Genomic DNA, 72,089 nt, shown 5'->3' with positions numbered 1-72,089 from the left:
TATGAAATGTGATTATATATGTGATTGGTAGTGATATATGAAATTTGTGTAATGTTAATGATATGCCAAAAATAGGTGAAAGTTAAAGGTGTTCTTTGTTGAATTAATGGTTTGAGAATTAATGGAATGAACATGCTCATAATATTCTATGAGAATTTTAAGACTCCTGTAAATGTTAAATTAATATGTTAATTGAGGAACGTCCTTGTAAATGTGGTAGGAGGTTTAGGACACGGTTGGCATGCCAATAGGGATTATTAGCACATGTACGAGTTATGCGGGGACTTGAAGATTGATATTATTACCTTGGCTTGACATTCGATGTAGGCCAAATGAATGTTCTCTTTGAGAACCTTGGTTGTGTGGGTTCAAGCACTCTTAGTTCTATATCTTGGTTGTGTGGGTTGGAATGGCATTTGAACAATGATTATATACTTGGTTGCGTGGGATGGAATTTCCAAGTGCCCGATTACCATTTTACTAAAGTTGTGAAGGACATAATAAGATGAATGGATTTAAGAATGGCTAGTGAGATGCAATAATTGCACATTTGTAAGTACGAAGGATTATTCCGTATGAATTGTTTTACTGTTTTCTCCTAATTGAACAATTAAGGGAGTTTTCTCTTTTTGTCTCTTATTATTTTACTGTTTTTGTGTTGGTCAGCTTTATTCCATACGAATTGTTTGAACATTCTATGTCTCTCACATTGAACACAAAGTGTTGTTTAAGTTTGAGGGGAGAGACATATGTTTTGCTTTAGGTTATTTTTAGAACTTTCTTTTTTTTTTTGTTATTTTCCAATGTTATTGTCTTGTGTCAAAAAAAAAAACTCTCCTAGTTTTTGTTTGATGATGATAAACCATGCATCTGTATTTTGAGAATGAAATTTAGTTTTGCATGATTTAGAACTTATGTTATTTTTCTATGATTAATTGCCCTAACAATTGAGCATTGAGTTTGATCTAGTAGTTATTTTATAGACGAATTACATGTGTTTGTAAATTGATTTGAAATGTGAACCTAGAATCTATCTAATATCTTCTTGAGGTGAAATACTAGGTGAAATTTAGTCGAATGAATGATTTATGCCATCTTTGGATCATTAGAACCTTTGAAGTTGACCCTCTGAATGAATATCCCTATTACTCATAATTTGAGCCTTTACAAATAATTTTCTTTGTGTATTCATCTATGTGCTTAATTATTTGGTTTACAGCTTACCCGAAATTAAGCATCAGTGCTTAACCTTTCTTAGTCTTATCTGGGTGTTTTTTTTTTTTTTTACTTTGGCAATTTTTAGCATTTAGATTAGCTTTGAGTGCATTTTATAGTTTTTCGAGTTAATTATGTTTTGTTTGATTTTTATCATTTTTAGGGTTAGTTTGAATTTAGTTGTTATTTTTCTCTTTAGATTGCAAGTTTCAAATGAAGAATGGAGGCTTGGAGTATAGAGTAAAAAGTAGTCAAGAGAAGTCTTCCACTCCACCAAATTTTAGTGTGGTGGAACACAATATTCAATTCAAAATTTTAAAGTAGCAAGCAGTCCGGTCCATCCTAATTTTGCATCTAGTGGAGTGGAACAATTAAAACCCTAAAAATAAGGGGTAATGTGATTTAAGAGGAAAATAGGGAAAAAAAAAGTAAGAGAATCAACTTGGAGGCTAAGAAAGAACTCTCTCACACCAAGGAGAACCCCAAGGTTGCGAAGATGAGAAGAAAAAAGAGATCTAGAGCAAATTATTTTTCCCTCTATATTATTATTATGATTACTTTTTATCAATACAAGTTTGTTTTGAATTTCTTTTTGTGATGTTTTCTTAAATAAACATGAACTAAACTCTCTTTTCTTGGAACGATAATGTGTCCTATTTCTTAGTAAAGTAATTAATTTCTCTTCAATTGTTTCAATTTGTGTTAATTATTTCTTTAATCCTGTGTTTATTTAATCTACCTGCTTGATCACTAGAATTGTCCATGGTGGCCTAGCCCAAAGGCCCGCCCAAAAAGTGGGCGGATTTGAGAAAAATATAAGATCAAAAAATGGGCTTGAACAAAAAAATAATGTTTATTTTCTAAACGGGTCAGGCATTGGGTAAGTTTTTTTTGGCTTGAGCTCGGCCTGAATTTGCAAAAAAAAAAATGTTGCTATTTTTTTATTGTTTTGCCACTATTTTTTTATTATTTTGCTATCATTTCGCTATTGTATTACTACTATTTGGTTGTTATTGTTTAGATATTTGCTTACTAAGTTGTACATATTTTAGTGTTATTTAAATATATATTTTTAAACTTTTTTCCATTTGTTGGAAAACATTTATTTTAATGTTTTTAGTGATTTGACGTATTATATTTGTTAAATTTATTTTATATAAAAATATTAATAAAGGTGGACCGAGCTCAAGTTTTAGCATTTTTATCCTGGTCGGGGTTGGGTAAAATTTTAAGCTCACTTTTTGGGCTCGGACCTAGAAAATGGGCCTAAATATTTTTCTTGGCCTGACCTAGCCTAGCCCAGCCCATGGACAACTCTATTGATAACCAAGTTGCATTAATTTGATAATTTTGATTTGTCTTAGAAGAGAAAATTAAGATTTAGATATCGACTAAATAGCTTAGGATTAATTTTAGTAACATTGACGAACAGGTTAATTTGCAAGTAGGATAGGAATATATCTGATGCCTTTAATCAATCCAGTAGGTTTGTCCATAGTGACTTTACCCAACTTGCCTAGCATAGGTAGCTAATGGGAAAGGGAATTAACTTAGTTAGATACCGGAAGGATCTAGTTAATGTAATTGAATCTTGGGTTAATAATTATATAGATTGAACAATTGAATGAGAGAAAATCGATTAATTGATTGAGACCTTTATAGATTTTCATTATTAGTTTAACAAAATTTTCACAATTTTCTTAACTTAATTTTAGTAGTAATTAAAATTAATTTTATTGAATTGAATTAAATAAAATTGAATAGTTAATAATTAGCATGTTAGAATTTGATTCTAATGAGAACCATATCTTCATAATAAATTTTCACACATTGTAATTCTTCAACATTATAGATTAATAAACTTAGAGACGATTTAAATTTAAAAGAACCAACTTATTATATTATTTTAAAAATTAGTATAAACACTTTTATCTGTTACAACTTTATTATGTTACTATCATTATATATATTAAATAAAAATGCATTTACCTGCTTAATTAACTGCATCTAAGGTGCCACAACTTATTTTTTCCCAAATATATATATATATATATATATAAAATTTAAACAAAATTATAGATTATAATATTTTATAAAACAAATATATAGATGAAGTTTTATTTTTATTTTTAACAAAATTGTAAAAGAGCAATTATGTCAAGTTTCAGTTTTAAATTGTTATTTATCATAATACAAACTATTATAATACTAAAGATTAATAATGTTACAAAATTTATAATAATTTTAACGAATAAATATAAAACTAAGATTAATGTATACAACCTAACCCGTAAGAATAAAAACAAGTAACTCATAATTTTGTGTCAAATATCATATGATGGTTGGGTTCTTCTTTTTCAACTTACAATCCGAACGAAAATCTCAACCACAACAGAGTACCACCATTTCACTTCTATGTCGTTCAAAAGGATTTACTTTATTATCTCAAAAAAAATCAGAATTAGTTTTATTTAATACACAGTTTCTCATGCTAGAAGCTTGATATTTCGTTTACCTTTTGAAAAAAAAAATACACAAGGATTCTTTTCTTTTTAATCTAGATAAAGTTGAATCTGCACCAATGACTCAGAAAACGCTTACCTCCTGTATTATCTTTTGTCTACTAGACATGTACATGTTAGCGAATGCAGCCATATATATTTTTTATAATTGGGAGAGGAATAAAGTTGGAAATGAACACCCAAGCCTGGGCCAAAATTTTGTTGCCTCTTTTACTCTTTTTTGAACATTATCAAAACTAGTTAAAAAAGATTAAAAAAAAAAAAAGTACAATACATTAATGTAAGTAAAATTAACAAGTCTATTCTATACACTTTTTATTATCTTATATGTAATTAATAAATCTCTAAGGATTCAAATCACATTATTTTCAGCCGCTTGAGAAGGAAAGATATGACCCATTAAATCTTTGAGAAAATGTAAAACAGAAAATCAACTGTCAACTTTTGTCATGGGCTGGGCGGCCCGGCCCGGTCCAAAGGCTAATCCAAAAAATAGGAGGGTTTAGGTAAAAATATAGGCCCGAAAAATGAGTTTGGACAAAAAACGAGGCCCGTTTAGAAAACAGGCCAGGCTTAGGGTAAGATTTTTTGCCGGGTCCGACCTACCTACCTCGCCTTGATTTTAATATTAAATTATTTTAAATTTTTTTATTTTTAATTTTAAGTAACTTTAGTATTTTACTTTACTCTTTTTTTGTTTTTAATGTTATTTTGATATTGTAAAACTTTTGTTATTAATATAATTTGGTTCTTAATTTAGTTCTAATTTGTTTCAATTTTTAAATTTTAATATAATTACTTTTTATTATATTTTAATTTATGTATTATTTTAAGAATTATTTTAGTCTCATTTTTATTTGTTTTTGTTGTAATATTTATTTTTATGTTTTTAAATGTATTTGATTTATTATATTTTAAAGTTTTTTATTTAATAAAAAAAAGCAAAAAAAAATTAATATGGCCGGGCCAGGCTCGGGCCTACCATTTTTTCCTCGGGCTGGGCTTGGACAAATTCTTAGGCCCATATTTCGGGCCGAGCCGGGCCCAGGCCTCCAAAAAGGGCCAAAATTTTTTGTGGGCCTGGCCCAAACCCTGCCCATGCACACTGTCGAAACCATTTTTTTTATATTTCAAAGTAAAAATGATTGATCGACTTTTTGGAAAGCGAAAATGGAGTCGCCACCAATCTTTTCTTGTTTAGGTGTGATCGAATCACCTAGAAATTTGGGTTGTTTTAATAAAACATTTTGGTTTACTAAAACAATGATTTTGGTCTACGAAAATATGAGAAAATAGGCTCGGGAGTCGGTTACGTATGAGGAAGGATTAGCACCCTCGTTATGCCCAAAATTGGTACCAAATCGATTAAATAATGTCCTTTTGTCTAAAATTAAAAATGTTTTTGAAATGTGGTTCTTTTTAATAACATTTGAATAACCCGAATCCTTTGCCAAAAATCTTCTTGTTTCGACGTTCGAAAATTTATAATTCGAAAATAACAAAAAGATGCCCAACTATTTGGTCCAACGAAAAATCGATACCCAGCACAGTAGGGCATGATTCCTCGAATTTCCAAACATTGACCATTGCCTCACCTTAGAAGATACGAGTGAAATTCCGAAGAGACATTCGATTATTTTGAACAAACGGGAGATTGCAACCCAACACGATAGGGCACTATTCCCCGAATTGCCAAACATCGAACATTTCTTTCATTTTAAAGAGTTTTTAGAAAACGTGAGTGAAATTCCAAAGGGATCTTCGATCATTTTTAACGTTTGAAATAGAAACATGCCCAATGATAATAATCTTACCACATACACTATTTAACGTTTCTAACTAATGGTTAAATAAAAATCTATTTTAAAAAAATATTTTAAAAGGTAATAAAAATGTTAAAACAAATAAACTTGAAATGAACAATTTAAAAGTAGGTAAATTATATATAAATATATATATACATAAACAGATAATACATGCAAAAATTTACAATAGATTGTAAAATAAATAAAAATAAAAATAAATAATACATAAAGCATATAAAGTTTAACATATAAATGAGCTTCAAAATAAGTATTATAAGAGGAAATTTAAAGTTAGTGTTATGCAAAATAATTTAAAACCAAGATTCAAAAATGTATATATATATATATATATATATATATTATGTGCATAGCAATAGTAATGTGTACCTATATAAAATTTTAAAACGAATAATGTACATATTAGCAAGTTGTAACATAAATGAATTATATAAATGCAACCATGTAAGAATATACAAAAGAATATACGAATGACATACTATATAATATAAATAATAATTATACAAAATATTTTGAAACAAGATTTACTTACCAACAATTAACAATATACATAAAGCATAAAACTTAATATAAACATTGTATATAACAAAAATAGTAATATAGGCAAGTGTTTGAAATAAGCAAAGTATAATTTAAAATTAGGGAACAAATGGTATACATAAATAGATTTAAAGGAAAATATAAACATGTTTGCAAGGGAATTCAAATAAGTAATTCAATTAAATTATGTATATATATATATATATAAAGAAAATAAAATAAAATAACAAAAATAAAAAATGAACAAAGGGAATACAAGAAATTAAAATCAACTTTTTTTTTACTTTGGATTTTTGATCTCTATGTGAAAATACAATGTTTTTTTTCTTTTTTTTTTATCTCTCCTTTCCCTTTACATTTGGTTTTATGATAGCTTTTATAGCCTTGTTACAACATTTTTTATTATTATTTACTATCTTTTCTTTTTACAAGTGGTAGACAAAAAAGGACTAAGGCGGCGTTTAGAGTAGCACATAGGGTGAAGAGGTTAGGTTTTTTTCTTTTTCTTCATTTTTTATTTTTTTATTTTTTATTTTGGGTTGTATTTGGGCTTGGGGTATTTTGAGTTTTAGTTGAGTTTTGGTATTTGGGCTGTGATTTTATTGGGCCCCGGGCAAAATTTGGGTCTTACAGTTGCCCCTCTTTGCTCATTGCTGTGTTAACAGGAATAGAGCAAAGACTATAAAAAGACCAATTTTGCCCGAGCTCACCGAGTCTTGAGTTCTTGATCCTTGATTTTTTTTAAATGGCCTCTTGACGGCTTCAATCTGCTTCACTGCAACTCAGGAAGGCGATATCTGCTATCTTTGATTTGCTCCCTGTCTAATACAGAGACGCCAAATCCGTTATCTTCGATCTACTCTCCGCCGCTACAGAGACGCCAAATCTGTTATCTTCGATCTGCTCTCCGCCGCTACAGAGACGCCAAATCTGTTATCTTCGATCTGCTCTCCGCCGCTACAGAGACGCCAAATCTGTTATCTTCGATCTGCTCTCCCGCTTCTGAGCGCCAAATCATATCTTCGATCCGCTCTCCGCCACACGATGCCAAATCATCTTCGATCTGCTCTCCGCCGCTACAGAGATGCCAAATCTATTATCTTCGATCTGCTCTTCGCCGCTACAGAGACGCCAAATCTGTTATCTTCGATCTGCTCTCCGCCGCTACAGAGAAGCCAAATCTGCTATCTTCGATCTGCTCTCTGCCGCTATAGAGACGTCAAATCTGTTATCTTCGATCTACTCTCCGCTGCTATAGAAATGCCAAATCATCTTCGATCTGCTCTCCGCCGCTACAGAGATGCCAAATCTGTTATCTTCGATCTGCTCTCCGCCGCTACAGAGATGCCAAATCTGTTATCTTCGACCTGCTCTCCGCCGCTACAGAGACGCCAAATCTATTATCTTCGATCTGCTCTCCGTCGCTACAGAGATGCCAAATTTGTTATCTTCGATCTGCTCTCCGCCGCTACAGAGACACCAAATCTGTTATCTTCGATCTGCTCTCTTCCGCTACAGAGACGCCAAATCATCTTGGATTTGCTTCAACGTAAACACGTGAAAGCCAAATCAGCTATGTCTTCGATCTGCTCCCCGCCTGATATAGAAATGCCAAATCATCTTGGATATCTTCAGCTTGTTGCCCTACTGCTTAGGGGGTTAAGACTTGTGAATTCACCGATTCTACTGCACTGTCCTCTGAGGAACATGATCTGTAAAATCAGTTTCATGTATCCATGCTTATGCCAAATAATTAGGATGGTATGATTGAAATGAATCAAATACTCCTAACTAAATGTGATGCTTTATGTCAAATAATTAGGATGTTATGAAATGAATCAAATGTTCCTAACTAAATGAATGGTTGTGAATGTAGAAATGTTATGAGAGTGATTCCTTTTTAAATGCTTAAAGTATCATTCCTCATAGTTCATGCAGGTTCCCTCATTGATGTACTATCGCGTCTTCTTGCTTAGCTGTTATCTCTGACAGAAAATTTGAAGAAATAGTTATAATTTGGACTACTCTTTTCCCAGTGTTTTCCACTTTTGAGTCTGGTTAGTTCTGACTAGTGGCCCTGTTTCAGGTCCTTGTACTATTTAGAGACTTTCCAGAGTAATATACGTAAACTTCTTTTGTGTGAATATGATAAATCCAAAAATCATGATTTCAACAAAAATGCTCGAAAGAGATTATCATAATGGACAAATGGAATTTTATTAACTAAAATTTGATGTGAATATATAGGATAACAAATCTGATAAGGTGCAAAAAAAAGTGCCCCAGATATCGCAGCACGAGCTTCACTATTCTAATTTTTTGAAGACTCTTTCGAGCTAAATGTGTGTTCAAGAAATCCCCCGTATTTTGTTGATGCCCCAAAATGTACTGTTCTTCCTCTTTGAGGACAAGACTACCACATGCCCACATTTAAAAATTTAGCTGCCCGATTTTGGGTTTTCAACTCAAAATCCCCTTTGGTCTCAAAGTGCCCTTTTGCGGGTTTTCACCTTGGCCTTTCCATCTTTTTTTTTTGGGTCTCAAAGCGCCCTTTGCGGGTTTTCACCTCGGCCTTTCCTTTTTTAGGTAAAATACTTCTTGACGGCATCCGAATTTACGGGATGGGGCAGGTTTTTACCATTCATCTTGGCTAGAATTAATGCTCCTCCGGAGAAAGCTTTCTTCACCACGTAAGGCCCCTCCCAATTAGGCATCCATTTTCCTCAAAAATCTTCTGTATGAGAAGAATCTTTTTCAAAACTAGGTTTCCCTCATGGAATTCTCTAGGGAAAACCTTTTTGTCATAAGAACGCATCATTCGTTTTTGGTACATCTGACCATGACGGATAGCTCTTAGCCTCTTTTCCTCAATCAAGTTCAATTGATCGTATCGAGACTAGATCCATTCTGCTTCGTCCAAATTTAACTCGGACAGCACTCGAAGGGATGGGATCTCGACTTCGATTGGCAAAACTGCTTCCATTCCGTAAACTAAAGAGAAAGGTATTGCCCCAGTTAAGGTTGTGACTGATGTTCGATAAGCAAAGAGGGCAAATGGTAACTTCTCATGCCAATCTTTGTAGGTCTCAGTCATCTTCCCCATGATCTTCTTAATGTTTTTATTGGCCGCTTCCACTGCCCCATTCATTTTCGGGCGATACGGTGACGAATTATGGTGTTTGATCTTGAATTGACTGCAGACTTCCACTATCATACTATTGTTCAAGTTTAAGGCATTGTCAGATATAATCCTCTCCGGTATTCTGTATCGACATATGATCCCCTTTTTCAGAAATTTGCTCACTGCCGACTTTGTCACGTTGGCATATGAAGCGGCTTCTACCCATTTGGTGAAGTAATCAATAACCACAAAGATGAACTGATGTCCATTGGAAGCCTTAGGTGATATCGGTCCAATCACGTCCATACCCCACATAGAGAAAGGCCATGGAGAGACCATGACATGCAGCGGTGAAGGAGGCACATGAATTTTGTCTCCGTAGATTTGGCATTTATGACACCTCTTGGCGTAATTGATACAGTCTCCTTCCATAGTGGACCAATAATACCCGAATCTCATAATTTGCCTGGCCATTGTAAAGCCATTAGCGTGTGTCCTGCAGATGCCTTTATGGACTTCTTCCAAGATTCTCTTAGCCTCTACAGCATCTAAGCATCTTAATAGCACTTGATCCTTTCTTCTTTTGTATAGGATCTCTCCATCTAAGACGTAGTCGATGGCCAATCTTCTCAGCGTCCTTTTGTCATTCTCGCCTACCTGGTCCGGGTACTTACGATTCTTCACGTATTGTAATATATTGTGATACCAAGGGTGATCATCTTTTTCCTCATCCTCCTCAATACTGTAACAGTGGGTCGGAGTTTCATAAATGCTCATCCGGATGGGTTTGACATCTTCTTGTTTGTTCACCTTGATCATGGAAGCTAAGGTGGCCAAAGCATCAGCCATTTGATTTTCATCTCGTGGCAGGTAACAGAAGGTAATGTCATCAAACTCTTTGACCAATTCAAGGACTAGTTTCCGATAGTCGATCAACTTGGGGTCTCTGGTCTCCTATTCTCCCTTGAGTTGATAATCACTAGCGCAGAATCCTCACACACCTCTAGCACTTTAATCTTGCGTTCTATGGCTGCACGGATACCCATGATGCACGCTTCGTATTCCGCCATGTTATTCGTACAATCAAAATCCAATTTACTAGTGAATGGATAATGATTTCCTCTTAGGGATACCCAGACTGCCCCGATTCCATTACCCACAGCATTTGATGCCCCATCAAATTTTAGTTTCCAAGGAAGCTCCCGGAAGTGGTAGCAACACACATTAGGTCTTCATTCAGGAAGTCAAAGTTCAAAGGCTCGTAGTCTTCCAAGGCTCTACTGGCTAGAAAATCTGCTGTTGCACTTCCTTTTACTGCTTTCTGGTTCACATAGACTATGTCGAATTCAGAAAATAGAATCTGCCATCGGGCCATCCTTCTATTCAAAGCTGTTGACTCTATCATATACTTCAAGGGGTCTAATTTTGAGATAAGCCAAGAGGTGTGATATAACATATACTGCCTCAGTCTTCGGGTTGTCCAAATTAGGGCACAACACAACTTCTTTATCGGCGGGTACCTTGCCTCACATTAGTAAACTTTTCTTGAGATAGTAAATAGCTTTTCTTTCCTCCCGACTCGTCATCTTGACCCAATCGCATCCCATGGAGTTCTCGAATACTGCCAAATACAGTATCAACGGCTTATTGGGGTTAGGTGGCATCAGCACTGGGGCGTTAGATAAATACTGTTTGACCTTGTCGAAAGCCCTTTGGCATTCTTCATCCCATTCACCTGGGTTATGTTTCTTGAGGAGGCGAAAGACAGGGTCACATTTCTCGGTCAGTTGTGAAATGAACCGAGCAATGTAATTTAATCTTCCTAGAAAGCCTCGAACTTCTTTCTGAGTGGGCGGCGGGGATAGCTCTTGTATGGCTTTAACTTTGTCTGGATCAATCTCGATCCCTTTCTCACTAACCACGAATCCGAGCAACTTTCCAGACTTGGCTCCAAAAGTACATTTGGCAGGGTTGAGTTTTAGCTGAAACTTCCTCAACCTCAAGAACAATTTTCTCAAGACTTGTATGTGCTCCTTCTCTGTTCGAGACTTAGCTATCATGTCATCTACATAGCCTTGATTTCTTTATGCATCATGTCGTTAAAAAGGGTTACCATGGCTTTTTGATAAGTTGCTCCCGCATTCTTCAGTCCAAACGGCATCACCTTGTAACAGAACGTGCCCCACATGGTTACAAATGTGGTTTTCTCCATATCTTTAGGATGTATCTTGATCTGGTTATATCCTGAAAAACCGTCCATGAATGAAAACAGTGAGTGTCCCGCCGTGTTGTCCACTAGGGTGTCAATATGAGGTAGTGGGAAATTGTCTTTTGGGCTGGCTTTATTCAAATCTCTGTAGTCCACACACATTCATACTTTCCCATCTTTCTTAGGGACAGAGACAATGTTGGCTACCCAATCTGAGTATTTTACCACCTTCAGGAATCCAACGTCAAACTGCTTTCGAACTTCTTCCTTTATTTTTAGCAAGACGTCGGGCCTCATTCTTCGGAGTTTTTGCTGAACAGGCTTACACTCTTCTTTTATGGGGATTCGGTGCACCATGATGTCAGTGTCCAACCCGGGCATATCTTGGTATGACCATGTGAAGACATCTTTGAATTCTTGAAGTAATTCAATGAGGTCTCGTTTCATCTCCGCAGTAATACACGTTCCGATCTTCACCTCTTGTCCTTCTTCTAAGCTCACAATTTCGACTGATTCTTTGTGAGGTAGGATTTGTTTCTCGTCTTGTTCTACCATCCTCAACAAATCAGGAGATAGGTTACAACCTTGGTCATCTTCAAAATCCTGAGAATCATCCATACACACATCTTGCTCGAAAGGAAATTCTGAGTCGCTAGCAGTGTCACTCATATCATTAATATCTGGGGACCTGTTATGAGGACGAAGGCAGATACAAAGAATCAAAAGAATTCGAAACATTTATTTGCGTGACATGATTATGAATGACGAATGAAAGAATATTTAGAAGAATGTTTCAAGAATAAAAGAATTCGAAAGTAATCATTTGTATGGTTATGAATGAATTGAAAGGACGAGATAACATTTGCTCAAAAATGATAATAACCGTGCATTTTATTGAAATGTCATTTTTAAACATCGGCCTATTTCACAAAAGATTCTTATTACTCCTAGGCCTAGAGCAATAAGTGTGTTTTGGACATTACTCTGAATCCGTTCTAAAAGCTACAGAAATTTCTTCCGCAGTCCAGTTGTCCAGAACACTTCTAGGCGTGCAGAGGCAAATGCCCGACAAATTCTCTCTTCCAGTCTCCTCTTCGCATATGACGTTGATGTCCAAGCTTTCCAGCCTTTCTTCTATAGCTCCCGTCATTAGTGTGTCTCTCTCAGGATGAATGATTCCCCCGGACACAAATGTTTTCGATATATGGGGGAATGTCATTGGTTCCCACTTGATTTCTTCCCCCGTTAATCGAGCTCTTCTTCTTTCTTGCTTCTTTTCCAGCTCCATTCTCCTTTTTTTCGCATCCAGCTTAAATCCTAAACCGAAGCGGTCTCTCTTGTCTTACGGCATTGGTGTTTCAACCCTTCCTTGCAGATGTCTCTCAAATCCTCTTCCGGGTAGAGCTCATTTTCCAATCGTTAACTGGAGGCTCATCCTCGTGGTTTTGGACAATTTTGGCACCAGAATTTTACTTCCCTCAGCGATGAAGGTTGCATTAACAAATTCTAAAGATCAAAATGAACATTCGATTGCTTCATCATCTGTCTCCAAATAGGGCGCATTATTGCTCACAGTTGCAATGATATCCTCTCAGCATTGATCGTTATCAACCTCCCCTCTGATACCAGCTTCAACTTTTGATGCAACGAAGAAGGCACTGCCCCAGCTGAATGTATCCAGGGCCTCCCCAATAAGAAATTATATGAGGGCTTGATATCTATTACTAGGAAATCCACCTTATTTATGTTTGGCCCAATCTGAAGAGGTACCTCGATTCTGCCCATCACCTTTCTCTTCGTGTCGTCAAATGCCTTCAGTATGTTCTAGCACTCCTTCATGTAAGAGCTGTCTACAGGTAATCTGTTTAGTGTGGTCAATGGCAAGACGTTCAAAGCCGATCCGTTGTTAATCAGTACGCCTGGGAGCGTATACCCTTTACAGCGCGTGGTAATGTGTAATGCTTTAGTCGACCCCATGCCACCGGGTGGTATCTCATCGTCATTGAAGAAGATATAGTTGTCGGCACTTATGTTACTAACCAATCGGTCTAGTTTGTTAACAGAGATATCATTGGCAACATACGTTTCATTCAAGACCTTCATTAGCGCGCTGCGATAAACTTTCGAGCTTAGAAGTAAGGCCAGCACTGAGATACGAGCTGGTTGTTTACGTAGCTGTTCCACCATGCTGTATTCACTATGCTTTAGGAATTTTAAAAACTCCTTATCCTTTTCTTCGTTAACTAGCTCATTGACAGGAAGTTCAGATTTGGTCATTTTTTCCTTCACCCCTTCGACCACTAGGGCTTTTCCTTTTATGGGCTGTGCCTTCTCACTCGCTGTATCATAACGTCTCCCACTACGTGTAGAGGAGCCCCTATCTTGGTCCTTTTTTAAAGTGTCAACCAGGCTTTCCTTCTCCGGAATTGTCACATTACAATCATAATTCTATGGGACCCTTTTACTATCTTTGTAAGGGAAGATTGCAGGTCTCTGGATTATGACCCTTGGTGGTAGTTGAACTCTAGCTTCATTATTTTTGGGTCTCGATATGATAACCACGGGGTAGTTAACTATTTGATTTTGTACCGTTGACTCTCCCTCCGACGCACATATGTCTCCCTTTACGGGATTTTTAGTCTCTTCATAGAATTCCATTTCCTTATTGTTTATCATGTTCTGCACTAGGGCTCTGAACTCCACACACTCTTGGATTTCATGCCCCACCTTATTGTGGAACTCGCAGTAGTTCCTCTCTTCTTTGGATTCTCTTCCCAAATCCAACGCGATCAAACCTCTCATGACCATCTCCCTTCACACTTGTCTCAATGGAGTCCTGACTTTTGCAACCTCACACTTAATTTTCTTGTTTTTGCCTTCGCTTATCCCGTTCACTCCTTGGTTGGTGTGATTGAGGAGTGGGTTTCCTGCTACATTAGGCATGGTTGAGTCATCAAATCTCACGATTCCCACCTTAATGAGTCTTTCGACCACTTTCTTGAATGCAGTGCAATTTTCGATTGAATGCCCAGTAATTCCCGCGTGGTATTCACATTGGGCGTTTGTGTCATACCATTTGGGATACGGGGGCTGTAGTGACTCCAGGTAGAAAGGGGATACCACATGAGCGTTGAATAGGTTCTGGTACAGCTCCCTATATGTCATAGGTATAGGGGTGAATTGTGGCATTTCTGTGTTCTTCCTTGCATTGGATTCAGGGCTTTGTTGATTGGTGGTCACCATTTTGGGTTGATTTACGGTAAATGATTTGGACTGCCCCTTGTTGAATGTGCTCGTTTTGTTCACTTCATTATCCCTTTTCCTCGGGACTAACTTCTTAGCACTCTCTCCTAATTTTATCTTGCCGCTCCTTACAGCATTTTCAATCATTTCTCCCGTCATCACTATGTCAAAGAAGCTCTTGGTGGCGCTTCCCAACATATGAGTGATAAAAGGGGCTTTTAAGGTGTTAATAAAGAGCATTGTTGTCTCTTTTTCTAGAAGTGGCGGCTGAACTTGTATGGCCACCTCTCTCCACCTTTGTGCATACTGTCTGAAACTTTCATTTGACTTTTTTTCCATATTCTGGAGAGTGATCCTTTCGGGGGCCATGTCCGTCACATGATTGTATTGCTTCATAAAGGCCTAAGCCAGGTCCTTCCATGAGTTAATCTTGGCTCGACTCAGTTGGTTGTACCATTTAGACGCCGCTCCAACCAGACTATCTTGAAAGTAGTGGATTAGTAGCTTGTCATTGTTAACATATCCCGTCATTCGTCTGCAAAACATGGTGATGTGGGCTTCAGGGCAACTTGTTCCATTGTATTTCTTGAATTCAGACATTTTGAATTTAGGGGGAAGGACTAAATCTGGGACCAGGCTCAGATCCTTGGCATCAATCCCTTGATGATGATCCGCGCTCTCCATGACTTTGAATTTCTCTTCAAGCCATCTACACCGTTCTTCTAATTGTTTTTGCGAATCCATCCTTGCTTTTTTCTCTTCAGCCACTTCATCCAAGTCGAGAACAGGCGGATAATTCGGGTTGTTGACAAAGTTAGAGCCTAAGCCGGTTTGGAAGTTTATCGGAATTGAAGCTCCGGCCTGAACTTGTTGGGGCATGATTGTGACTGATAGTTTTTGTAGGTTAATCTCGGGCTTCGTCGGTATATGTATTGGAGTAAAGCCAGGGGGTATTGGAGATCTTCATTGATTTCCTCAACTTGGTCCATGGAGCCCTTTCCCTTATCTATTCCTCTCAACAGTAATTTGGATAACTGGGACATCATCTCTCTCTGAGACTCCATCATTTGCTCCTTCATCTCTCGTTGAATTTTGGCTAGCTGCTCTTCCATCTGGGACTACATTTGTTCTTACATGTCCTTTTGCATTTGCTCCAATTTCTCGAGTTTCTTATCCATTAATTTTTTTTGTACCGTAGGGGTGCGTGGTTGGTTGGTTTTCATTAGTTTCCAGGTTACTGAAATAAGTTTTAATTAATTAGAAAACTTTTATGGCCTTTAATGCATGATGATATAATGTAATGCAAATGTATGAATGCAAAGAAGGCATCAATTTTGATTCAATTACCTTTAGAAAATTTCACTTTGAAAATAAAATCTTTTACATAAGGTCGATTTACAGATAACATCTCGCTCTAACACTCAAAGTCCTAATTTTTCTAAGCAACGAGGCCAGCTCTTGTCCGCGGTCTGACTCCAACTCATACTTCACACTTAGTGTGTCCGTTTGAACCGCTAAAGTTTGCAAGTAGTCTGCTACTTCCCGAATTTGGGTTATGGCTTCCCCCATAAGGTAATCTCTGTTTCTGACTTGATCTTGTGCATGGCGAAGCTGCTCTTTCCAACGATCCTCGTTTGCCTCGAAAAACTGGATCCGTATCTCGCAGTTCTGCAGTGACGCTTCTAACTCTTCTATCCTTCCTTTCATTTCTTCTATCTTGCTCAAGCTTGCCCTCAACTCTATTACGGTGTTGCGGTTTCGATACTGATGCAGAGACTTCTCAAGTTCTGCCACTCTAGCACTTAATTCCCCTTGCTCATTTCTACTTACCGACAGACTTTTCTACAAATCTTCGTTTCGTGATTGAGCTTCTCAAAATTTTCTTTCCCACTGATCGGTATTGGCTTTTTCTTCTTGAATTTTGTGGCACCATTGTTCAGAAGTCTTACCTAAACCCGCAGTCCTCATAGATAGGCGCAACTTCTTGTAGTCTGTCTTCAAGCTGTTTAGGTCTTCTTCGGCCTTAGTTTTTCCTTTTCTCCATTTCTCAGCCTCTGACCTCTGAGCATCAGCGTCTAACCTTAGATGCATCTTCTCTTCTTCTAACTGTTTGATCTTCTTCCCGAGCTCCGAATTCTTCTTTTCGAAATCTTGCCTTATAATTTCCAATTCTGATGGGGCGACATGTAATTGTTCCCTGATAGGTCGAGCATTCTCCAAGCTGAGCCTAGGAATATTATCATTAATCCTCTTCTTAAACCACTCGCTATACTCGGGCGTTACCATGGAACCGACGGCTAACCTCTTTATCCAACAAGTTTGCTTCCAAGCATCCGATAACTCCCGAACTCTCTTCTTATAATAAGCACCTTTAAATGAGAATTCACTCTGAGCAAGCCCATAGGTCGTAGGTACAAACTGCCTCGACTTATATTGCCTCAAGACTAACAGTGGAGTATACCCGGTAGCTCCCCAAATTCCTAACAATGGCTCCCAATCGAAGTTACCACATCGGTACATGATCTCCTCAGGAACCATCCAATAAGCTCTCCACTCGATATCCCCCTCCTTGAGGTTCTGAAGAATATCCATCCACTTCTCCTCTGAGATATTCTCTCTCCTCTGTATAGCTGCTTCTTCTTTTAACGAAAAATAACCCTCGGAGAAGACTCGATAGGAAACTTTGTCTACCTTCCAAAAGTGCCCGTGGAACCATGCCATCAATAATTGTGCACATCCAATGAATCGCCCCTTGCCTGTCTTCCGACATGAGCTCAAAGATCTGAACGTTTCTGCCAATATTGCCAGTACCGGTGTAATTCCCTTTTCAAGGCGATCAAACAAGTCAATGACTGCCTCGTCCACGTGTCTCAAAGCCTTAGGAAAGATCACTAATCCATAGATTCTTAAGGCAAATATATCAACCCTCTTTCTTTCATCTGGATGTGTCAAGATCAAATCTTGCGAATTCTCCCAAGGGATACATTTGCTATCTCCTTTTTGTTGAATCCGAGTAGTGACCCAAGGCTCGTTCATCCCAGAAATGCTCATCAGTTTCTTCACGAAAGTCTGACTACTAAAAACCCGAGCATAAGTCTTCCGGACTTGAATTTTGGGACACCTGAGCAAAATAGTGTATTCCTCCATGGTAGGTACCAAATCTGTTTCTCCAAACGTGAAACACTTGTACGCAGAATTCCAAAACTATACCAAGGCTCGGAACAAATTCTTATCCACTCTAATGTCTAGCAGGTAGGATACGTCACCATAATTTTGGTAAAACAATTGCTTGATTCCTTCATTCCAACTAGCCCAAATGTCACTACATTGACGCGAGTGAAATCTTGCAGCTTCGATACATACCCTTCTGCCAAGCTATCCCCTCTCTCTGATTACAGCTTCTCCGACCATGCACGAACGACCGCATTATCCTCGACTTTACTAAGAAATTCATTCTCCATGTCAAATTTTTTAACTTAGTAATTGAATACAGATTAACGCCTCCTTTAGTATGCAATGTTATGCAAAAAAGACAAAACAAAACAAAACACCGGTTAGTGTCAATAATAGTTATTATGACACATATACGGGTAAGTACTAAGGCTCGGCGCGGCTTTACCCAAGGATGGTTCCTAAGGTTCACTATATGCGGTTTAGTTCTAGAGATAAGGTACCCGAACCAGCAGATTCCTCAATCCTCACCCATTATAGGCTCATATAGATCGAGTTCTGCTCGGGGGGATACATTTCTCTATGACCATACGGAGATGAAAATCTCACGAAATCATAGGTACGGATATACCCCGAAAGCAATCCACTAGCCCATGCGGAGGTGAAAACCTCACGAAAGCATAGTTTCTTACTCCCAACTTAGAAGGTGTGACCACAGTGGTCATGCAATGCCATGCAATATTATTCTATGGGACTTGAACCGAAACGAATAAAGTAAAAAGATCGTCTATTAAAAACCAAATTTTAAATTTTCAACAAAAGGACAGAAAATAATCTATTTTGCGGCTTGACTCTCTTATTGTCCCCAGTGGAGTCGCCAAGCTATCGAAACCATTTTTTTATATTTCGAAGTAAAAATGATTGATCGACTTTTTGGAAAGCGAAAATGGAGTCGCCACCAATCTTTTCTTGTTTAGGTGTGATCGGATAACCTAGAAATTTGGGTTGTTTTAATAAAACATTTTGGTTTACTAAAACAATGATTTTGGTCTCTGAAAATATGAGAAAATAGGCTCGAGTTGATTCACGTATGAGGAAGGATTAGCACCCTCGTTATGCCCAAAATTGGTACCAAATCGATTAAATAATGTCCTTTTGTCTAAAATTAAAAATGTTTTTGAAATGTGGTTCTTTTTAATAACATTTGAATAACCCGAATCCTTTGCCAAAAATCTTCTTGTTTCGACGTTCGAAAATTTATAATTTGAAAATAACAAAAGGATGCCCAACTATTTGGTCCAACGAAAAATCGATACCCAAAGACGAGAGGGCATGATTCCTCGAATTTCCAAACATTGACCATTGCCTCACCTTAGAAGATACGAGTGAAATTCTGAAGAGACATTCGATTATTTTGAACAAACAGGAGTTTGCAACCCAACACGATAGGGCACTATTCCCCGAATTGCCAAACGTCGAACATTTATTTCATTTTAAAGAGTTTTTAGAAAACGTGAGTGAAATTCCAAAGGGATCTTCGATCATTTTGAACAAATGAAAAAGCGCAACCCGACACGATAGGACACAACATTTCAAATCCTCAATACAAGATCATTTTATAATTTCCAAAACTCATGCATTTGAAATTTCAAAAGGATATTTAGTTATTTAGGTTAAACAAGAAAAATTGAAACCTAGTAAGTTAGGGTACTATTTTCTTGAATTTCCTAAATTTGAAATATTGCCTTAGTTTTAATTTAAAAAAACATGGACGAAATCTCGAGAGAATATTTATTTGGTCAAACAGAAAATCGAAACCCAACACGTTAGGGCACAATTTCTCGAATTACCAAACACGAAATATTACCTCGCTTTGAAATTTTATTTTTTATTTTTTATTTTTTAAAAGGGAGTGATTATGGAAACAAACTTGCAACGTATTTATTCGATTCATTTGAAGCAAAGAAAATAAAATGAATAATTTTAGACAAATAGGTTGATTTCATGGAAATAAGTTGGCAATCTCAATCATAATATAATACATGGGGATGCAAAACAAAGTAACAAATATGGAAAACATATATCAATAATATATTATACAAATTTTTGAAAAGTGCAAACATGAAAATCGAAACATGCCCAATGATAATAATCTTACCACATACACTATTTAACGTTTCTAACTAATGGTTAAATAAAAATCTATTTTAAGAAAAATATTTTAAAAGGTAATAAAAATGTTAAAATAAATAAACTTGAAATGAACAATTTAAAAGTAGGTAAATTATATATAAATATATATATATACATAAGCAGATAATACATGTAAAAATTTACAATAGATTGTAAAATAAATAATAAATAAAATAAATAATACATATAAAGTTTAACATATAAATGAACTTCAAAATAAGTATTATAAGAGGAAATTTAAAGTTAGTGTTATGCAAAATAATTTAAAACCAAGATTCAAAAATGTATATATATATATATATATATATGTGCATAACAATAGTAATGTGTACCTATATAAAATTTTAAAATGAATAATGTACATATTAGCAAGTCGTAACATAAATGAATTATATAAATGCAACCATGTAAGAATATACAAAAGAATATACGAATGACATACTATATAATATAAATCAATAATTATACAAAATATTTTGAAACAAGATTTACTTACCAACAATTAACAAGATACATAAAGCATAAAACTTAATATAAACATTGTATATAACAAAAATAGTAATATAGGCAAGTGTTTGAAATAAACAAAGTATAATTTAAAATTGGCGAACAAATGGTATACATAAATAGATTTAAAGGGAAAAATATAAACATGTTTGCAAAGGAATTCAAATAAGTAATTCAATTAAATTATATATATATATATATATATATATATATATATGAAATAAAGAAAATAAAATAAAATAACAAAAATAAAAAATGAACAAAGGGAATACAAGAAATTAAAATCAACCTTTTTTTTTTTGCTTTGGATTTTTGATCTCTCTGTGAAAATACAATGTTTTTTTTCTTTTTTTTTATCCCTCCTTCCCCTTTACATTTGATTTTATGATGACTTTTATAGCCTTGTTACAATTTTTTTTTTATTATTTACTATCTTTTCTTTTTACAAGTGGTAGACAAAAGAAGACTAAGGCGGCGCTTAGGGCGGCACATAAGGTGAAGATGTTAGATTTTTTTCTTTTTCTTCATTTTTTATTTTTTTATTTTTTATTTTAGGTTGTATTTGAGCTTAGGATATTTTGAATTTTAGTTGAATTTTAATATTTGGACTCCGATTTTATTGAGCCGGGGTAAAATTTGGTCATACACACACCTCTATGTAGGACTGAGTGAAATCCTGCATCCTGGACTACTTTTCTGTCTCATCCCTTTTTTTTCATTTGAAAGAAAAATTTGTGGACGAGGGAGTAGCTTACCCTATTTTGTTATAAATTTTACCTGAGATTACCTTTTTTTCAAGAAAGTTCTGCTTCTGGAATTTTTCTACTTTCGTGTGTTACGTTAGGGCTTGAGTACTCGATACCACCATCAGATGTTGAAATGTTGGATGCTACAGATGACTCTGGAATTGAGTCGGTTGGATTTGGATGACTTTGATTCTTCAAACTCTGAAAAACGAGTGAACATTGTTGCCTGGGGGGCTCAGCAGTTTGATGCCCTTGAGCCTCTTCTGCAAGTCGCCTTAGAAGATTCATGATGGTGGGAAGAAACCTCGACGAGATAGAGATTAGCCCAGCCAGCTGGCAAGAAGGCAAACAAAGAATCTAGATCAGTTTCAAACAAGGTTATTCTGATTTAGGGCAACTAGACAATAGATCCTGATAATCTTTGGTCTCACTGACTGAAGAATGGATCATTTTCAGAAATAAAAAACTAAGCTATAGGTCCAGGCTTTCAATTCCAAGCAAAAAAACCTAGGATTTTGATTGAATACATGCCATGTGCAAATTCACATTTGAAACAGTAAATCACAAATCAAAACTACAAGAAAATTTGGCAAAGAGACGGTGCATTTTCTCTTCCATACTCACAGTGCCATGTTGAAACTGCCCTGGGATGTCCATCTGAACCCACATCGCTTTTGAAAGTAAATACACAACAAATAGACCCATTAGATAGAGAGGATTCCTGTTTGCGAGAAGCATTATGAGCACAACAATTAACATGATAGTAGAAAGTAAACCAGGAAAACCCATGCTAGTATTTTGAATTATGCTAGGAATCAGATTTCAGATATATCCAAGCTGAACCTGAGGTCTTGCCCTGTAGGTTCACCCACTGCCTTTGAGCACGGCAGTCCCCGAAGACTACTAATACCAGCTCCTGTTAAAAGCCAGGGTCTTCATCCCTTTAACCCATCAAAAACAGAACTAAAATAGGAGGGGATGAGATGAACCATGGACTCTAGATTAGATTAAGTTACCTTAAAAGGAGCATAAATTCATTAAATCCAAGGACAACCATTGCCACAATTGCCCATGGGGGAGGTAACCAGCTGTTACTTTGCTTGTAAACCTCCTAAGAAAAAAACAAATTCATTAGAGATTGCACCTAGACAATGCCCTTGTTATGTCATCTTCCTCCAAAAGTAGCATTAGCCACAGCCAACCAACCAGAGCCTTAGATAACATACCTGCGCTGAAATAGCTTAACTGTATACTCAGTCTCTGCTTTAAACTGTCTCTACAATGACTTGCATTGAACTGGTGTGATCAGGATACTTTTTGGAGAAACCTGATGCATAAGTGACTTCTAAATGTGTATAACTTCAGCTAGATAAAGTGCATATCATATTATAAAATTAACCAACCGAACCATTACCTCCTCCCATGAACTAGAGGCAAGAGGGTCTGAAGTAGTAATACTTCTGTCCACTGAAGATACAGCAATCACAGTTTATTCCACAAGGGATGAAAACAGTACGTTTTCAATTTCTGGTTTCCCGTCCAATCGAATGGCATAACAGACAACAAACTCAAAGACTGCAAATATAACAATAGTAAAAAGTCTCAGATCCTTGATGCAGCATGCAAAATGATGATAGACTGAAAGTAGCACTCATGACATAATCCAGAAAAATACAGCAGTACGAGCATCCTTAGTAATTGTCTTAATGTCTTCCTTTCCAGTCCAAACTCTTGGCATTGAATCATTGTCATGACTGAAGACAGTTAAGAACCTGATACAGGCAAGAAAGCCATAAATATGACAGATTATTCTCATCAATACTGCCAATCTTAAGGAATATGAAAATTAAGGTTTTCCTGCCTATCCTTCATGCGGATCAGAACTTTTCCAGCTTCTTCTCTTGCTTTCCTCTCTACCACATTTCTCGCATAATCCTTCAAATCTTGCAGCATTTTCTCAACTGTCGATCGATCTAACCCAAAACTAGAAATGGCAGCTGAAAACTCTGATAGGGCAATCTCAGTCTCACGTGTAAGAAGCTTTCTTATTGAAGCCCAGGTGTCTCTTCCGGCATTATCAAATAGAGACTCCACTGGTTCGGATAGTGATTGACCAAGTTGTTTCTGAATAACAGTAAAATGTCAACTTTTTGCTTATTTGACTAAAACAATGGTGAACAATAGAAGGAATGCCCACTGATGAAAATGTCATAAAACATTGAAATGATAACTAAGATTACACTTTTACTCCTAATGTTAGGGCCTATTTTGCCTTTAGTCCTAAATATTTGAAATTTTCTGTTTCAGTCCTAAATGTTATCAAATCATAATAACACTGTTGTTAAATGTCAAATGGATTTGACAAGGGAAAGTTGAATGGAGTTAACAGTAAACAAGTAGCAAATCATGGCATGCCAATAGCTCATCAAATGTGGCCATTAAGACATAACTTCTTAAATAAAATAAATGAATGGTCAAAGTCAAAAAGTGAAAGATGGAATGCCATTATTTGCCTGATGCACCCTTAATGCCATGTCAGTTTTTGTTGCCTTCTTTGGAACTTTAGGACTAACGATGCTGAAAATTGAATACATTCAGGACAGGAATAGCAAAGTTCAAAAGTTAGGGATTGAAAGTGAAAATTTCACAAACACTGAGAACCAGAAGTGTGATTATTCCTATTTAAAGAAAAAAAAGCATAATTAGCCCTAAATATAATTACCTCATAGCTAACCATCAATTCAGACAATTTTGCATCTTGAACAGATAATGCATGTGCATTAATATCACGGTGAAGTTTTTCCTTTACTTTAGAAGCATCCCAATTAGCCTGTTTGATGGCAGCATCTATAAGGAAAAAGTGAACTGTTAAAGCAGATAAACAAGTTGAACAAGACTCAGTACTTCTGGAGACCATATTATTCTTATTATAGTAATTTAGACTTGCTTTGTGTAATTCACTAGGGTAAAGTGTATGAAAAATTTCTATTACATTACCTGCACATCCTTGGTCAAATTCAAGCATACAAGACTCAGTACTTGTACAAATAGAAGCTGCAAATCCTTCTCCTTTACTCAGCATCTGTTCCAATATTGACTTGAAATCTTCACAAGTGTTTTGAAGTGAAAATGTCCAAGCAGGTTAAGATAAGCAGGATGCACAAACTGCTCAATTCAGAAGAGTACAACAATCAGCAGAGGGAAGTTTTTTTGCAATATCAAAAAATTCAGCAAGATTACTCATATGACATAAAGTAAACCATTTGAAACCCCTACAGACACGAAAACAATCCTAAAGCTAATGAAGAAGCAAAAACTGGAAAATTCTCACTCAATCTACCTTACACAGATAGCCAGCAACATTATTATATTTAATCGCTAATGCATATGAGGCCTTACAAGGCTTATATGTCAGAAGTTTAAAACATTATGTTTAACTGAAAATGCATGTCTAATAGGTCTTATAATTATTTAAGTTTTACAATACTTGGAACATGTATAAGGCCCTTCAACCATCGTTATGTTTCAAACAGAAAACTGCTTATATTAGCCGGACATTGTTACACATCCATCCTCAATGATACTTTAAATTCACGATGAAAAAGGCACTAGGACTCCAGTTTCAATTCCCTAGATCAACATAACTTCAACCACCTCCATTAACAAACAAAATTAATTGGTAAAAGCCACAAACTGCTTGGAATAAAAAATTAAAAGTTCAAAAATGAACTAGATGCACAATCTACTTTTTCAAACAAAATAAAATCATGATGATGATATGTAGTGCTTACATCTAAAGCTTTTGATTCCAGTTGTTTCCGCTTTGCATTTCTTACACCATGATCGAAGTAGAATGTCTCTATGTCATATCTATCACGAAAGAAATTTGGAGTGTACTAGAAAGATTATGAACTGAAGGAAAAATAAAAGAAGTTCAATATGAATCATAAATTTATGAAATCATTAATTAAATATACAAATAAGAACCACCCATTGAAGTTTGTGGATTCAAGAAACCAAAGGCTAATAGCACAATGTGTACACAGAAAGTCATAGTAATTACAACAGATCTTTTCTCAAAGATTATCCTTTTGCATGCTGCTAAGTAGTTTATCCCACATCTGTTAAGTATTGGGTTTTGTTTGGCCTTATATAAAAGTTGGGACCCTCCACTCAAAAACAAATGGCTTTAGGTAGGATGCTTAAGAGGGTACCAAAACCTAATCTCTGTTATGCTGTTCCTCCTACCTAACCCTATGAGGTTGACAAAGGTAGCTATTTAACGTAAAGACCTTTTGAGCTACATGTGAGGGGAGTGTTAAGTGGTGTTATCCGCATCTGTAGTATTGGGTTTCGTATGGTCTCATATTAAAGTTGAGCTCCTCCACCTGTAAACAATTGGTTTTAGGTTGGATGATTAATACATACAATTCAAAGCATCAAACAACAATACATGCCTAAAGTAGGTTTCTAGGATAGAGCTCAGCCTTCTCCCAAAACCAAACACTGGTCCACTTTGAACAACTTCTTCCAATGCTAGCAATCCTACTCAAAATTTACTAACCATTACTAAAATGGAGCATTCAATCAAGCAAAGTAAAAATGTACCTCATTAGAGGATAAGTGATGGAGTTTCTCATTTGCAATCTCTTCACAACGCACTATGGCAACCATTACTTGATGAAAATGATGGAAAGACATTAATTATATGATAAGGAAAGAAACACTATTCAGATAGAAAGATAAGGATGAAGAGATAACCTTGTGAGCAAGAAGATCAAGATCCTTGTTCTCTTTTATAACTCTCCATGTCTGTTGTGCACTAAAAGAGAATCCGGCGGCAGGGACAACACCCTGTCTATCACCAGCAAATCCTCCCAGAAAAATAGATTTGAAAAAGTGCTACCTTAGTTGAGCAACCTGCATGAGAGAAATTTAAATGCTAGTTTAGCATCAAGGGCCAGGATTCTACTCACTCTCCCTCCCCTCCCCTCCCCTCCCCTCCCCTTCATGCCTTCTTCAATGTACCAAAAGGATAAAAAAATGGATCATGATGCCCAAAACCAAGTATTTGGATAAACAAAGTAATACGAAAAGAGTTAAAAGCAGTATCCAAAAGTCAATCATACCTAAAATTTTGAGGCATAATAAACTTCAGTAACAAGAGAGAGAGATTACCTGCTCTTTGAACAAATCCTCTTTTTCTTTAAAGCTTGATAAAGCAGTGACCTCCACCTTCATGTAAAAGTTCAAATGGTAACCAATGCTTATAATAACTATGAACGACATAGAACTGAAATGCAAAGGTGATTAGGAAACAGGAAAATGGATATCTACTTACATTAAAGAATTCACTGAGGGGAGTATCTTTATGGGACTTAGGTTTACTAACTGCATTCCATATCTGCAGTAATACACACCAATTAAAATGTTGAAAAAAAACAGATAGAAAGACAAAGTGAGAGAGATCAAGTGGGTAGAAAGGAGGAAAATAGAGAAACCCATACGCAATGTTACTGTCGAAACCATTTTTTTATTTTGAAAAACGAGGGTCGACACCTTGTAAAATATTTTGTTTTATTAAAACATCAATTTTGGCCTACGAAATTTAAGAAAACAGGTTCAGGAGTTAGTTACGTATGAAGAAGGATTAGCACTCTCGTAACGCCCAAAATTGGTACCTAATTGATTAACTTATGTATTAATGTCGAAAAATTGAAAAGATTTTAAAAAACGATCCTTTTTATTTAAAAGAAAACTTGAATAAATCGAATTGGATGATGTTAAGACTTCTTATTTCGAAGAAATAAAATGTCACACTCAGTGAGTTAGGACACGACATTTGAAACCTTTGAAAATAAGATTGTCTTTTGTTTCTTAGAAATTCTTACCTCGAGACAACAAGATGTCACATCCAGTAAGTTAGGACACAACATCTCGAATTCTCGAGAATAAGCTTTTTATTTGAAACTCATGAGTTTCAATTTTAAAAGGGTATTCGGTTATTTAGATCAAACGAAGAAACCGAAACTCAGTACGTTAGAGCACAATTTCTTGAATTTTCAAATACGAAATATTACCTTTATTTTAAAACAAAATTCCATGAATCAGGTGAAGGTTAATGTAATGCAATTTGATGAAAAAAAGTACGATACTAAATTGCATACTAGAATAACAAATGCGTAATGCGAATGGTAATGGTAATAACAATGAGGAAAATAAAATGGAGTAAAGAAATAAAACAACGAAACTATAAAAAGAAAAAAATAGGTAAAAACTAAAAAACCAAAAAATAATAGAACCTGAAATAAACCAATAAATAGATGCTTTGTAAAATAGCTTAAATAATAATAATAATAATAATAATAATAATAATAATAATAATGATAATGATAATGATAATGATAATATTAATATAAATAATAAGTAATCTAAAACTTAAAAGGATTAGGTAAATGAATAATAAGATAATCATAAAAATGTCTAAAAGTAAGGATAATGATAATAAGTAAGTAAACACAAACAAATGATGTAATATATATATATATATATATATATATATATAATGGAATAATAATAATGAGGGCCAAAAACATAACAATGAACTAAACAAAATAATAAAAGGGAATAGTAAATGAAATAACAAAAATACTAATAAAAATTTAATTAAAAATTTAAAGTAGGCTGAATAAGAAAAAATATTAAGTAAAATGGTTTTAAAAAATAATAATAATAATTATAAATAATAATAATAATAATAGTAATAAAAAGGTAAAAAATAATAAAATAATAAAAATACTATTACGTTACTACTAATAATAATAAAAAAAAAACAATAATATTATATAGAATAATAGTAAAAGTAATAAATAATAATAATAATAATAATAATAGTAATAAAAATAATAATAATAATATAATAACAATAATAAAAATAACATTCTCCTCCTCCCTTCTAAATCATCGGTCCGGCCTTGCTCCGATTCTGGGACCTCCACGCTCCATCAGTCAGGCGCCACCATACAGATGGTAGGCCTCAAAAAAACTTTTTTCGGAAATTTTAAAATGGGTAAGCTTCTTCTCCTTTATTTTTACTTTCGTATGTAAAATAAACAAAATAAAATTGAAAGATAAAATAAAATAAACAAAGAACTTCAAACGAGAATAGACGAAAAAACACCTCTTTTGCTTTGATTTTTTATTAATCTCGTGTATTTCTTGTATTGAAAGTCTCTATTTGAATCTCTCTCTTTTTTTCTCCAAAAAAAAAAACCCATTTACAATAGTTTTGAATGGCTTTTATAGTCAAATTTTACAACTAATTGCCTTTTTCTTTTTGCAGGCAAGTGGGGTGATGGAATTAGTGGGGTGGTTTAATAGTTGGTTTAGTGAGGTGTTAATTGGATTATTAATTTATTTGGTGTTTAGGGCTCTGCTTGTTGGGCCCGGGTAAAATTTGGGCTCTATAGCTACCCCTCTTTGCTCGTTGTCATGTAACGAGAACGAAGCAAAGACTTTAAAAGGGCCAATTTTGCCTAGTCTTGCCGAGTCTTGATTTCTTTTGTGCTTCTTTTCTTCAAGCAGGCTTGTTCCAAACCACTGCATCTTCAGGAGTGTAGGAATTGGTGCTTCGATCTGCTCCAATGTTATTTCAAGGAGAAGAGATTTGTAGCTTCGATATACTCTGCTACTGCTGAGAGAGATAAGATCTATAATCTTCGGCCTGTTCACTGCTACTCAAAGAGATAAGGCTAGTCGCTTACATCTGCTTCCCTACTACCCTGGGAAAATAAGATTCGCCGTCTTTGATTTGCTCCACTACTGCTTAGGGAGATAAGATCTGTAATCTTCAGCCTGCTCCAATGCTGCTCAAGGAGATAAGGCTGGTGGCTTAAATCTGCTTCCCTACTACCTCGGGAATATAAGATTCGTTGTCTTTGATCTACTCCACTACTACTTAGGGAGATAAGACCTACAATCTTCAGCCTGCTCACTGTTGCTCAGAGAGATAAGTCTAGTGGCTTAAATTTGCTTCCCTACTACCTCAGGAAGATAAGATTCACCGTCTTCGATCTGCTGCACTACTGCTTAGGGAGATAAGATCTGTAATCTTCAGTTTGCTCCACTGCTGCTTAAGGAGATCAGGCTGGTGGCTTAAATCTGCTCCATTGTCGCTATATGGAGATAAGATTTGCCGTCTTCGATCTGTTCCACTACTGCTTAGGGAGATAAGATCTGCAATTTTCAGTCTGCTCTACTGTAACTTCAGGGAGATAAGACTTGTATCTTGAACCTGCTCTACTGCAACTTCAGGGAGATAATGCTGGTTGCTTAAATCTGCTCTATTGCCGCTACATAGAGATAAGATTTGTCGTTTTCGATCTGCTCCACTACTACTTAGGAAGATAAGATCTGTGAATTCACCGATGTTGCTACACCGTCCTCTAGGAGGCATGTCCTGTAGACTCGGTTTCAGATGTCTATGTTTATACCAAATGATTAGGATGCTATGATCAGAATGAATCAAATGTTCCTAACCAAATGTTTTATGAATGATATGAATGCAGAAATGTCATAAGAATAATTCCTTTTTAAATGCTTAAGGTGTCATCGCTCGTTGTTCATTAGGGTTCTGTCACTGATGTGCTATTCTGCTTTCTTTGCTCAGTTGGTATCTTTGACAGAAAATTCAAAGAAATAATCATCATTTACTCAGTTGGTTTACTTTGCTGCATCTTCAGGGAGATAAAATTTGTAGTTTCTTCTATCTATCCCACTGCAACTAAGGGGTATAGGATTTGTATCATCTTCAATTTATCCCACTATAACTCAGGGATATAGGATTTGTGGCTTCTTCAATCAATTGATCTGGGTAACACGACCAGATACGTATGTAGGAATCTAGAATGTCATTTTTTCGAGAATGATCCCATTTTAATGCTTGGGTTGTTCATTAGTTGTCGAGGTTGTATCACCGACGCAATATCTTTTCTCTTCGTTCAACTGATATCTTTGACAAGAAATCCAAAGAGATAGTTACGATTTAGACTCCTGTTCTCAAACATTTCCAATCCTTAAGTTTGGTGAGTTCTAAACAACAGTCCTATTTCAGGTTCTTATACTATTTAGTAACTTTTCAGAGTAATATGCATAACTTCTTTTGTGAAAGTTTTATTAGTCCATTAATCATTATTTCAATACAAAATGCTTGAAAAAAATCATAATAATGGATAAGAAAGAAAATAATTAGGAGCATAGCTCAAAACAAAATCAAAGATGGCAAATGCAATAAGAAGGAAATTTATTGAGAGTGTATCTTGAAACGAATAAAGTAATTAAAAATAGTAAATTCAATATGGGTAAAATGAAAACTAGGTGCCCAAATATCGTAGTCTGAGCTTCTCTGTACGAACTTTTTAAGGACCATTTTGAGTTCGACATGTGTTTAGGAGATCTAGAGTACTTTGTCGATGCTCCAAGATATAGCATACCTCTTCCTTGTTAATTTAGGCATAGCAAGACTACCGCACGCCCCACTTTTTATTTGAAATTGCCCTTTACGAGTTTTCAATTTAAAACCCCTTTGGCCTCAAAGCGCCCTTTGCAGGTTTTCGCCTTGGCCTCTCCTTTTTCTTTTTTTCTTTTCTTTTTTTGTGTTTTTTCCTTCTTCTTTTTTTGAAACTTCTAATTGTGACTGAATCTAAATTCACCGAATTGGGCAAGTCCTATCCATCTCGGTAAATATTAATGTTCCTCCAAAACAGACCTTCTTTACTACATAAGGTCCTTCCCAGTTTAGCATCCACTTTCCTCTAGAGTCCTTTTATATAGAAAGGATATTCTTCAACGCTAGGTCCTCCTCATGAAATTCTCTAGGATGACCCTTTCTGTCGTAAGCTCGCATCATTCGTTTTTGGTATGTTTTGACCATGACGGGTAACTTTCAACCTCTTTTCTTCAATTAAGTTCACTGGATCCTTTTGCTTCATCCAATTCTTGACTCAATCGGAGCTTGGAGAGAATGAATCTCAATTTCAATGGGCAAACCGCTTCCATTCCATAAACTAATGAAAAAGGTATTGCCTCGACGAAGGTTCTGACTGGCGATCGATAAGCATAGAGGGTGAATGGTGACTTCCTATGCCAATATTTACAAGTCTCGATCATTTTCACCACGATATTTTTTTTTTTGCCTTTGCTACACCACTTATTTTAGGGTGATATGGTGTCTGGTCTTAAACAGATTACGAACTTTCGATATCATGCTGTTGTGTATTATTAGATATGATCATTTCTAGTATTCATTGTCGGCACATGATCTTTTTTTTTACGGAATTTAATGATTGTTGACTTTGTAACATTGGCATATGAAGCGACTTTCTCTCATTTAGTGAAGTAATCGATGACCACAAAAATGACTGTCCGCTAGAAGCTTTTGACGAGATCGGCCCAATAATATTCATGCCCCACATAGAGAAAGTTTATGAAGGAATGAAGGAGGCACATAAATCTTGTCTCGATAAATTTGGTATTTATGACATAACTAATACGATCCCCTTTCATGGTGGACCAGCAGTACCCGAATCTCATGATTTGTTTGGCCATTGTAAAACTATTAGCATGTGTTCTTCAGATACCCTTATGGACCTCTTTTAAGATTTTCTTAACCTTAACAGTAACCACACGTCTTAGTAGCCTAGGCGTATCTTAATACGATCATGTGAAAACATCTTTGAATTTTTAGAATAACTCAATGACGTTTCGCTTTGTCTCTATGGTGATATAGGCTCCGATCTTTGCCTTTTGCTCACAATGTCCACTGACCTTTTGTAATGTAGGATCTATTTTTCCTCTTGTTCTACAATCTTTTAACGAATCAGAAGATAAGTTACAATCTCTGTCATCTTTCAAGTCCTGAGATCTCCCTAAACACATATCTCACCCAAAAGGAAACTCTGAGTTAGTGACAGCGTCATTCACGTCATTGATATCTAGGGACCTGTTGTAGGTACGAAGGCTGATTTCAAAGAATAAATGATTCTAAGGATGATTATTTGTATGGTATGATCATGGATGAATAATAAAAGCATATTTAAAAGACAGTCCAAAGAACAAAAGAATATGTAAAGAATGAAAGAATATCTGCTAAAAAAGATGCATTTTATTAAAATAAAGATTTTGGACACAAACCTATTTCACAAAAGGATTCTTATTGCTTCTAGGTTTAAAGCAATAAGCATGTTTTGAATATTACCTTAGATTAGCTCTAAAAATACAGAGATCTCTTCCACAGTCCCATTGTTTAAAACGCCCCTAAGTGTGTAAGGGTTTGGAAACTTTTATTCCCTAATTCCCTCTTCGGATATGCCATTCAGATTCCCCGATATTTCCCTCTAGGCTTTTGACTTGCTCAAGGCATCGCAACTCTTTTGCCCCCAGTTTCATATATCGCATTCACTGTATTGTCAAAGCGATTAGGTTCTGAGGAATCGTCGAACTTCAAAATTCCCATTTCAATGAACCTTTCGACCAAATTTTTAAATGTAGTGCAGTTTTCGATTGAGTGTCCCGTTATTCTCGCATGGTGCTCGCATTGGGCATTCTTATTGTACCATTTTGGGAACGAAGGTTGCACGGGTTCTGAATAGAACGGAGACACCACATGCACATCAAAAAGATTTTGATACAACTCTTTATATGACATCGAGATGGGCGTAAATTTTAGCTTTTTTGTATTTGGCGTCAAGTTGCATTCCTGCCTTGAAGAGCTTTAATAGCTAGTGATTACAGCTCTCGACTGACCTACGTTGACCAATTTGGAAGGCATGCTCACGATGTTCACTTCATTTTTCTTACTTCTCAAGGCTGACCTTTTAGTGCTTTCTCCCGCATCTATCCTCCAACTTCTTACCACATTTTCAATCATCTCACCGGTCATTACTATATCTGAAAAGCTCGAAGTAGCACTTCCCAACATATGGTTAATGAGCGAGGCTTTTAGAGTATTGATGAAAAGCATCGTGGTCTCCTTTTCCAAAAGAGACGCCTGGACTTGTGTTGCTACCTCTCTCCATCTTTGGGCATATTGCCTGAAGCTTTCATTCTACTTCTTTTCCATATTCTGTAGGATAATTCTGTTGGGTGTCATATCTGTTACATGGCTATACTGCTTCATAAAAGCTTATGCTAAGCCCTTTCATAAACTGATTTTAGCACGACTCAATTGATTGTACCATTTAGCTACTGACCCAATCAGACTGTCTTGAAAGCAGTGGATTAATAATTGGTCGTTATTAACATATCCTGTCATCCTTCGACAGAACATTGTGATGTGAGCTTCAAGACAACTAGTCCCATTGTACTTTTCAAACTCTGAGAGTCTTAAATCTTGGCGGGAGTACTAGATCGGGGACCAAACTCAGATCCTTGGCGTCAATCCTACAATAGCAGTCAACGTTCTCCATTGCCTTAAATTTCTCCTCCAACCACCTATACCGATCCTCGAGTTGTTTTGGCTGTCCCATCTTTACTTTTTCCCTTTCATCTAGATCAAAAGTTAAAGGATTGGTTGGATTACTCCCCGGATTGGAGCCTGAGCCTATCGAGTAATCCAGTAGTGCCGAGGTACGGCTTGATATTGCTAGGTTCTGATAATAGGTACACATTGCAGACATGTTTGAGAATTTACCAGGGTGAAACCTGGAGGGTAGAGAGACTCCTCATTGTCCTCCCCAGCATTGATCATGAAGCTTTTTCCTTTTTATAGCCTCTTAGTCAGCAATTAGGACAACTAATTCATAATATTCCTTTGGAACTCTAGCACTTGGTCCCTCATATCTTGTTGGATCTTCGCCAGTTGCTCTTGTATTTTCATTTGTAATTGGTCTTGCATCTCTCTTTGAAGTTGTTCAAATCTTTCCAATCTTTGGTCCATATCTTTTATCTTAGCACGGGTACTGTAACAATGCTTAGTTGGTAAGTTTTTATCGGTTTTTAGATTAACTGAAATGATTTCAATTGCTTAGGGTCCTTTTATAAAAATCTAATACAAATGATGTAATGCAATGCTAATGCATGGAATGAATGCAAAAAAAAAAGAAGAAAGAAAAGCGTTGATTTTGAATTCAATTCTATTAGAACAACTTTTCTAGAAAACAAATTCATTTACATAAAACGAATTACATATGCGGCCCTACCTTCATATTCCAGGCGAAGACACCGATCCCTTTCCTTCTTAAAAGTCAAATCTCGCAAACTTTCAATAGATGTCTCCACTAGCTCTTTTTTACAAAAGGATGAAATGCTAATGCATGGAATGAATACAAAAAAAAGAAGAAAAGGCGTTGATTCTGAATACAATTCTATTAGAACAACTTTTCTAGAAAATAAATTTCTTTACATAAAACGAATTACATATGCGGCCCTGCCTTCATATTCCAGGCGAAGACACCAATCCCTTTCCTTCTTAAAAGTCAAATCTCGCAAACTTCTAATAGATGTCTCCACTAGCTCCTTTTTGCTTGATCTAGGCCGCGATTTATTACTCACCTATCCTCGCATTGCTTCTTAGCTCCTTTAAGAAAGTCGGGACATGACGACTCTCAAATAATCTTTATCGACTTGAATCCTCGGGCAATAAAACAAAGTTTCGTTTTCTTCCGCAAACTATCAGCCTTCTTTTGTTGTGTTTACATGGACTATATTCAGAAAACCGTATTATAATAGACTTTATCAAGAAATTTGTTTTTGCTGTTTTATTTAGTAATCGAATATGAATCAACACCTCCTTTCTATGATGATGTAATGCAATGTAGTTATAAACAAAACAAAACACGTTAGCACAGGAGAAAAAAAAATATAAAACACCTATCTGTGTGACCACTAAAATTTGGCATGGCTCTCTACCTAGGGTATGCTCCTAGGTCTCTCTATATGTGGTTCGTATCTAAAGTAAGGGTACCTGAACCAGCAGATTCCTCGATTCTCATCCATTATAGGCTCATACAGATCAAGTTCAGTTCAGGGGAATACATTTCCCTATGGCCATGCAGAGATAAAAATCTCACGAAGACATAGGTACGGATGTATCCTGGAAGTAATCCACTAGCCCATGCGGAGGTGAAAACCTCACGAAGGCATAGCTTCTCACTCCCACTTAAAGGTGTAACCACAACAATCATGCAATGCAATGCAAGAGTATTCTACTAGATTCAAACAACAACAATTATGGAAATCACAAACAAATGCGACAAAAGAATCATGATTTTTCAAATCAAAATTTTAATTTTCGATAAAAGGACAGAAAATAATCAATTTTACGACCTAACTCTTTTATCATCCCCAGTAGAGTCGCCAAGCTGTCGAAACTATTTTTTTATTTTGAAAAACGAGGGTCGACTTTAAAACGAAAAATAGAGTCACCACCAATCCTTTTTGTTTAGGTGTGAACGGATCACCTTGTAAAACATTTTGTTTTTATTAAAACATCGATTTTGGCCTATGAAATTTAAGAAAACAGGTTCTGGAGTCAGTTCAATACGAGAAAAGATTGGTACCCTCGTAACGCCTAAAATTGGTACCTGATTGATTAACTTATGTATTAATGTCAAAAATTTGAAAAGATTTTAAAAAACGATCCTTTTTATTTAAAAGAAAACTTGAATAAATCGAATTGGATGATGCTAAGACTTCTTATTTTGAAGAAATAAAATGTCACACCCAGTGAGTTAGGACACGACATTTGAAACCTTTGAGAATAAGATTGTCTTTTGTTTCTTAGAAATTCTTAACTCGAGACAACAAAATGTTACATTTAGTAAATTAGGACACAACATCTCGAATTCTCGAGAATAAGCTTTTTATTTGAAATTCCTGTGTTTCAATTTTAAAAAGGTATTCGGTTATTTAGATCAAACGAAGAAACTGAAACCCAGTACGTTAGGGCAAAATTTCTCGAATTTTCAAATACAGAATATTGCCTTTATTTTAAAACAAAATTCCATGAATTGGGTGAAGGTTAATGTAATGCAATTTGTAAAAAAATTACGGTACTAAGATGCATACCAAAATAACAAATGCATAATGCGAATGGTAATAACAATGAGGAAAATAAAATGGAATAAAGAAATAAAACAAAGGAACTATAAAAGAAAAAAAATAATAGGTAAAAACTAAAAAAACCAAAAGAATAATAGAACACGAAATAAACCAATAAATAGATACGTTGTAAAATAGCTTAAATAATAATAATAATAATAATAATAATAATAATAATAATAATAATAATATTAATATAAATAATAAGTAATCTAAAGCTTAAAAGGATTAGGTAAATGAATAATAAGATAATCATAAAAATGTCTAAAAGTAAGGATAATGATAATAAGTAAGTAAACACAAACAAATGATGTAATATATATATATATATATATATATATATATAATGGAATAATAATAATGAGGGCCAAAAACATAACAATGAACTAAACAAAATAATAAAAGGGATAATAAATGAAATAACAAAAATACTAATAAAAATTTAATTAAAAATTTAAAGTAGGCTGAATAAGAAAAAAATATTAAGTAAAATGGTTTTAAAAAAAAATAATAATAATAACACTGTTCTCTTCCCTTCTAAATTATAGGTCCGACCTTGCTCCAGTTAGCGGACCTCCACGCGTCGCCATTGGCACCATCGTACACAGCAGCTGGACAAAAAAAAAACTCTTTTTTTCGGCAATTTCAAAATGGGTAAGCTTCTTCTCCTTTATTTTTACTTTCGTATGTAAAATAAACAAAATAAAATTGAAAGATAAAATAAAATAAACAAAAAACTTAAAACAAGAATAGACGAAAAAACACCTCTTTTACTTTATTTTTTTGATTAATCTCATATATTTCTTGTATTGAAAGTTTCTATTCGAATCTCTCTCCTTTTTTCTCAAAAAAAAAAAAAACTTTACAATAGTTTTGAATGACTTTTATAGCCAAATTTTACAACTGATTGCCTTTTTTTTTTTGCAGGCAATCTTTTTACAAGCAAATGAGGTGATGGAGTTAGTGGGGTGATTTAGTGGGATGGAATTAATGGGGTGGTTTAATAGTTGGTTTAGTAGGGTGTTAATTAAACTGTTAATTTATTTAGTGTTTTGAGCTCTGCTTGTTGAGCCTGGACAAAATTTGGGTTTTACTGTTACCTTTTGAATATCTTCTCTCGGGATAGGCTCCAAATATTCAAGAGGGGTCTACATAAACAATCATAAGGGAAAAAGAATATTTCAAAGGTTTTAGCAGAAAGAATGACAAATTAGTTTAGAAGAAAACGAAATGACATTAGTCCAGACCTTTGTTTTGTCACGTACAACAAACAGTTGCGTTGTTTTCCGGGGGCTGAATAAACGCATCATAACCTAGATTAAAACAGCAACAAGACTATCAAGCACAATATAAAGCAGAAATCCAGACGACAACAGGATTAAGTACACACTAGTACCTGAAAAACTGTTTTCAGAAGTGGTTTGTTGGCAGCCTGCTCCCGACCAATATCATGACACCACCTATATCAATATCCAATATATGATTAATATCTAGCTTTATTTCTCGGATCCTCTCCCAAAAAAAAAAAAAAAAAGGTGTCATCAGATCCTGATAAAAGCCAAACGCCCAAACCCACACCTGACCATTGAAATGCACCAAAAGAATATTAAAGAATGGATGAAAACAATGATGTAAGAACTATGATTTATTTCGATAGATCAAATTTTAGAAATTGTGCTATATTCCTAATGATTCTAAAGATTTCATATTATAACATTATTTATTTTTAGTTCTAGTTTATTTGAGATCAAAACTAGAAAAGGAAAAATAACACCCCCACCAGAGCCATTAGAGAGGAATGGAGGCAACAGACATTCATCTCTACTGCTAGAATTTGGGCAACTCACTCAGGCCAATCAATTTATGTTTGGGTACGCACGATATTGAAAATTTTACGCTTCACACATCCTCGGAGAAAGTTTTTAAAAGGTCCATGTTTTGTTCATCCAGTATACACAATTCAAATACCAAGAATCCAAAAAAAATAAAATGCAAAGACAGGCTAAAAGGATATTTAGTGTTCTAATAAAATCCTGAAACAAGAGCAGTACAACTCTTTCACTTTTGAGACAACAGACCCTTTATTCTTTTCACTCAGGCTAAAAGGATATGTAGTGTTCTAATAAAATTCTGAAACAAATGCAGTACGACTGACTGTTTCACTTTTGAGACAACAGACCCTTTATTATTTTCACTCACTAGAAAGTCCAATGCTGGTTCATTGCAAAAATTTCTCCAGGTTACATAGTTTGAGTGCTGTAAGCTCCAATAAAATGCACATAACCATCAAATGCATGAGGCAATAACGGTTCTATTTAGATAATTACATGTTTATTAGCACAATATCAGCAATGGCCAAAGCAAAAAGGGCACTTTGTTTCTCAAATGTAGTGTCATCCTGGAAATGGGGGGAAAAAATCAGTGAACAAATAGTAACAAAGAAATGCACCTGATGAGACAGAAATGAACAAAACTATTATTTAGTTGGCATTTTTTAAGTAACCATTCATATATTGAAGTGTCCATTGTAAAACCAGAACACCAATATGCTTCCAAGTCAGTCTGTATTCATGTGTGTTGGTTTCTGGGAGGGTGAGTTCAGGGACTAAGGCGATGCACAGCAAATAGGAATTGAGATATACATTCAGTTAACCCCCCAAGCCAGTATAGATGTAGACAAACATATATTGCCAAAACAAAACAAACTCTGAGGAAATTTAACACCATCAATTTGATACAAACTTCATTGTTACTGATAGAGCCTTCTCCATCCCACCATCCCCCCAAAAAAAAAAAAAAAAGAAAAGATGAAACAACTTTAAAGCCCTTTTTATCTTCAACAACCAAAATTATTTTAAAAAGGCTAGTTACCTCGCCTCTTTCTCTTCCATCAGTACCTTCCAAATCCATGGCAACCGTGAAAGGATCTATGCCAACACAGTTTGCAATCCAAATACCCTTGGTAGTTTGACTCCTGCAATGAAATTATGTCCGTTAGCATATAGTGAAAAAGAAGAAGCAGAAAATGTACATAAGAGAGAAATAAGACAGATGTAATATTTATTCCTTTTGAAGCCATAAAATATGAAAAATTAAAGAACAAACCTTCCTCTGAATGCATCCATCTCCCTAAAATTTGTCTGGAAAAGATGATTTAACAGGTTGCTCTTCCCTATCAAATAAAGATAAAGCCTTTTAGCCTACAAGACACATAGATAGCGAAAGAGTTAAAACAACATGCTGGCGTCCCCTATAAACCACGTGCCTATGGGATTAGTAATGAAACTAAACTTCAGAGAAAAATCAAGAATTTAACAGTCATGCATAAAAAATTTATAAAGCAAGGATTAATGGTAATCACTACATTAATATTCAAGCATTAGCCATTCAAAACGTTTAGCTGAAATTTTCTTATAAAATCCACTAAATTTCACTTGTCTAAATTACACACCATGAGAAAGTCACGGCACGAAAATTTTGAATGAAAAGATTTTCTTACAGAGATTGTAAAGCCGAATTCAAACAAACACAGTCAATCAGCTTCACTCAAAATTTGGTATCAATTTAGAGTTAACAGAAGAGAACCCAGTATAGTAGAGAAACTCGATTTGCTCGCCTAAATTAAGTAATCGATTAACTGAAAATTTAACTAAAATAAATGTTGAAAAATATATTATTTTACTAGAATTTAAATAATAACTAATCCAAGAAACTTCGAAGATCTAAAAATCGACATGCAGGAATCAGAGAAACAAAACGTAAAAAGGAAGCGAAGGTTGAAAGGAACGGAAACGAGACGCACCGCTACTTTGGGGGCCCATGATAGCTACGACGGCATAAGAGAGGCCACAGTTAGTGAGCTTAGTGGTCCGAATGAAGTTGTCGAGTCCAACTACATTGAACTCTCCTTCTCCATCTATCAATTGAGTGGAGCAACAGTGGTCTATTTCCGCCATCCGCGAAACCGGATCAAGGATTCCCCAAAAAAAAATTCAAAGATAGGTCTCTAAACACAGAGTGAAAGGAAGCAAAGTAGGTCTACGTTCTCCTTATTTTATTTTATTAAACACAGAGATATATCGAAGGAAAATGGGTAGAAAAGGTGATGCGTAGAGTTGATGGATCCAAAGAGAAACATCCGCCTTGTCTGTGACCAGAGATTACAGTCCCTCGGTTTGCGATAATTTCTTTTTGTTTTTCTTTTCTTAACCTTTTGTAATAATGGAAATCTATTTTGAATAATTATCACTCTAATAATGGAAATCTTAATTGGGTTTCATTTGGTGTAATTTGGATTGGAGATTTCGGTCAATCTAATATATACCGGAAAATTGGATTGGAGATTTCGGTCAATCTAATATATACCGGAAAATTCTATGACAACATATTTAAAGTATAGAAGTATTATCTTTTTAAAAGAAAAAATACGTATTACAATGAGCTAAACTAGGCCAAAAGCGTTGCTATTAATATCAGATGCCAATAAATGTAAGAGATCCCCGGGAACCACCTCGAATAGTTGAACGTTATGGTCCTTATCAGACGTTATTTTAGTTAGCGAATCCGTAACTCTATTCTCCTCCCTTGAAACGTACCTAATTCTCTAATATTCGATCGAATAAAGTATTTAAAGAATCCTCCTTACCAAGGTTGAAGACGAATTTATTGGCCGGCTTTCTTGAATGATTTTGACCACTTCTAAGTTATCAAATTGAATAAACACTCTATCCAGACCCCGTTTTTGTACAAGAGTAAGCCATCTAAAATCTCTCAAAGCTCTGTTTCAAACACTAAACAAACTTCAAATAATGATTATAACCCAAGATCCAATCACCATTTAGTTCCCACAACACCCCCGATAGAAGCTATGTTAGAAACCAAATTAAACACCCCATTAGTATTAAAAAAAGCAACAATTACTTGACAATGGTAGATGTGACTCAATTCCTTGCTGACTAATTGAGGTTTTCTTGTGCACCAAGATATATTGTTTCTCCCAACTAATCGATGATTTAACAATTACAAAGGTGTACCAAGATAGACTCTAGAAGATGAATAAATTTCTATTTTTCTAGATTCGCCAAACAAGCAACCTAAAAAGAGTGACCCAACTAACCCCCCACATTAGATAAAACATAAGTTATCGTTTAAATTATATTCCAACCATTCAGCTAAGTTTTTGGAGAAAAACCTGGAATGTTGGCCAAAGGCCACAACCTGAAGCCGATGCAACTGGACAATCTCTAAGCACATGTAAAACATCTTCCTTCCCATGCTGACAAAACAAACAAGAGTCATCGTGACCAATTCCCCTCCTTACTCTTTCATCATTAGTAAAAAGTATTTGTTTAAAAGCAAGCCAAAAAAAGAAACGGACTCGTTGCGGCCCTTGATACTTCAAAACGATTTTCTAATGCCTGTCTTTGGGATGCTAGAATCTCTCCCTGATAGTCCAATAAGCACTCTTTATTGAAAACGATCCCATCGAATTGTTTAGCCACACTAAACGATCTAACCACGCATCTGGATGAGGCAAAGGAATACTCACAATTCTTTTAATGCAATATTCCGAAATCTATACCCTGAAAAGGTCAAGGTCCCATGATCCCTCAACTATTATCATTTCACTAAGCCGACAATCAAACATAATATTTTCAAAAAAAGTGATTTGTTTAATCAATGGCCCTAAATGAGGAACCTAGGAGTCTTTCCAACACCAAATAGATCTACCATTCCCCAATGACCAAACAATATTCTCAAGCAGTAAAGGTCATACCTTAGCAAGAGCCCTCTAAAGAAAGAAGCATCTCCCTCGCGCAATATTCTCCAACAGTCTCGCTTTCATATCGTGTTTAGATCTAAGAACACGAACTCATGAAGTTTTATCTTTTCTTAGTAGCACAAACCCTATCTTCATAAAAAAAGCCTTATTTTGGTCACTTAAGTGGCTAATGCCGAGACCTCTATAAGAGCATGGCTGGCATATAGACTCCAAATTAACTAAGGCCATCTTCCTTGAACCATTAGAAGATCCCTAAAGTTCCTAACAATGTACTCAATCTCCTCATAGATACTGTAACACCCCAAATGCAGTCCGATGAATCAGACCAGAATCTTAGGTGCTACCACACAAATACAGTGTACTTAAGCTTAATTATTTGAATTACAAATGATTCCAGCTACTAGATTTCAATCTTTTTAATAAAATACAAAAGTGTAAACAATGAGGAAATTCAAATAGTATACATAGAGAATTTAATTACAATTAGAATTGAATTGATACCCTAGTCTACATAGTTATTCCCCTCGATTGAAATTTCCATAATTATCAGCTCAGACTCGATTTCGCCATCAAGCTCGCTCTGTATGCATAATAGCCTAATATGCCACTTCTTTGGCGTAGCCTAGCGTTATCCTTCCAGGCAAAGACCCTTAAACCCATTTAAAACATAACATGCAAAGATAAGTTCAACAAAACTTATTGAGGTAAACACTATTTACCTGAATCATACTTGCACACCGCATTTAATATTTCAAGAACCATCTTGTTGCTCTTATTCTTCATCGAGTTTCTAATAAAAGCTACCTCTACTTCCATTTCTTTATTCACGTTCGTTACCATACCTTACTCTAAGACCATTTCCTTCTCTTCAGTGCCTTTGAGACCTTACCTACATTATCCATTCACTAAGCTATAACTTCCTCAAACTTCAGGAAGAGACCCATACACAGGTAATCGATGCTTCCTTTCAAGCGTATCATGTTTACGTTAATTTTTGATTACCTCACTATATCTCTTAATTTCAATCTTTGTATAAATCTTAATCATATCAAGTACCTTACCATAATACCCAAGATACATTTTGAGCTTACTGATCTCATTGTTTGCATTTAGGAGCAGTAAGAAATATGTCTATTATTTAGTATAGAGTTTGCCACAAAAAGCGTCCTTCATGGTTAAATTCTTGGGAGCCTTTCTAGAATACACCACAGGTGTAGCCTATTCTATGTATGTCGTGAAAACTTTCTCTATAGTATTCACCATAGAGGATGTTCCTTTCGAACCCGCCACAAGGGCATATACTTTATTTTTTTTGCCACGAAGGCTCTAAGTCTAGAATCTGCCTTCATATTGTTCATTCCCTATTTGTCTATAATTTCATTCCTTCATAATGTGTCATAGAAATCATTTCTTTCTTTTAGAGTTCATCACAGAGGCGTTTCTTTTAGAATCATGGAGGCGTTTCTTTTTGAAGGTTTGCCACAAAATTCATTCTTTAGAGTGCACCACAAAGGTACTATTCACAAGATTTGCCACAAAGACTTTCATTTTTTTAGATCGCCACTAAGGCTTCCATTTTCTTGCATTTTCATGATAAGGATTTGCCTAGACTCACATTTTGTAAGGTTTGCCCCTCACTATTCGGGGTCATGCAGAGAACCCCATTAGGTAATAACCTTCCTTTGGTTTTTTCCATATGATGCCATAGCCCACTAGCTATGGTCTTACACGATATGGTTCCATGGCCATGGGCTTTTCTTTCAAAGATCGTGTTTAAAGTCCCGACGGACCCCTTTAAACTCCACTGCGGTGTACAAACCTGAACACTTAATAGACCTTTCATGCATTAGTACCAACTTAACATATATCTCATCTTATGCACTCCAGGTATGTTCTTACAATCATATCCCCGACTCCAGATTTCTTATCATATACTCTATGCTTATCAGATTCTTACAAGCTATACATGAAAATCTTATCCAGCATTCATATATATACATACGCATCATACCATTCTTTTCTAATTTCAGTTCATGGTTCATGCAATTCTTCATAGGAGTATCTAGAATACACAGTATATAACTTATAAAAGTCAACTTAGGGACTCACTTGACAACTTCAGATAGCAACATGGACCCAAGATCTAACACTTAATCAAGGACTACAACAACCACTGCCTTATAAAACTATAGATCACAATTAAAACCCAAACACATAACCTTTATAATCATTTCAAACTCTGATAACCCCTGTACAAGGCCTTACTTCTCCATTCACTCATACAAATCTACTTAGATCCATAAAATTTACCTTGGCATGAAAATATTATTAATAAAATCCAGGGTTTCTGATCCAACTTCAAGGGATACTTCTGATTCCTCCAGCCTTAAATTTTAATATTTTTAAGAGAGAAAAAGAGAACTCCCTTTATTCAAACTAGAAAACCTATTAATATAATCTAAGTCTTTATTGGAACTTGACAAATGTCTCATCATAATTGAATTGTATTATCAAAGCCTACAACTTCTGAGAAACCTAATTGAGTATTTCCCCTAGTCATTTAACTATTCTGGTTCACGTTCGGTTAGATCCTAACCAATTTACCTTGTAACTTAACTTGCACAGTACCATAGAAAAAGGGTGCACTATACCTCTAACATCATACCCTTAATACTGGTTTACTTGATTACATCCTATTTCCAAAAAATCATAACAATCTAGCAGAGAGTCTTTATTGACTTAAATACATTATTGTATCCGCTAACTCAATTCGCCCGAAGGGGTACTTAGGCGAATACCTTTTTGTCAAACATATTTCTATCAGACTGCGCTAGACCTTATGCCCACCAGAACTGAGGTGTTACAAGTACCATTTGGAATCATCATAGATTGCATGAAAAAAATTAAGATTAGATAGGGGGACGGATTGTGCTAAAGTGACTTTTTCCGCTAGAGAAAGTTGTTTGGCATCCCAGCTAAGCAACTTACTTCTAACCTTATCAACCATAAACCTTAAGGTATTGTTAGTTACTCTTTTATGGAATAAAAGTACACTCAAGTATGTTCCCAAACTGTCCACTTTCTGAAAGCTAAGCATAGTGCTTATCCTACCATTCATCTTCTCACTGACTCCATCAGAAAAGAAAATATTCATCTTACAGCCATTGACTTGATGTCCTGAAAAGTTACAGAAATTGTTAAGAATTTCCTTAAGAATACGTGCTTGTTGTAATTCAACTTTAGCGAATATAACCAAATTATCAACAAAGAAAAGATGAGATAAAGTTGGCCTCGATCTATATAAACGAATAGGACTCCATCTACCACTAGAGATAGCCGACTGAATACCATGTCCTAGCCAGTCCATACATAACACAAAAAGGAACAAGGACAACGAACACCCCTAACGAATCCTTCTGGCAGGTTTAAAATTTTGTGAAGGAACAATATCCCACAAGATATGCATAGTGGAATTTGTGATTTTTGACATAACAACATTCCTCAAGTATCTCAGAATAACAGCTACTTGAAGGGATAAGTCAATGAAATCCCATCTGACCCTGTCATATAATTTCTCCAAGTCGATTTTTATAGCCATCCATTTTTTATTATTTTTATTCCTTCTTATAAAATGAATGAATTGCTGTAAAATAATAATGTTATCTGAAATATTCATTCCCGTGAAAAAGTCAGCTTGCTCTTGAGAAATAATTTTAGGGAAAATCAACTTGAATCGATTCGCTATGATCTTGATGATCAACTTGTATAAGACAAAACAAAGACTTATAGGCTAAAATTGAATTAAACTCTTGAGATTAGAGAACTTAGGAATAAATACAATAAGAGTATTGTTCAACTCTGAGTCAATGTTACCAGTATTGAAAATCCTTTTAACCCAATCACAAACATTCCTTCTAAGGACTTTCTACTAGTTCTGAAAGAAAAAAAAGCATGGTACCCATCACTCCCAGAGTCCTTCAGAGGAGCCATATCAAATAGAGCATTTTTAATTTCCTCATCCGTAACCACTCTTTCCAAAAATCCTGATCATTTTACTCAATCTAAGGAAACAAACTAGGTGGAAAATTATTTATCTAAGTAGGTGTAACATCCTATACCCGTAACCCACGCCAAGGAGGAGTCAAAGGCATTACCTAACTTGATCTCATGCCTACAACAAATCTCAAGTCACCGAGACTCTATTCAAACTTAAAACTTTTTCAATATCTACCTTAAACTTATTATTATGGGCCTACAAGCCCCAAATCGATCATTGAAAGCTATTTGGAGCCATTTCAGGTTCTTAAACCAACCTTAAGAAATTTACCTTTAAAACAGGGCACACGCCCTTGTGGAAGAGTAACACGCCCGTGTGACCATTTCGGCATAGTTGTGCTGATGGCCCGTGTGGCTCACACGGCCTAAGCATCCTAGGACACTCCCGTGTCCTACACCCGTGTAGAATTAATTTCTAATTCACACCTATAGGGGTTTTCACACAGCCAGGCACACACCCGTGTCATTGGCCCTTGTCCCTCACACGGCCACGACACGCCCGTGTCCTAGCCCGTGTGCAAAAATATAAACATTCTGTTTCTGACGTCAGCATGCTCATAATGTCACACGGCCAAGGCACACTCCCATGTGCTGGGCTGTATCCTCCACACGGTTGAGACACACGGCCGTGTCTCTGCCCGTGTGTTTATTACATGTATGCTAACTTGAAATTTTTACGTGCAGGAGACACACGGCCGAACTACACACCCAAGGGGCAGATCGTGTGTCACACACGGCCTAGACACATACCCATGTGTCTACCCGTGTGGACAATATAAGGCTATTTACCAAGCCTCATTGCCACCCTTACTTGCCTATTTCCATACAAATTCCAACCAATTCTAAAACGAGCACAATTTCTAAAATCAAATCAGCCAAAATAGACATTCATTATCTCATGATAATGCATCTTTTATAAATTCAAAATGAATGTTAGCCATCATTCAAGACATAATACAAATTGAAGGGCTTTTAACTCAAGCTAACGCATTTGGCCGAATCTCAAAAACACAAAATAATATGGTCTAAGTCTTATACATGCCATAATAAAAAATATAAATTCAACTATACCGAATGCTTCGGTTGATAGTGTGATCGATATCTCTAACTTCTGGTGATCCTTGAGCTAGATAAGCAGCACTGTAAGGAAATGGAAAGGAAAGAGAGTAAGCATAAAAACTTAGTAAGTTGCATATAAGTAAATACACAACAACAACATTTTATCAATGATCCACATGCTCATGATACCAAGGTAGACATAGGTATAATAAGTTACTCATTACCATCCATACTAGTTATATATTGTTCAATGAACTCATATCTCATACGTACCAATTAGGTACCTATACCACTCACAATGTAGTTATACTTTTCTCATTAGCTTACATAACATTCACTGTTGAACCATTTGGAACACTACCGGATATTCATTAAGCCTTAGACGTAGGTAAGGTACCGATGCCATGTCCCAGACATGGTCTTACACTGGCTCATATCTCAAGTCGATGCCATGTCCCAAACATGGTCTTACACTGACTATCATCTCGTAGCCGATGCATGTCCCAGACATGTCTTACACTGGCTTACGTCTCGAGGCCGATGCATGTCCTAGACATGTCTTACACTAGCTCCCGTCTCAATACCGATGCCATGTCCCAGACATGGTCTTAAACTGGTTCTCATAATGTGGCCGATGCATGTCCTAGACATGTCTTACACTAGCTCACACTCAAATGACCCAAATGTCATGGCATGAATATCCGATTTGTTTTCTAGGTTCGAACAAGAACTCTACTATCTCTATTCTCATCATACCATCTCAATTCCACAATCAAGAAATTCATGCTATATTAATTCAAATACAATTTAACACATACATTAGTAATGTAGTTGTATTATTTACATAAAACTTACCTCGAATTTCAAAACGTATATGACTAGTCGGTTTAGTCAATTTGCTTGGTTTTCCTCTGGTATAGGCTTGGATTTGAAAATTCTTGATCTAAAATAGCAAAATGCACTCATTTAATCACTAATAAAATTAAGCAATTAAAAATTCACATCTTCAGTAAAATGACGGTTTTGCCCTTAAACTTTGGCAAAATGACCATTTTACCCCTATGCTCAAAATCGATTTTTATCAAATTTCTTAGCATGTTAAGCTTAGCTGTACTCTTTTTACTCTTATAGCAACCCCAAATTCTCTCTATTTCACACATTCGTCATTCATTTTACAATTTGTGCAAAATTGCCCCTTTAGGTGTTTTCATGGTAACACCATTCACAAGATTTGTCTATTACACATCTAAAACTCATATTCTTCCATAAAATTTTAGAAATCACCCTAAATGCTCTCATGGAAAAACCCTAAACCTTCAACCATTTTGCAAGATATACCCCTCATATGAAAGCTTATGTTTCAAGGGTCTCAAAAATACAAAAATCATCAAGAGAAACTATCAAAATCACTTACTTGAGAGGGCTCAAAGTTGCTGAAATTTTTGAAGTTTTCAAACCCCTACACTGGTTGATATTTTCAGCTAAGAAGGGAGAAAAATGATAGCTTTTCCTTTTTGTTTTATTAAAAAGACAAGTAGTCAAAATTGGTGACCTAAGCTTAACCTAATTTTGACCTTCTCTTCAATTTGTCTCCCATAGCCGGCAATGCTTTCTTTTAAGGGGCTAATTTCCCTTTAAAGACCCCAAATTTTGGTTCTCTAGCTATTTAATACCCTTAGCTATCAATTCAAGACTTTTGCACTTTTTTGCAATTTAGTCGTTTTTCACAATTGTGCTCACAAACGTTAAAATTAGCCCAACAAATTTTTCATATACTATTATAAATATGCTATGACTCCAAAATAATAATAAAATAATTTACTCAACTCTGAATTTTTGGTCCCGAGACCACTATTCTGACTAGCCCCAAAATTGAACTATTATATTTCTCTCCCCTTAGGGATTTTCATCCTTGAAAATCTTACCGGTGAATAAGTTCGGGTACTGATGGTGTCTCTAAATTTTCAACACGAATATGATGGAAGCCAACTCTAAATCATGTGTCGGTAATTCTTCTCTTGTGGCTTCAGTTGCCTTGAAGCTTAAGCTATGACCTTACCTTCTTGTATAAGCACACACCCCAAACCATTCAAGGAGGCATCGCTATATACCACAAACTCCTTGCCCGACTCCGGTTGCACTAACACTGGGGCTTCAGTTAACAAAGCCTTTAATTTCTCGAAACTCTGCTGGCACTTTTCTATCCATTCAAACTTAACATCCCTTTGCAGCAGCCTTGTCATCGGCGTAGCTATCATAGAGAATCCATTTACAAACATTCTACAATATCCAGCTAAACCCAAAAAGCTTCAGACATCAGTCACATTCCTCAGTGGTTTCCACTGTACAATAGCCGAGATCTTTCTTGGGTCAAATCGGATCCTGTCTTCCGACACAATGTGTCTTAAAAATCCGACCTCTTTAAGCCAGAATTCACTCTTGCTGAATTTGGCGTAAAGCTGCTTATCTCTCAAAGTCTGTAACACAGTTTTCAAATACTCCGCGTGTTCACTCTCATCACCCGAATAAATGAATATGTCATTGATAAAGACGATGACAAACTTATCTAGATACGGCTGAAAAATATGGTTCATCAAATCCATAACACCACCGGCACATTAGTCAAACCAAAGGGCATGATAAGGAACTCATAATGCCCGTATCTCGTCCAAAAAGTAGTCTTCGATACATCTTGCTCTTTAACTATCAAATGATAATATCCAGACCTTAGTCTATCTTGGAGAACACCGTGGCTCCCTTCAGCTGATCGAATAAATCATCTATCCTTAGTAAAGGATACTTGTTCTTCACAGTTACCTTATTGAGTTGTCTATAGTCGATACATAGCCTTATCGACCCGTCTTTCTTTTTCACAAACAACACTGGTGCGCCTCACGGTGAATAAGTAGGTCTTGCAAAACCTTTATCTGTCAACTCTTGTAGCTGTACTTTCAACTCTTTCAACTCTGTCGGGGCTATTCTATACGGAGCAATAGAAATAGGTGTCGTACCGGGGACTAACTCAATTTCGAATTCTATCTCCCTCACTAGAGGCAATCTGGGTAATTCTTCTGGAAACACGTCTGTAAACTCACAAACCACTAGTACCGATTTGATCTTCAATTCAGACTCTTAAGTATTCAACACATAAGCTAGATAAGCCTCGTATCCTTTCCTCAAATATTTCTCGGTGGTCAAAGATGATATTACTACAGGCAGATTATCTGACTCATCTAGTCCAACTTGAAGAGCATTCCCGTCTTCACATTTCAACTCAATTATCTTTTTCCTGCAGTCCACTACAACACTATGAGAAGTTAACCAGTCCATCCCAAGGATTACATCAAACTCATTAAACGGCAATAACATCAAGTTAGCCAGAAACCAATGACCTCTAATTGTCAAGAGGCAATTCCTACATACTTGGTCCACTAGTACATGTCTGCCTAAAGGATTAGACACTTTTATTACAAACTCAATGGACTCTACTAGCATACCCATACGAGGTATAAATTCCATACAAATATAAGAGTGGGTAGATCCCGGGTCAATTAAAGCAATAATAGAAATTACATGGATAGAAAAGACCCGTGATCACGTCAGGAGACTCTGCCTCTTCTTGAGCTCGTATAACATAAGTCTTTGTAGGCGCTCTACCCTCAGACCTCACCACAGCATCTCTTGGCGTGCCTCTACTGCTAGCTCCATTTCTGGGGTTCTTTTGTGATCTACCCCTCAAGGGAGCACTGCTTACTTTCACATCTTATTTTCTCTCTCTCTCATCCAACTCGGGACAATACGGATGAAGTGTTCCAATGATCCGCACTTGAAACAACCCTTTTCATTCCCTCGGCACTCTCTAAAATGACGCCTTCAACATTACAAGCAGTCTGGCCTATTTGGCCGAGTACTACCAACACTTGCGACTGAAGTGGTCTGGGCTTTCGAAGTTGTGTTCTGTCAGTTCTTGTTCCTATTCGAATACTCTACTGAAACATTCAATCGGGTAGTGAACTCTCTCGATCTTTTAGAAGAGAACTGATGTGATTTCCCCATCTATCTCTTCATTGCATCTCTCGACTCAAAAGCCGTTTTCCTCCTTTCTTTAATCAACTATTCGGACTTACAGGCTAAGGCTCTTTCAGAAAGGCCTACAAATTCCCACAGCTCTAAGATGCCAACAAACACTCAGATATCTTCATTGAGGCCGTCCTCAAACCTCTTACACATGGTGGCTTCTATAGACACTCACTCTCGCACATACTTGATGAGCCTTACAAATTCACACTCATATTCTGTCATTGACATTCAGCCTTACTTTAGCTCTAAGAATTCCTTTCTCTTTTGGTCTATAAACCGCTGACTAATATACTTCTTTCAGAACTCTTCCTAGAAGAATTCTCAGGTTACCTTCTCTCTCGGTACCACAGACACGAGAGTGTTCCACCACTGGTAGGTCGAATCTTTCAAGAGTGACACTACACACTTCACGCACTCCTCAAGCGTGCATGGCAATTCATCAAATACCCTGATGACATTTTCTAGCCAAAACTTTGCCCCCTCCGGGTCATCATCTACACTAGCCTGGAATTCCTTGGCCCCTTGTTTCTGGATCTTGTCTACCGGAGGCTTCTCTCTTCTAAACATGTTCGAGCATTACGGAGCTACCGGGGCATACCGAGGAATCAGAAGAGGTGGAAGAGGTGGAGTGTTCGGATTAGCACAAACAAACTCCGTGTACCAAGCATCCATCATTCGGAGCTAGGCTTCTCTAGCCCCTCTGCCTTGGCCAATAGTTACAGGCTCACTCTCTACTGGCGCGGTCCCTTCAGCAGGAGCCGACGCATTACTTTCAACATCATCCACAGTGGCTCTATTAGGATCCATTTACTATATGAAAACATAATTTATAATCGTCAGAAATCATCACACTATCAATATACAGTTATGACATTTATAGCTAGACTCATACTATCGCTAGGTTAGTTCTAGAATTGACTAAACCATAGCTCTGATACTACTAAATGTAACACCCTATACCTGTAACCCATGCCGGAGAGGAGTACAAGGCATTACCTAACTTGATCTCATGCCTACAACCAATCTCAAGTCACCGAAACTCGATTCAAACTTCAAACTTTTTCAATATCTACCTTAAACTTCTTATTATGGGCCTATGAGCCCCAAATCGATCATTGAAAGCTAGTTAGAGCCATCCCAGGTCCTTAAACCAACTTTAAGAAATTTTCTTTTAAAACAGGGCACACGCCCGTGTAACCATTTCGACATGGTTGTGCTGATGGCCCATGTGGCTCACACAGCCTAAGTGTGAATTAATTTCTAATTCACACTTACAGAGGTTTTCACACGGCCAGACAAACGCCCGTGTCATTGGCCCGTGCCCCTCACACAGCCACGACATGCCCATGTCCTAGCCCGTGTGCAAAAACATGTATATTCTGTTTTGACGTCAGCATGCTCATAATGTCACACGGCCAAGGCACACGTCCATGTGCTAGGCCGTGTCCTCCACGCGGCTGAGACACATGGCCGTGTCTCTGCCCGTGTGTTTATTACCATGTATACTTACTTGAAAATTTTACGTGCAGGGGACACACGACCGAACTACACGCCCATGGGGCAGAACGTACATCACACACGGCCTAGACATACGCCCGTGTGTCTACCTGTATGGACAATATAAGGCTATTTACCAAGCCTCATTGCCACCCTTACTTGTCTATTTCCATACAATTCTAAAACAAGTACAATTTCTAAAATCAAATCAGCCACAATAGACATTCATTATCTCATGATAATGCATCTTTTATAAATTCAAAATGAATGCTAGCCATCATTTAAGATATAGTACAAATTGAAGGGCTTCTAAACCTAGCCAACACATTTGGACAAATCTCAAAAACACAAAATAATGAGGTCTAAGTCCTATACATGCCATAATCAAAAATATAAATCGAACCATATCGAATGCTTCGGTTGATAGTGTGATCGATATCTCTGACTTTCGGTGATCCTTGAGCTAGATAGGCGGCACTGTAAGGAAATGAAAAGGAAAGGGAGTAAGTGTAAAAGCCTAGTAAGTTGCATATAAGTAAGTACACAACAACAACATTTTACCAATGATCCACATGCTCATGATACCAAGGTAGGCATAGGCATAACTTACACATTACCATCCATACTAGTCACATATTGTTTAATGAGCTCATACCTCATACGTACCAATTAGGTACCTGTACCACTCACAACGCAGTTATACTTTCCTCATTAGCTTAGAACATAATGTTCACTGTTGAACCATTTGGAACACTACCAGATATTCATTAAGCCTCAGACATAGGTAAGGTGCCGATGCCATATCCCAGACATGGTCTTACACTGGCTCATATCTTCAGTCAATGCCATGTACCAAACATGGTCTTACACTGGCTATTATCTTGTAGCCGATGCATGTCCCAGACATGTCTTATACTGGCTTATGTCTTGAGGCCGATGCATGCCCCAGACATGTCTTACACTAGCTCTCGTCTCAATGTCGATGCCATGTCCCAGACATCATCTTAAGCTGGCTCTCATAATGTGGCCGATGCATGTCCTAGACATGTCTTACACTAGCTCACACTCAAATGACCCAAACGTCACGGCATGAATATCCGATTTATTTTCTAGGTTCGAACAAGAACTCTACTATCTCTATTCTCATCATACCATCTCAATTCCACAATCAAGCAATTCATGCTATATTAATTCAAATACAATTTAACACATACATTAGTAATGTAGTTGTATTATTTACATAAAACCTACCTCAGATTTCAATACGTATATGACTAGTCGGTTTAGTCAATTTGCTTGGTTTTCCCCCGGTCTAGGTTTGGATTTGGCAATTCTTGATCTAAAATAGCAAAATGCACTTATTTAATCACTAAATAAAATTAAGCAATTAAAAATTCACATCTTCGATAAAATGACTGTTTTGCCCCTAAACTTTGGCAAAATGACTATTTTACCCCTATACTCAAAAATCAATTTTTATCGAATTTCTTCGCATCTTAAGCTTTGCTGAACTCTTTTTACTTTTATAGCAACCTAAAATTCTCTCTATTTCACACATTCATCATTCATTTTACAACTTGTGCAAAATTGTCCCTTTAAGTGTTTTCATGGTAACACCATTCACAAAAGTTGTCTATTACACAAGACTCATATTCTTCCATAATATTTCAGAAGACACCTTAAATGCTCTCATGGCAAAACCCTAGACCTTCAACCATTTTGCAAGATATACCCCTCATTTGAAAGCTCATGCTTCAAGGGTCTCAAAAATACAAAAATCATGAAGAGAAACTATCAAAATCACTTACTTGAAAGGGCTCAAAGTTGCTGAAATTTTTGAAACTTTCAAATCCCTACAATGGCTGATATTTTCGGCTAAGAAGAGAGAAAAATGATAGCTTTTCCTTTTTGTTTTATTAAAAAGACAACTAGTCAAAATTGGTGACCTAAGCTTCACCTAATTTTGACATTCTCTCCAATTTGTCTCCCATGGTCGGCCATGCATTCTTTTAAGGGATAATTTCCCTTTAAAGACCCCAAATTTTGGTTCTCTAGCTATTTAACACCCTTAGCTATCAATTCAAGACTTTTTCACTTCATGTGATTTTGTCGTTTTTCTCAATTGTGCTCACAAACGTTAAAATTAGCTCACCAAATTTTTCATGTACTATTATAAACATGTTATGACTCCAAAATAATAGTAAAATAATTTACTCGACTCTGAATTTGTGGTCCTGAGACCACTATTTCGGCTAGCCCCAAAATCGTGCTATTACAATAGGAATCTCCTCATATAATTTTTGAAAATAGGTAACCACTTCAGACTGCATTTCTTCCAGATCATAGACCCACTCCCCCTTCTGATTCTAAATTGCATAAATGCGATTAAATTTCCACCCTTTTTGGGTCCAATTTTTGAAATATTTAGGGTTATGGTCTCCCAAATTAAGCCAATCATAATGGGCTTTTCTTTTCCGCAATAATTCTTCATGATATAAAACATTCTCCAACTCCTCCCTAATTTGTGCCTTCTTCTATAACAACCAATCAGAGCCTGAATCTTCCATCACTTTTTAAATACTAGATAACTTGAAAACCAATTTTCTTTTATGAGGTCCTAAATGACCATAAATTGATTTTTTCCAATCCTTCACATAGGAAGTAAAGAACGTAAGAGAATCATCCATTTTGCCATTTAAATTTCAATTTTTTTGACAAAGTCAGCAAACTTTAGATGTTCAGTCCACCCAGCAGGAAACCAGAATCCTTTGCTTTTAGGCAAGTTTAGCTCCGGCCTTAAGCAAAGATAAAGTAACCTATCATCCAATTTTAACCTCGACATATAAGTAACTAAACAATCTTAAAGCATACTAACCCAAGCATCATTCCCAATTACTCAATAAAGCCTCCCAAAAGTCCTTCCTTTATGCCAAGTAAAAAACGGTCCATTGAACCCCAAATCATGCAATTCCTCTGACTCTATGAAATCCCTAAAAGCAGAACACCTCCTCCAATAAACACTCCCTCATTATTTTTCATTCGAGGATAGGATTTCATTAAAATCTCCAATCACCATCCAAGGAACCGACATAAAGGGAATGGACAACTTCAAATCTCTCCAAAGAATCTTCCTTTTCGTCTTATTAAGACTAGCATAAACGAGAGCTATGTATACAAGATCTGAGTGAATATTTCTGTAAATTTGTGTTAAGATAAATTGTGGATGATTACTTACAATCTCAACATTGATTGAATCCTCCTATCCCACCCAAATACGCCAAAAAAACCAACTGCTACAACTCTATGTGATATCTGAAAACCCAACTTGAGGATTACAAATCAGTTTTATGTCAATTAACCATCGGCTCTATTAAACTAACGATATCAGGTTGATATTCCAAATAATATTCTAGGGATATACGAGGGAATTTTGTGGTCATACATCCTTGAAAATTTCACGAGAAAATAGACATATTAATATCCATAAAAAATCACAAGAGAAAGAAAATTTACTGTTAGATGTCATATATGGATTTCCAATGCTCTTCAGTAGTAGATTCAACTTCTAAAACTCCTCCCTCTTTAATTTGACAAGAAAAATCAACTTTACCATTTGTGTACAGAATTTAAAATTGGAACCTAAATATTGCCAAAATGTTTAAAATGAGGCCCCTATCTTGAACGGTGTTGTTCAGTTTAACCCCGATTTTACCATCTCATTTGTTTATTACTCATATCCCCTTTAGAGTTTACCATCGATTGTTGCCCATCCATTGTCAAACCAGGATTCAAAGGAGTCTTCTCTTTAAAAGAAACTACAAAATGTTTGGAAGGATTGAGCAACCCATCACCTAAAGACACCACCACTTCCATTTGTCATTCAAAGATTGAATTTGTAATAGCCTGTTTTTAGTCAATTTAGAACAATGGTTTTGGGACCACAAATCTGAGGTCAAAATAATAATTTTATTATTATTTTAATGTATACAGCATGAATATAAGATCGTGTGAAAATTTTGTTAAGAAATTTTTTCATTTGGATGCTTAATTCGATAAAAAGGACTAAATCGCGTAAAGTGTAAAACTTGAGTTCTATTAGCTAAAGGTATTAAATGGCTATGAAATTAAATATTAAAGGTCATTATGTAGTAATTAGCCCATTTTTAATGTTAATGGACATTTATGGACATGCATTAAGTGTTTTTAATAGTTTTTAATTAATGTTAAATAGGTAATTTGGTTATTTAAAGTAAAATAAATAAAACAGAAACCAAATTTTTATGTTATCATCTTCCTTAGCCAATTTTTCACAAATAAGAAATAGCCATTTTTAAAGCTAGGGTTCGGCCAAGGCATTTTTGTTCAAATAGGTATGATTTTTGTCCCATTTTTAATGATTTCTATGTTTTTGAAATCGTTACAGCTTAATCTAGCTAGCCCAGGGACTATTTTGCTAAACTAATAAAGGTTTAGGGTTTTTCCATTGATGAATCTATGTGTATTTTGACGTTTAATGATAGCAAATGTATGGTTGTTGTAGATAAATAACATTTGTTAAGTGATTTTCAGTAAAATGTCCAAATAGGGATTAAATTATGAAATGTGTAAAATTCGTGATTAATTTGTGAAATAAATGAAAAATGTGGGCTACTAGGGACCTAATTGAAATTCGTCTAGCATGGGTATAGGTTGAATTGCATGAATTTGTATTTTTATGAGATAATGACCAAATTGTGAAAATGTTGAAATATTGGGGCAAAAGTATAAAATTGCCCTAATATGTATTTTGGACTAAATTGAATAGAGTGATATTTAAATAAGTTAATTTTGATTATATTTAGATCAAGAAAAGTGAAATACGGATTTAGATCGGGGAAAGAATAGGGTTTTGGACTAATTGACTCATTTTATTATTTTTGCATTCGAGGTAAGTTCGTATGTAATAAGTGCTGCTATATTTGTGTTTTAAATGCTTTGGTGTTGCATAAAATGTGAATACGACACTATGGACATGTTTGACGATGATTCAACAAGGGTGAAATCCCGGTTGAACCTTAAAAATAGATTAGGATACAAATGACATGTCATTAGGGGTTATGTGATTTGGGTGATGGTCCGTACGTCCTACTGGTGGCTGAGTTATCCAGCATGTGTTGCGGATACTGATCAGCTTGTGTGAGCAGCACCATGTAGCTTCTTCATGACTGTCAGCTTGTGTGAGTAGACCCGTTGATAGCTCGAGAGTGAGCATTATATGTGATACGAGATTGAGATAGCTTTGGCAATGTATGTGGCTCTTAGGGTGCGAGTTTCCCGTGTATCCGATAGTATTCCAAATGCTTCAACTGGTATGTCAAAGACATGGATAAGCATGAGACTAGTAAGAGATGGTATAGGTATGTACAAGAACCGTATAAGTATTGAATCAATAAAACTTGTGAATTTCACAACTAATCTTGTGATTGATTATGTGGAAGGTTTGTTAGCTAATATGAGTTATGTGATGATATATTCAATTATTTGAATTGTGTATTTATGATTAATTGACTTTATTTCATACAAGCTTACTAAGCTTTATAGCTTACCTTATTTATTTTTTCGTGTTTTATAGTGATATCAAAGCTAGCTCGGATTCGAAAATCGTTGGAGACTTCATCATACTATCCAACTATCACTTTGGTACTTTTGAATCTATGTTTTTAGATATATGGCATGTATAGGATTATGGTCATTTGAAACGGCTTGTAAATGTTAAGTATTTGGTTTTGTACATAGCCATGAGAGTTGGCTTATTTTGGTTGATTTGGTTGTGTATATATATGTAAATGGCCTTTGTCTTGTGTTGATAATTGCTATGCTAATGCTTGTGGTGAATTGTTAATTTTTGAGAAGTTATATACTTGTGAGTTTAGGCATAATGATACATGTTTGAAAGTGTCCATTTAGTGGAAATGTGAATGTGAATTTGGTATAAATGGAATGGTCTATTTTGTTATTTATGTGTGTTGTGGATGATGGTATAGAACTAGCATGAATTAGGTTTGATTTAGTTGGTTTGATTGCCTATTTATGCCATGTTTTGGTGTCATTTGTTTTGGTGTACGTGTATACAAATTTGGGTGGCAAAAGGGTTTGGTAAATAGCCTATTTTTTTCCACACGGGTAGAGACACGGGTGTGTGTCTCAGCCGTGTGTGACACATGGTTATGTTACATGGTTGTGTGTCCCCTAGTGTTGAATTGAATCCAAGTTAGTATGCTCCACACGACCCAGCATACGGGTGTGTGACTTGGCCGTGTGGCATAAGTCAGTATACTCTACAGGTTTGGCACGACCTAGTACATGGCCTGGCACATGAGCATGTGAGGCCATTTTGAGATGGCACACGGGCTGGTCACACAGGCGTGTGGTTGTCCTTGTGACTCAAGTTAGGGAGTTACAAGAGGTCAGACACGGGCTGGGACACGACCATGTGATTCCATTTCGAATGTCCATACAGCCTGTGACACGTGCGCGTCTTTGGCCGTGTGAGACACATGACCGGGCCACACGGGTGTGTGTCCCTTGTATTTTGTAAAAATTTTCTAAGTTTTCCAAAAATTTCATAAGTTATCGGTTTAGTCCCGAACCACCCCGAATGCATGTTTTGGGCCTTATAGGCTCGTATTAGGGACATTATGAATGTTTGTGAATGATTTTGAATGATGTTTGCATGGAATTCGAAAATGTATGTGAAATGTATGTTATTTACGAAATAAGTTTGGTAATGCTCTGTAACCCTATTCCGACGTTGAATATGAGTGAGGGGTGTTACAGAATTAAAGTGGGAAGAGGTGTCCAAACCTTTACCTGTAGAATCACAACCATCGTGAATATCTAAAAAATTCCTTATTTTTTTTGGTGTTTTTATCATCGTTCAAGATTGGATTATCACTACAACACTCTAGTTGGAACAATCTAGAATGGACCTCAACATTTTGGACCTCCCTCCTCTTAACAAACCTCACATTCTTCAAAGGCCTAACAGTTTTGGCCAAACTAATCAGCCTAAGATTAGGACTAATTCTATTCTCTTCCATTATTAGACTTTGAGACTCAGTCCGAGCTCTAGCATTAAGGCCCATTTCCCTTATACCTCTTCCTTAACCCACTCGAGATGTAGGTGCTTACCTCAAACAGACTAGGCTAATAGCTCCACCTTCATTATAGCTTTCATACTAAACTAAACTAATTTAAGGGTGTTTTTTAAACTAAACTAATTTTCTAATTTATCTAAGATCGTGACAGAGGCTAAAGTTGGAAAATACTTTAAGAAAACCAATTAAGAAGACAATAGCCAAGAAAGAATCCACCTAGACTTCACTTATTACCTTTGACTTAGACAATTTGTTCACTTGACTTATTCCATAGAAATACCTAATTTATGATACTATCTCTCTCAAGACTAGAAATAATTGACTCTAGGTTGATTAATTGAAATCTCTTTCTAATTAAAACCCCCTATTGTCGCATTAACTAGATCTATGGATTCCATTATTAGATTTGACTCTAATCTGACAGATTTATGTTGTCCTATCTTTAGGATTGCATTCAACTCTGCTTAATTATGAATGATCTACTTTTAAGCAGGGGATTTTCCTCCACTGAATAAGCAAATCAAAAACCTGGATTAATATCCTGAAATATTAAAGCAAGAATTAAAACTCATAATTAAGAATAAGAACAATTATTTATCATATATATCAAAGCATAATAAGATTCATCTTAGGTTTCATGTCCCTTAGGTATTTAGGGATTTGAGTTTATAATATTAATAGAAAATATCTCAAAGTTTGGAAAATAACAAAACATAAAGAAACCTAAAGAACTTTTAAGAAATTGTATGGAAATCTTCAGTCTTGATGTAGATCTTGGCTCTAAGGTGATTCTGATGGCTATTCGTGAGTATTCTGCCCTCAACTCTGTGTGTCCCTCTAATCCTCTTCTAGGGTGTTTATATAGCTTTATAATGCTTCAAAACCCTCAAAAGTGCCCTTTTTTGAATAGAACTAGGCTTGGGCTCGGTAGAGACACGGTTGTGTGCTACACCCGTGTGAAGGTGCTCAGGCCGTGTGCAATACTGAGTTGGTTCTTAGTCAACACGGCCATGACACACGGGCATGTGGTCTGCCCGTGTGTCACACACGGGCATGTGGAGCACCCGTGTGGAAGTGCCTAGGCCATGTGAAACAATGATTTAGGCCCAATTTGTCCGTTTTTGGCCCGTTTCTTGCTCTTTTTGCTATCCTAAGCTCTCCTTAGTATAAAACATGAAATTAAAGGATTAGGAGCATCAAATTCCCTAAAACCAAGAAGAAATCATTCATAAATATGCCAAGCATAGGGTAAAAATATGTATAAATTACGGTTTATCAAATATCCCCACACTTAAGCATTTACTTGTCCTCAAGCAAAATCCTCAACTCACAATCAAAATAAATATTTCTCAACTTATAATTCTCATCAATAATGTTTCAAAATAATTCACAAGTAATCATTCATTGAAAATTTAACTAAAAGAATATTAAAGCTTCAAATAGTCAAAGTTGATCATTTTAATCATAAAATTATAGGCATCCCCCTTTATCTAAGTAATTATCTTTAATTCCAAATTGACATTGATTGAAATCCGCACTAAAGGTTCACTCAAATCACTTAATATGTTTAAGGTTTAATGATTAAACACTCATTAGTCAAACATGAAAAGTTATTACCATAGACTTGCATGAAAATCAAAGCTTCACCACTATAAATGAGATGATACACAAATCAAAAGGTCTTTGAAGGGTTGTAACGGGGCTTTGGGATAAGGTGTGGATAAAGGCTGAAAAAGAAACGGTTAGAATCGAGATTAACTTGATAAATTACCTAACTGAAAAAATAACTAACATCGCTTGAATAAACATGAGCTTCATCTCAGAATATTGAATTAAGTACTTAAGCTCAAAAACAAAGAATTACTACCAATATGTATGGTTTTTTTTTAAGATAAGAATAATTGTATAAGAGAAAATTATAAGATTCGAAAGAAAGACAATAGTTAGGCAGTTAACAAAATCAAATCTTGACAAAAAGGGACTTAATAAATTAGGAAAAATTCTCAACGAATCAAAAAGTATGCTATAGGGGTTAAAATTTAGGGTAAAATTAAAAAAAAAGTTTGTTAAGCTCAAAGGGGTTCACTAAGGGTTAATTATGAGGGTAGGCTTTTTATGGGGTAAATGGGTTAAAACCTAAGTGCCTTTATCATTTTAGTATATCAAATCAAGGGTGTGGTCTCGACATGTATAATTGATGCAAGGTCTAGAATAACAAATTAATGTTGACACACTCATAACTAATAAAATCAGTGAGCAAGAAAGATATATGCTCTAAAAAGCTCAAAATCTCACAAAAATTATAGGTATTTGATGTCAATCCTTGTAAACTCAAAACTTCAAGATAATACCTCAATTCAGGGAAACAACCTAGTAATTTTATTTCTCAAAAGTTTCAACTTATCATACTCGATTCTCTAATGTCTTAAAGTTTAAACAATCAATGCATAGTTACCTATGATTTACTTCAAAAACATAATAGAAATCATAAATCAATCAGAATTCACTTTAATACTGATATGAGAAAATTATTTGTGAACAAGATAAAAATTCAGGGATTTCTAATAATCACATAAATAACCTCCCAACACTTAAGATGTACATTGTCCTCGATGTACAAAGATATATAATATTAATATAAGCATAATATCAAAAGAAATGGAGAAAATATATAATATTAATGTAAGCATAATATCAAAAGAAATGGAGAAAAGCGAAACTACCCTGAATTTTTAGATGCAATCCTTGGAATAGCGAAGGCTGGATTTGTAGATATGACCAATGGTAGACATGATTCTGAGTTACTAATAAGAAAATAAACACCACTGTGGAAGAGAATTTAGGCTTACTTGATAATAACCATTAAGAAAAACATAGTTCAAAATCTAAAAACATAAGTCTTCAAAAATAAATAAAAGAAAGATAAAATGAAAATAAAGATAAAAATAAAAATAAAAATAAAATAGATGGACTCAAAGGTCCTCATCATCGGTGTCGTGAGCCGATGGCGCTGCAGGAGTGATATAGAGGTGCTCGTGAATCTGCCTCAAAGTCTCATCGATACTGTCAAAACTCGTATCAAGACTGTCGAACCTCCGAGCACAGTACTGACAGAAATCAGTGAACTCCTCGAATGACAGTCCTCGAAAGCTGGCAGTAGAAGGAGTGTGACGGTGACTCGAAGGTAGAGGCTGTGGTTGATCCTCGTGAGGGGGAGGGACATCATCGGTAATGTCCTCCGGCTCATCCTGGTCATCAGACTGAACGAATCTGTACAGAGGGGGGGTTGAATCCACAAGTCGCTCTATCATTCTCATGTAGATCATTGTAGATATTCCCTGAGGAGTCGTCTAGCCTACTAATGTGAGTGTCGATGACATCTCTGGAGTGTCGAAGAGGCCGAAGTGTCGAAGGACTAAGGAAAATGGGGCCCCTCCTATGGCGATCCGTCTGGTGGCGAAAGGCGAGGGTGATAAAAAAAGGCCAAGTCAAATACATGGCCAGTCACCATGCTCCATAAGAAGTACGCGTCGGTGGTGCTAACTACTCCGATTTTCTCTCTCCTCCCAGTCAAAATGTGAGCCAAGATGGCATGAATGTAGCGTAGTGCTAGAGGGAGAGACGTCGCCTTTGAGCGACTGGGGTCATAGGGAACCGTGCTCGCTGTAAGGTCAATCCAACAGTAAGATGGCGAATAGTGTATATGACGGTGAAACTATAAAAAATTCTCTGAAGCCATGAACTCCTCCGTGTAGAGGCCCAAAGTAGCTCCAAACTCGGGTACACTCATATGCTTGACAAGTCCACCAAGTCTAAAACGATAGTACTAGCCTCGTCATGTGTATTCATCATGTGGTGTTGGTGGAAAGTAGTGCAAAATTCCAATGTCAACTCTGAATAGGTAGGCTCGATAATTAAAAAGAACTGATCCCACGGGACAGTATCGAGTTAGAAGCGAACAAGGTGAGCAAGTTAGACCTGCTCCAAAGCAGCCCAATCGATACATCGGCCCACACCTAGCGGTCATACGCGAAGAAGCTAAAACAGGTCTTCCTGTGGGTTTGACAAGAACCGAAGTAGAGGGTGGCGAGCTTCGGTCGAAGCACTCGAAGAGGTTGCGCCAGGACCCTTCCGCGTTTTCGAAGCGGGGACAGCAGTCTTCTTGCCTCTTGTGTTTGTCATGTTGTACCTGTCAAAATAAAAGGCTGTATCAATAAATAATGTAGCACGAAATAAAATCCAAATAATCCTAAAGAAAATTTAGCTCCTAAAACAGTATGTGTAGAGACTAAAAATATGTAAAAATCAGAGTTTTGAGTCATCATTAATCAAGAAGTAAAAAGGGACCAAATAACTAAGTCTAAAATTATAAGACAAAGTCCTAAAAAGTGATAGAAACAAGGAATAGTGCAACGACAGAATAGTAATACTACTCAATTTTAACTTAAAAAAGGACTAGAACTAATATAGTAAGACAAACAAGATTATTTATTATTAAGATTAATACTAATAAAAATAATTGAAAATAATATAACAAAAATAAACAAAGAGACACTTATTCTAGTTAATATAAATAAATAAATAATAATAGTAAAGAAAAAGAAAGGGTAAAAAGGGGTAACCAACGCCGATGAGGAGGTGATGGTTGGACGGTGGCAAGATGGTAGGGGTGAAGGTCGGGTTGGACGAAGGTGCTACTTGCTAGTGTGGCGGCGTTGGGAGAGGCACGAGCGTGGCGGGTAAAGCCGTGTGGTGCACGGTGGGGTGGGGTTGTGGGTATGCGGAAGAGTTGAAAAAGAAAAGAAAATGGAAGAAAAAGATAGGGGAAGGAGGAAAAGAAAAAAGTAGAAGTATGGGAAGCTAGGGGTGGCCAGACGGTGGGGGGAGGGAGGATGCAGCGGCTAGGGTTTGGAGGAAAATTTTGAGAAGAAGAAGAAGAAGAAGAAGTTAGGGTTGGGGGTTTAAAAAAGGCACAAGGTTATGTGAAGTCCGTGTGGATTGTGTTCAGCCCTTGTTTATCGCAAAAATTTAATGTCTAATCGTCACAAGGCTTGAGGACACGCCCATGTGGCGGTCCCGTGTGGTACACACGGTGGTATCGTACGGCCGTGTGTGATGTTGTTCGCTTCTCCCACGCCCGTACGGTGTCTCACATGCCCGTATGTCCGAACACACGGCGTATTCCTTGCCCGTGTGGCTCCCTGACTTATTTAAATTTGAAAAATTTGCTCTAGTTTTCACATGGCCTAGGACACACCTGTGTCTCCCGACCGTGTGATTCACACGGCCATGTCGCACGACCGTGTGGATCAAATTCATGGCCGTGTGGCTCGATACTTGGGAAATTTTTAGCCCTATTTTCACACGGCCGAGGACATGCCCGTGTGTCCCGACTGTGTGGGCTACTGTACCTACACAAAAACATTAAAAATAGCTGAAATAAACTAGTTAGTGGTGTTAGTGCTCGGGTTGCCTCCCGAGAAGTGCTTATTTAGAGTCTATGCTCGACTTACCTCTCATTCGCATGATTACAACAGATCGCAGAGTCGAGACTCCTCACTATCAATTCTATTATCCACATAAAATTTAAGTCGAGTAATATTTACCTTAAAAGTGCCGAATTGAGAATGATTTACCTTAACTATACCGTATGGGAAAACATTCAGTACCGTGAAAGGAGTTGCTCCGTCTGTATTAAGCTCTGAAGTAACAATTTGGGGGTCCTTGACATCTAGCAATACTTTATCCCCAACCTTAAATTGCGTTGTTTCATCCCTAGGCTTATCGAGGTGTCACTTTGATTTATCGTGTATTTTTAGTTTCTCATCGACATGTGTTCACCATTCGGCTAGTTTATCAATCTAAAGCCTTCGTTCTTTGTGGGTCGCTCCGTTCTTGTTGCTTTGATTGGAATGAGGCAATATCACGTTCGTCCTAGGAGATTCCTGCAAAGAAGTTTGAGTTGCAACATTAGTCAAATTAACAGAATTTAAACAATCATCTCGATTACTAGATATATTAGTAAAATCATGAGTTTGAAGCTTAAACGTGTCATCACCTACACGAAGTATCAATTCACCTGTGCCAACATCAATGATAGTTCTAGCAGTTGCCAAAAAGGGCCTTCCTAAAATTAAAGGTACATCACTATCCTCATCCATGTCTAGAACAACAAAGTCAACTAGGAATATAAATTTATCAATTTTGACAAGTACGTCTTCAATAATACCCCTAGGAAATCTAATTGTTTTATCCGCCAATTGAATGCTCATTCTAGTTTGTTTGGGTTTCCCTAGACTTAGTTTTTTAAACATTTTATAGGGCATGACATTAATACTAGCCCCTAAATCAGCCAAAGCATTGTTAACAACTAAACTACCAATTAAGCAAGGAATCGTAAAACTCCCTGGATCTTTCATTTTGTTGGGTAGCTTATTTTGTAGAATGGCTGAGCAAACTGTGTTCAATTCCACATGTGATGCATCATCCAACTTCCGCTTATTTTCTAAAAGCTCCTTTAAAAATTTAACTACGTTTGGCATCTGCGAAGGAGCTTCAATAAACGGCAAGCTAATATGTAATTTCTTTAATAATTTAAGGAATTTACCAAATTGTTTGTCCGTGTGGTCTTTCCTTGTCGCACTGGGGTATGGTACACGAGGTTTATATTCTCTACTTACCGGCTTTTTCTCACTATGATTCACCTCATCCTTACCTTTACTTACCACAAATGCTCGTCTCGGTTCTGGTTCAGGTTCAGGTTCAACTAACCCTTCTTCATCACGAATAGTAATTGCATTAAGCTGCTACCTTAGGTTAGTTTCAGTATTACTCGGCAAGCTACCTTATGGTCATTTGGAAATCATCTTTGCCAACTGGCCTATTTGATTCTCGAGCCATTGAATTGATGCTTGTTGATTTTTAAGAGCTGTCTCGGTGTTTTGGAAACATGTTTTGGATACCTTTATGAATTTTGTTAGTATATTTTCAAGGGTCGGCTTCTTTTCCTACTAGTAAGATGGTTGTTGAAAACCCGGAGGATGTTGTGGTCTTTGATTTCCTTGACCACCCCATGAAAAATTGGGATGGTTCCTCCAACCTGCATTATAAGTGTTACTATACGGGCTATTTTAAGGTCTAGAATTATTACCCATATATTGGACTTGTTCCTCCTCGGTGCTAGGGTTGAAGGATGGATAATCTGTGTTATTACTTCTCCATTTGAATCACACCTCATCATTGGATGCACCTGAGTAGAACCATACAAACCATCAATCTTTTTATTTAAAAGTTCTACCTGGTTAGATAATATAGTGACCGCGTCGAGGTTGAAAACACCAGCTACTTTTGTCGGATTCGTTCTCATGACTTGCCACTGAAAGTTATTTAGTGACATCTCTTCAATAAATTAATAGGCCTCTTTAGGTGTTTTTTGTTTAAAGTTCCACCGGCGGCTGCGTCAATAAGTTGCCTTGTTGAGGGGTTCACACCGTTGTAAAAAGTCTGAACCTGTATCCATAGAGGTAACCTATGGTGAGGGCATCTTCTCAATAAGTCCTTATATCTCTACCATGCATCATAAAGAGTTTCTAGATCCATCTACACAAAAGAAGAGATATCATTCCTCAATTTAGCCATTTTAGCCGACAGGAAATATTTAAGTAGAAATTTTTCGATCATTTGCTCCCAAGTAGTGATTGACCCTCGTGGCAACGAGTTCAACCACTGTTTAGCTTTATTCCTCAATGAAAAGGGAAATAACCGAAGGCGTATGGCATCATCAGAAATGCCATTGATTTTAAAAGTGTCGCAGAATTCCAGAAAATTTGCTAAATGAGTATTTGGATCCTCGTCCTGCAGACCATCGAACTGAACAAACTGTTGTATCATTTGAATCGTGTTAGGTTTCAGTTCAAAATTATTTGCAGCAACAGCAAGTCTAACTATACTCGATTCAGTTCCTGTTAAACTAGGTTTAGCATAATCATACATAGTGCACGGAGCAGGATTCTATTCTACTAGATTTGTAGCAATCGCAAGAGGTAGCGAATTATTCTGATTATCAGCCATCTCCTCGTTTATAGTATGGATATCGTCCTCTTGCCCTTCCTCTATGTATTATAGGCTTTTCCTAATTTCTCTTCAGTTTCTGCGAGATGTGCTCTTAATCTCAATGTCAAAAAGCAGAGGTCTTGACGGGTTCCTCCTAATCATAAACTAGAGACACCTGCCAGAGGCAAACGAAAGAAAATTTAGAAAAGAAAAATTAAATTAAATTAAAAAAATAAATTGCAATAAAAGTAAAAATGGCTAAAGTAATAAAAATCAAACGTTCCTAATATCTTAGCCCCCGGCAACGGTGCCAAAAACTTGATGGTCGTAAAACTAACTAAAAATTCAACTTAAGGCAAGTGCACCTATCGAACAATAGTATAGTTATGATGAGACCAGAATATCGTATCCACGAGGACTAAAAGTACTAGTAGTTATTCTCTTTTTATTATCTACCCTAAAAATTTAAGGGTATTTTTTAAACTAAACTAATTTTCTACTTTATCTAAGATCACGACAGAGGCGAAAGTTGGAAAATACTTTAGGAAAACCAATTAAGAAGATAATACCCAAGAAAGAATCCACCTAGACTTCACTTATTACCTTTGACTTAGACGATTTATTCACTTGACTTATTCCGTAGAAATCCCTAATTTGTGATACTATCTCTTTCGAGACTAGAAACAACTAACTCTAGGTTGATTAATTGAAATCTTTTTCTAATTAAAACCCCATTGTCGCATTAACTCGATCTATGAATTCCATTATTAGATTTGACTCTAATCTGATAGATTTATGTCATCCTATCTCTAGGATTGCATTCAACTCCGTTTAATTATGAATGATCTACTCTTAAACAGGAGCTTTTGCTCCACTGAATAAGTACATAAAAAGCCTAGACTAATATCCTGAAATATTAAAGCAAGAATTAAAACTCATAATTAAGAATAAGAACAAGTATTTATCATATAAATCAAAGCATAATAAAATTCATCTTAGGTTTCATCTCCCTTAGGTATTTAGGGATTTTAGTTCATAATATTAATAGAAAACATCTCAAAGTTTGGAAAACAACAAAACATAAAGAAACCCAAAGACCTTTTAGAAAATTGGATCGAAATCTTCAGTCTTAATGTAGATCCTGGCTCCGAGGTGATTCCGATGGCTATTCGCGAGTATTCTCTGCCTCCCACTCTGTGTGTCCCTCTAATCCTCTTCTAGGGTGTTTATATAGGCTTTAGAATACTTCGAAACCCTCAAAAGTTCCTTTTTCTGAATAGAACTAGGCTTGGGCTGGACAGAGACACGGTCGTGTGCCACGCCCGTGTGAAGGTGCTCAGGCCGTGTGCAATACTGAGTTGGTTCTTAGTCGACACGGCCATGACACACGGGCATGTGGTCTACCCGTGTGTCACACACGGGCGTGTGGAGCACCCGTGTGGAAGTGCCTAGGCCATGTGAAACAATGATTTAGGCCCAATTTGTCCGTTTTTGGCTCGTTTCTTACTCTTTTTGCTATCCTAAGCTCTCCTGAGTATAAAACATGAAATTAAAGGATTAGGAGCATTGAATTCACTAAAACAAAGGAGAAATCATTCATAAATATGCCAATCATGGGGTAGAAATATGTATAAATTACAGTTTATCAAGCATCCATGGACCATATGCTGGGGATTCATTCACTCTGTCGTCTTCAACCATCACCGCCATAGCCCCCGTAACACCTTTTTCATTCGTAGTCGGCCCCTTATCTGCCATTGAAGAAAGCTTCAAATTTGGGCATATTTATTTAGCATGCCTATACCTAACACACGAGAAATAGACTGTTGGTAAGTTTTCAAACTCAACTCTTTAAAGGTTTCCACTAATCTAGACTGTGAAACTGATAGGCTTTGTAGATTGGCATAAACCGCCATGTGAGCAAATCTTCCCTTGCTCCATTAGTAGTGTTAAGATCTAATTTCACAACCTTCCCCACCATCATACCGATTTCCTATAGAACTTTCTGATTATACAAGTGCTCTAGTAGACTAGGAAAACAAATCCAAGCCAAAACTACACTTGGGAAGGGTTGGGCAGGATTGAAATCAATAGTCCAAGGTTGCACTGTCAGATATTGCCCCTAAATAATCCATGGACCCTAGGATAGAACCTTTTCAAAATCCTCATTGGTTTGAAATTTTGCTAGAAAATAAATATTCTCAATGTCTATATGTTGAAACGACTTCGAAGGTTGCCATAAATTCGAGACTCTATTCTGAAGAGCCACAAAACCAATATTCTGGCCTAAAAGCTTGACCACAATTGTATTTTCCATATCATTTACCCTTTCAAAGAAAACAATGGAAGGAATACCATTCACATATGATTTTTTGACATCTCCTTCAACAAAATCAAATTCATTCTTCCCTTATGTCACAACCCCACATTTGAAACCCACTGATCCAGTTCCCAGTACTTTTTCTTTCTAGGAAATTTGAGAATTTGGGTTTGGATCACTATCCATCATGTTATCAACAACAAATTCTTATTCTTTAAGCTGAACTTTCTTGGTAAACCTATCATCAGTCCAACAAATCTAATCCTCATCGTTCTCACAGAGAGAAAGTGTTCCAATCATATTTTTTATATTATTAGTATAGAAGTATATTTAAAATAATATAATAAATATTGAAATGTATGATTTAAAATTAATTAATAATAATAGAAAAAATATATAGGATGTTAAATTAAAAAATAGATTAAATTTTGAGTAAAACGAAAATTAAATAGAAAAATACATAAAACTAGTATTATTAAAAGAGTAGGATTATTTATTAAGGCGTTGCCATCAATTTTGACTTGGTATTGAATTAACTTGTAATACCAACTCATTCAACAACAATATTAATATAAACAACTAATTAAGGTAATAAATTGTGTATATTAAATTAAAAAGTATAAAAAATAAGAAAGCAAAGTTATGGTTGAGTGTTAAATTTAACGAATGTGGGTTCAAATCCAACCATTTATATTTATATTTATTGGGACATTAAAATAGTTTCCCTAAATCAGCTGGGATGTGGTTAATGGATGACACTAACTCAATGAAAGGCTTTATAAGTATATTATAGATATTGCTAAATTAATATTAAGAGATCAATGTTAGTGCATGTGAAATGTTTATTTCATAGACATTATAATCTTTGATTCTAAACCATACTCAACGGTTAGATAGGGTTTTTTTACATTAATAATACAAAAAATAAAATACAAAAATAGGTTGCCTTTTAGATTATTTATAAGAATGGTATGTTTTAAACAGTGTTTTTTGATGTTGTTATATTGTCAAGCGACACCCCTCCAAAGTATTCCAATCATAACCAAATCATTCCAAGTGAAAAAATTATTATTTTTAATTGGTGTCCCCACCCTAGACGACACCGAAATTTTATTGAAGAAATACGAGTAATTTCAACAAATACAAAAGAAAATTGAAAAAATGCGTGTAATACTAGTGTCGCCCGATTAAGTGGCTACAACTATTTAAAATTTGAAAAAAAAAACTTTCTGCAATTTATTAGGGGAGGGGTTGCTGTGTCTGATTGGTCACATTTGCAGTAAGAGTGTCAGGTGCCACCTAACTATTGTTACCAATCGGTCACGACAACCCCTTCCGCAATATATATATTAATTTCCCTTCCAAACCAATATTTAAACATTGGTCCTTCCCCTTTTTCCACACATATTTTGGTGTTAAGCAATGACAAAAAATATTATCTTCCCACACAAATTTTAAGTTGAAGCAATGGTGAAAGAAATAATTTATCACAAGTTGGAGTTTTGGAGGCATTTTGAGAAATTGGTAAAGGTCAATTTCTTTTTTTGTAATAATTTATATATTATATGTTTCTATTTTATTTTTAATGTTTATATTTAGAGTTTAAGCTTATGTTATATGTTTATAATTTATTTGTTGGAGTTTTGTGGCAAATTGTGAAACTATTTTTGGTGTGCATGTTTGAATTTTTTAAATATTTGTGTTTGTAATTTATATATTAA

General features: G+C 36.0%; 2 protein-coding genes and 1 non-coding gene across 9 annotated transcripts; 1 reads left to right on the top strand and 2 right to left on the bottom strand.

The window, feature by feature from the left end:
- Positions 1–20,611: 20,611 nt before the first annotated feature.
- On the bottom strand, positions 20,612–26,793 carry LOC108476602 (protein ROOT HAIR DEFECTIVE 3 homolog 2-like). 4 transcript variants are annotated; one of them, XR_008284312.1, is made up of 12 exons: positions 26,632–26,793; positions 26,469–26,525; positions 26,052–26,210; positions 25,899–25,966; positions 25,082–25,160; positions 24,288–24,455; positions 24,013–24,137; positions 22,966–23,414; positions 22,705–22,865; positions 22,517–22,617; positions 21,915–22,401; positions 20,612–21,623 (listed from the first exon to the last, which is right to left on the bottom strand). XR_008284312.1 is itself a non-coding variant. In XM_053029917.1 (8 exons), the coding sequence occupies exons 6-8, from the start codon at positions 24,370–24,372 to the stop codon at positions 23,121–23,123; spliced, it is 504 nt and encodes a 167-aa protein (XP_052885877.1). In that variant the 5' UTR covers positions 24,373–24,455; positions 25,082–25,160; positions 25,899–25,966; positions 26,052–26,210; positions 26,469–26,525; positions 26,632–26,793; the 3' UTR covers positions 22,688–23,120. The 4 variants fall into 4 exon arrangements, 1 of the variants encoding a protein (XP_052885877.1); XR_008284311.1 differs by having other exon boundaries at positions 22,705–23,414; XR_008284313.1 differs by lacking the exon at positions 25,899–25,966 and having other exon boundaries at positions 22,705–23,414.
- Positions 26,794–36,815: 10,022 nt separating this feature from the next.
- Positions 36,816–40,711, bottom strand: LOC108476603 (protein ROOT HAIR DEFECTIVE 3 homolog 2-like). 4 transcript variants are annotated; one of them, XM_017778862.2, is made up of 8 exons: positions 40,189–40,697; positions 39,492–39,558; positions 39,258–39,360; positions 38,714–38,784; positions 37,783–37,846; positions 37,634–37,699; positions 37,487–37,534; positions 36,816–36,997 (listed from the first exon to the last, which is right to left on the bottom strand). In XM_017778862.2, exons 1-8 carry the CDS (start codon positions 40,340–40,342, stop codon positions 36,929–36,931), a joined length of 642 nt encoding a protein of 213 aa, XP_017634351.1. In that variant the 5' UTR covers positions 40,343–40,697; the 3' UTR covers positions 36,816–36,928. The 4 variants fall into 4 exon arrangements, with proteins under 4 accessions (XP_017634351.1, XP_017634350.1, XP_052885876.1 ...); XM_017778861.2 differs by having other exon boundaries at positions 36,816–37,015; positions 40,189–40,691; XM_053029916.1 differs by lacking the exon at positions 37,487–37,534 and having other exon boundaries at positions 36,816–37,015; positions 40,189–40,711.
- Positions 40,712–67,521: 26,810 nt separating this feature from the next.
- Positions 67,522–67,628, top strand: LOC128294670 (small nucleolar RNA R71). Its single transcript, XR_008284978.1, has one exon. It is a non-coding gene; the product is annotated as a small nucleolar RNA R71 (small nucleolar RNA).
- Positions 67,629–72,089: the final 4,461 nt, after the last annotated feature.

This window comes from Gossypium arboreum, chromosome 6 (genome assembly GCF_025698485.1).
Source record: "Gossypium arboreum isolate Shixiya-1 chromosome 6, ASM2569848v2, whole genome shotgun sequence".
NCBI lineage: Eukaryota > Viridiplantae > Streptophyta > Magnoliopsida > Malvales > Malvaceae > Gossypium > Gossypium arboreum.
This window is presented reverse-complemented; position numbering and strand designations above follow the sequence as displayed.

Bases quoted from the DNA above. Each gene is read 5' to 3' on its own strand.
- LOC108476602 (XM_053029917.1), bottom strand. From the start codon at position 24,372: ATGCTGAGTAAAGGAGAAGGATTTGCAGCTTCTATTTGTACAAGTACT. The intron at 24,138-24,287 runs GTAATGTAATAG...TTTTCCTTATAG, and splicing joins ATTTGACCAAGGATGTGCAG to ATGCTGCCATCAAACAGGCT. The intron at 23,415-24,012 runs GTAATTATATTT...ACTGTTATTCAG, and splicing joins AATTGATGGTTAGCTATGAG to AAACAACTTGGTCAATCACT.
- LOC108476603 (XM_017778861.2), bottom strand. From the start codon at position 40,342: ATGGCGGAAATAGACCACTGTTGCTCCACTCAATTGATAGATGGAGAA. The intron at 39,559-40,188 runs GTGCGTCTCGTT...TTTATTTGATAG, and splicing joins CATGGGCCCCCAAAGTAGCG to GGAAGAGCAACCTGTTAAAT. The intron at 38,785-39,257 runs GTAACTAGCCTT...CCCCATTTCCAG, and splicing joins ATGGAAGAGAAAGAGGCGAG to GATGACACTACATTTGAGAA.